A 72,089-nucleotide genomic window follows, 5' to 3' on the forward strand; every position below is an offset into this window, starting at 1 on the left:
ACTCAAGAAGTTGAAAACAGAATTATCATATGATCCAGCAATCCCAATTCTGGGTATGTGTCCAAAAGAATTAAAAACAGTAAATCAAAGAAATATTTACAGCCCTGGCCAGGTATCTTAGTGGGTTAGAGAATCGTCCTGATGCACCAAGGTTGTGGGTTTGATCCCTGGTCAGGGCACATATGAGAATCAACCAATGAATACATAAATAAAAGGATCAACAAATCAATGTTTTTCTCTCTCTCTCTCAAAATCAATAAATAAAACTTTTTGAAAAGACATATTTATAGAGTCATGTTCATTGCAACATTATTTAGGTGAGAATATTCTAAATATCCTTCAATGGATGAATAGATTTTTAAAAATGTGATATACACATACAATAGAATAGTATTCAACCTTGGAAAAATATAAAATCCTGTCTTGTGACATGCTACATCATGGATGAACCTAGAAGACAGTATGCTAAGTGAAATAAGCCAGTCACAAAAAGACAAATGCTGTATGACTCCACTTATATGAGGCATCTAAATAAGTAAACTCTTACGAATAGAAAGTTAAATGTGATTGTCAGTGGCTGAAAGGGAAAAGAAAGGGGAATTTTTTCAATGGCTATAGATTTCCAGTTTTGCAAGATGAAAAAATTCTAGCAATCTCTTACACAACATGCAAATAGTTAAGATTACAATACTGTGCACTTAGAAATGATTAAGTTTTTTTAAGCAGCAAGAAGAAATTTGCAGAATGAAAATTTCAAAAGAAAATTGTGGAGACTCTACCCTCAGAAACCAAATCAAATGGTCACAAAGAAAAGTGAGAGGAAGTGGTAAACCAGAAGTTTTTAGTACTTTTCCAGTAGCAGAAATTAAAAGTAAGTTAGCTATATCTAATTTCAAAAATAGCTTAAGAGTCCAATTCTAAAGATTTTTAGTTCTTTTATGGATTTATTTTGGGAATGCTGCACTACCAATATTTTAGTTGGATGGAGAATCTATTGTGTGGGAAACACACAGACATCAGTTATTCTGAGGATTCAGAAGAGTAAGAGCTTAAATATGGCAAAGGTTGGTGAAATACCTCAACTGATTTATTCCCCTCCTTATGTACACAGAAGAGTAATGAGTGGTAAGACAAAAATAAAAACAAAACTATGTAATTAAGCAAAGTTATAAGTAGTAAAATTATAAGTGGTAAGGAAATTTAAAAAGAATTATACATCCTGATAAAGTGATATTTTTTCTAGGAATGCAAATTTGGTTTAACATCCCCAATTCAGTCAATGTAAAACACTACAACACAGAACAAAAGACAAAAAAACAAACAAACCATGATCATATTTATATATTTTAAAAAAGCATTTGACAATATCTCTTACTGTTAAAAACATGCAACAAACAAGGAACACAAAAGAACTTCCTCAACATGTTAAAACACCTCTCTGAAAAACCCCATGCTAATATCATACATAACAGTGAAGAAAACGCTTTCCCCTCATGATCAGGAACAAAAACAAAAAGATTCATTCTCACCACTTCTATCTGACATTGTACTAAAGGCTCAAAAAAGGGCAATTAGGCAAGAAAAATGAAATACCCAGATTGAAAAGAAAGAACTCTTCACAGATGGCATAATCTTATATATAGAAAATGTTAAGCAATACATACACACACATTCAGTACAGTTGGAGAATAAAAAATGAATACATAAAAAATCAATTATATTTCTAACATTATCCCTATACAATAAAGAATGTGATTGGATTTATCCAAGTGTCTGAGAAGTACCCCTTTAAATTCTTGGAATTCATTAGAGTGATGAGAAACTATCAGTGATCCCTGATAATCTGTGGTAATGAAGTGGCTTTTGGTGAGCCCCCTAGATATTTGTTGTGAATAAAATGACTCAAGATGAGGCTACAATTAAAAGATCAACCATACAATAAGAGGGCTGAGATTTTTTTGAGTCATGCTATCAACCCAATTTCAACAGAGAGGAAGAGGTTGATGGTTTACTTCAAACATGGCAATGATATAATTCGTCATGCCCAGATAACAACCTCAATAAAAAAAACTCTGGACACCAGTCTCAGGTGAGCTTCCCTGGTTGGCAATACTCTGCACATTGTCACACACTGATGTGCTGAGAGGATTGTATGCCCTGACTCTATAGGGAGAACACAGTGAGGCTTTATTTGGAATGCTCTGGAATATTGCTTAATGTGTCTCTCCTTTTGTTCTCCCTATATTTACATCCTTTGACTATAATAAAATTTTAATAAAAAAGTATCATACTTTCCTGAGTTCTGTGAGTCATTATAGAAAGTTAGCAAACCTGCCATGGCCAGTGTGGCTCAGTTGACTGGAGCATTGTCCCATATACTGAAGAATTGCAGATTTGGTTTCTAGTGAGGGTACATGCTCATTTTAAGTGTTGTTCAAGTACAGTTTTCTTTCTTTTACTCCCATCCCAGCCCACTCTCCCAGTACTACCCACCTCCCTCTCATTTCCACCCCCCTTAGTTTTTGTCCATGTGTCCTTTATACTTCTTCCTGTAAACCCTTCCCCTTTTCCCCTAAAATTCCCTCCCCTCTCCCCTCTGGTCAGTGTCAGCCTGTTCTCTATTTCAGTGCCTTTGGTTATATTTTGCTTGTTTGTTTGTTTTGTTGTTTAGGTTCCTGCTTAAGGTGAGATCATATGGTATTTGCCTTTTACCACCTGGCATATTTCACTCAGCATAATGCTTTCCAGTTCCATCCATGCTGTTGCACAGGGTAGGAGCTCCTTCTTTCTCTCTGCTGCATAGAATTCCATTGTGTGAATATACCATAGTTTTTGATCCATTCATTTATCGATGGGCACCTAGGTGTCTTCCAACACTTGGCTATTGTAAATTGTGCTGCTATGAACACTGGGGTGTATATGTTCTCTTGGATTGGAGTTTCAGGGTTCTTAGGATATAATTCCAGCAGTGGAATTGCTGGGTTAAAAGGCAGATTCATTTTTAGTTTTCTTAGAAAATTCCATACTGTTTTCCATAGTGGTTGTATCAGCCATGACACCATTAAAGTCCTAGAGGAGAACCTATTGGAAGGAAAACCTCAGATATTTCACACAGCAACATTTTTACTGATACATCCCCTAGAGTGAGGGACATAAAGGAAAGTATAAACAAATGGAATCTCATCAAAATAAAAAGCTTCTGCATGGCTAAAGAAAACAGTATTAAAATAAAAAGAGAACCACCTGTATAGAAGAATATAATACTTTTAAAAGGTAAGAAATAGGCTGAATTTGCAATTGAATGTTGATTGTTCTTATTTTTTTTCATTCATAATTTAAAATGTACAAGAAAAAATTCTGGTGTGAATATTTAGTAAATAATTTTCAGAAAAAATGGAAGAAACTGCACAATTTTGGAGTGTTATTTCAGGTTTTCCACCTGTTTCAAATATATAGTTTGTGTCTCTTTAATTTTTTATAGAAGTTTATTATTAGCTTCTTTTTTATGAAATTAAAATCATTTTGAAAAGTATAGAAGTAGATTCTGACATTGATTACAATGAATGGGCCTATCATCAACAAAAACTTCAAGTTAGAGTTTAGTAAACATCTCTAAATCAACTTTCTTTCTCATAACTTAACAAGTAAAAGTCGTGTTTTTGTGATTTTAAAAAAGCCATGTCTGTTAGTAGTTTCAAAGAGCTCTTCTTTCTCTTCCTAATACTGGTCAGCCACTGTCCAGAGTTTTGAAACAGCTAAAAATGTGAGACTAAAGAAAATAAAAAAGGATGGAGATGGAGATAATTATTTTACTTGACTTTTTGCAGATCATCTTTATCATTGTCCATTTGATTTTCCTTAGAATCCCCAGCTCTGGATTGGTACAACTGAGGAAGAAGCTATTAATTTATTTTACAGAGGAAAACTAAAACAATAAGCTCAATATTTTCCCTCATATGAAATGCATTCTATATAAATTACAGTTTGAGGAAGCATGAAAAATGAAGCCATAATTTCCCCAAAATCACTGGTAAGGAATTAGGAGGCAACTAGTGATAATTACAGTTGAGTATCTGACTTGGAGCTTAGTCACTACTCGCACACAGAAGTAAATTCTTCCTGTAACACCAACAGAAAGAAAGCAGGACAAGAGAAAAAGGATAATAAAATAAGTAATAGACATATAACAGCAATCCAATCAATTGGCACCTTGATTCATCCTCTTATGTAGAGATTTTTTTGGGGCATTTTTGTTTGTAGACTTCACAGTTTTGTCTTAACAGTAATGTAATACTACCTCTTCTTTTATAAAAATTTTTCAACAGTAACGGAAAGATGTTATTTGGTAGACAAAACCAAAACTAGGGGAAAATATCAGACCATTCCCTCACTTTCCACACTCATAAATGATTATTTTCTAATTACTTGCCTTTTGGGATTCTTTGTCTCTTTCTCCACAAGGAAGATGATACTAGCGCATTATGAGTGGATATTTTGTTTGTACTGATATAATCTTATATTTTGTGGACTAAGCAAGATACTGTGTCAAGTTCACATTGGTGATAAAGTTTATATGGTAAAACAAGCATACAAGAATAGTAAAGAAATACTAAAAAAGAAACCAGAAGAATAGACGTGCCCTGCCAGATATTATAAAAATGCTATAAAACCTGTACAATCAAAATTATGCGATTCTGATGCATGAATAAACAACCAGACCAGTGGAATAGTATAGAAAGCTCATAAATAATGCAAGTATATATGGAAATTTAGAATTTTATAAAGGTAACATCTCAAACTATAAAGACAAAGATAGACTACATTATAAATTGTTCTGGAACAAATCATTAGTTATTTGGAAGAAGACAAAATTATATCTATACTTCACACCATCACTGGAATAAACTCCCATTAGATCGGGGGCCCACATGAAGTAAATTAATATACATACCTAAAGGAAGTATAGCTGAATTTCACATAACCTCTGTGTGAATAATGACTTCCTAAATAGAGCTCAAAATGCAGATGCAAAAAGAAAAAGAAGTTCGACCACATTTTAAAAACTTTTAAAGCATTTGAATGACAAAATAGCATAAGCAAAATTAAACACAACTCAAAAACTGAGAGAAAATCTTTACAACATGGCAAATGAATAATATCCACAATATGTAAAGGAAACATAAAAACTGAGAAACAGAAAACCAAAAGTCTGATGGAAATAGGAATAAAAAAGAAGATGGGAAAATAATTCACAAATAAAAGGTATAACATACTCCTTAAGTATGTGAAAAAAATATTCAAATCAACATGGGCTGGGAGTAACATACACCTTCTCCTGGATCTGAACCCACTAACATTTTTTTGATGCTTCTAAGAGGATGAATTTTGCATTTTATCCATTTTTCTTAGGTGACCTCATTGGAAGACCTGATCTTTATTATTTTTATTATCAATGTTCCAAACAGGGCAGAGCAGAGATAGGATTTGTTTAGCTGATTCTTATGCAGATTTCCATATCATTTATTTCTGTTTTCATTCCTCCTGCTCCCACCTCACCTTTCAAAGGTATTTTGTGTCCTATTCCTAAGGTTGTGTTTTTTTGGGGGGGTGGGGGGAGTCAGGATATAAATCATGTGATTTCTGTGTTTCTGTTTTCTATGCCTAATTATTTTATAGCTTCTAAAATGCATTTCTGTTTGCACTTCTTCAGTTACTGTTCACGTGAATTTATAATTTTGTTATTCTTCAACTATGACTTTATTGGAGCTTTGGGGTAAATGGAACTAAAATCCAATCTCTTCTTATTTCTTTTCCCCCAACTTTATAGAGGAATAATTGACAAACATATTATATAAACTTAACATGTACAAGAAGATGATTTGATATGCACGTGCATTGTGAAATAATTAATAAAATGTACTTTTTAATGGTCTCAGAGGCAATGACAGTACTTCAACCAGGTGACAAACAGAAGGGACTCTGAACTAAGAGAATGCTATTGGCTTCTTGAATTTTATGATACAGTGCACCTCTTGTGAAGAAGTGGTTGGTATTTCAAAGCATAGGTTCTCCAATTTAATATGTAGTCTCTGTGCCTAAAATACCTCAGAATGAAAATAAATTTAATAATAATATTTACCTGTCACAGTCCTTTTGATGGTTTAGTGGCAATACCTATAAAAGCATTTAAGACAGTGCAGCCACAAAATAATCATTCAATAAGTGTTCGTTTTTATTATCATTACCATAAAGCCCAAAGCACACCACTTATGTCTATCTTCAACAAATCCTGTGGTAGGAACAGTGTTATAAAGTTCACTGTCCTTTGTGCTGTGAAGTTTTAAACATTCAAGGCCATCTTACCTGGTTATAGTTGGTGCCTAATTTTCTCCCATCAATGGTTATACATTTAATAGAAATGGGTAAAGATATGTAGTCAATTTTCTGATCTTGTAATTTATTTCTAATCAGTTCATTATACTTATTGACTATGCAAAGCACTCAGATATTGGAGGAGAAAAAGGTTTATAATACTTACTGCCTTCTGGGAGCATATGTGTTAAGATAACATAATAGGTTAAAACTATAATTTATGAAGGATTTAAATAAAACTTCAAGGAAAAAAAGTTGAAAAATAGTTAAAGGTAACCCGACATTGAAATCCAATGGGAAAATTGAGTGTTAATATTTCTATTGAAATCATTCCTGAATTATTTAAATAAATCACTCAATGCCAGTGATGGGTTTGCCATGAGATGAATGTAACTTTAAAATTCAGGGGCACTCGTTTATGTGGGGCTCTTACAAGGCTCTATGAGGGGTTCCAAAGATATGTCCACATGGTCACATGTTAATATAAAATTTGAAACAGAAAGAAATTTAAAGACTGTCTCTTTACACTCTGATTTTCCTTTCATCATACTTCTCCTTGTGGCTGATAGCACTGGAGTAACTGTGAGCATTTGGGGAATTCTACAAAGAAAAATTTCAGTGGAGAATGCATTCCATTTGGGTTTAATAGGATATATATTTTGTGGTTCACAATCAGTCTGAGCTTACTGTTAGCCATCCTGGTGTAGAACAGATTCCAGAACACTTGAAGTTTTCACTTCCTGAACTCCCCCTGTGAGGTGACACATGGTACAGGATAGTATGACCATGACCTACAGCTCTCAGTGCTGGAAGCATTAAGATAATGGGGAGAAAAAGATTTGAAATGTGTGCAGCCAGGAGGTGGCCTGTGGAAATTTCTTCCAGTCATCAACATTGTAAAATTATAAGCAACGCATTCAATTCCCACGGAGTCTAGTCAAAACAAAAGTTACCACCTGTCAAGAATATACTCAGTAATGCAGCACATGCGATTTCAACATATCACAAGGTTTTAATTGAGAATTGTGACCAAAATTAAGCAGCAAAATTATTTTGTTTATAGGGCATATACCTGTCACGGTGTTACAAAGAACCAGGACATCAGAAGGTAAAGCTGTTTGTGTACACATCCCAAGGTTTTGGGAGGTGCCTGAGCATATCTGAGGCATCTTGTCCTGATGTAGTCTGGTATGTCCAGACAAGTCACTGCACAAAATTTCCACTAAAGTTACAAACAGCCTGAACAAATGACTGTTCCAGTGACAACCCCCACCACACACATGTTGATCAGTAAGTCAATGCATGCAATTTAAGAATAATTTGATTACACAGTTATGTAGCTCAATTCGATGTGGTCACAAATTTTAAATGCATTTGATTTGCTTTTGTGCGTTCATTGACTTCAGATTAAATTAACATATTTATACTTATTGATCATACCAAAAGTCAAAGTATTATGGAGTTGTGTGAGGCAGTTAGGCAGTTAATTAATAAAGATTTACAGTATTTGTTTGTGTGTGAGATGTTTATGGTATTTGTCAGCTTTATAAATTTGCAAATGTTTGTGAATATTTTCCTTTTCCAAGTATATATACACACACATATTTGTCAATTCATAATTGCATATTTTTAAAATTAATTAATTAATTAATTTTGGGTATTAACCCCATAATTGTGTATTTAAAAAGAGGGCCTCCTAAGTAGTATAAAATGGAATCTACAGCACATGAGGTTGACAAGATTCTGTATGTGCACAGCCCTCAGTGCAATGCCTCTCACACAGGAAGTTCACATCAACTCCTAGATCTCAGTGTTATAAAAGTAATCAACAGAACTCATGACACATAGCAGTTTCTAAGTGCTATCTTCATCCTTTCTTCAGCACTGGAACACTGAACTGCTGTGGAACTCAGAGCCTCACTGAATTTCAATAACTGACTTTAACCAAGAATTAGGACTATGTGGCATTTTTATATTGTTCAACTGTAAGATGTCCAATAATGTAGATCTGTACAGAAAAAGCAAGTATTACCCAAGGTACTAGAATACTAGAATAGGAAGTATAGCCTCGAAGCTTTGCAGGAACTCAGAGGGAACACACACACAGCCACACACATTTCAACAGAGTGATCCAACAATAAAATAAAAGAAGCAACCAGTGTCTATTATTTACCATGTTGGGTTTTTTTCATTTTTTGAACTTTTTCCCTTCCTTTTTTCTATTCATACTACTTCTAATACTCCTTTTATTATTACTTTAAAATACTAGTATTATTTTAACCTGTTATTTTCCTCTATATTGTTACATTAATTTAAAATAAAATTCTGAATTGTACTTTAATTTCCCCAACATAAGCTCTTTTAGTTCTTCTCTATATTGGAATACTTGGGATAACTCTTTCATACTTTCCTTTTCATTTTGTCATCTCTTTTGATGTAATATCCCCACCCTATGCCATTTCTACTCCACTTTCTAACGATCAGCTGCACTATTTAATAGAAACACCCTGTAGAAAAAGCTAATTGCTGTGGGAATTGCTATTCCCTAAAGCCAATGGGAAACTTTGGAATCTTGTGTTAGTCTTGAGACTGAAATCCTATCTCAATCAGAGATAATTATTAAACTAAGCAAGAGGATTTCAATAGTCTTCTCAAATTGATCCCAAAGATGCCACCTGCAATGCTGCAGCCTCATTCCGCTTTAGCCACTTTCAATTAAGTGAACAGTGTAAAGCACCCCCAAGGGAGTAGGAGCAAACAAAATCCAAATTACAAACAAGCAGAGATATCTGAAGCAATTAAGCCCTTGGTGGCTTAACTCCAGGGTGCTCAAAAGTCTTGTTCAAGGCCAAGGACCCAACTGGAGTAGGTACTATATTAAATCAGTTCAATCTTAGGACGTAGCTAATATCTGATCAATTTAGGCTATGTAGACAGTTATATTATGTAACTGATAACAGAAAGAAGGGGGAAAAAGTTTTGTGGCCTGAATAATATGATATAGCACTCTCTACAGCCTAATTCCACAAGGTAATGTCTGAATCTTCACTTGGCAAACTTGACCTCATTCACTTCTAGCATCACACAACACTGTGCTGTAAACCTGCATCATCTAATTCCTTGAGAGAGGCCCCACGAGCTAATCTAGGGCAAGCAGCTCTTTCCTTTGTGCCACCAGCAGAACGAAGCGATTCCCCGTCGCGTAATTTGACGGACTTGAAGAAGAGCCAGTGGAAAGGAGTGGGTAAAGTGGAGAGCAGGAGTTGGAAAAACTAAGCACAAAAGAAAGCAAGGAAGAGTATGTGTGTGAATGGTTGAAACATTGAACTGACTCTAAAAGAATAGCCCCCAGCATGAATCCCCACAGCTGTGTATATCTGATGATTGGGAGTCAGGGAAGCATTTCAAAGTGCTTATTTTTTGACTCAGCACTGGATTACAGAAGCCTCTGCAAAGCTTCTTCAGGAGGGAGACAGATGCTAAGTCTCAGGTCCCCCTTCACTGCTTCCTATCACCCTTTCCCCGCCCCTTCCCAGTGTTATTACTGGAGCAGCACAGAGGGAGAGTTCTGGGACTGAAGAGGCTTATCTGCAATAGCAGCTTATCTGTGGCTAGCAGTAAACCTTGAAGTTAAAACTAAAGGAATTCTAGCCCTCCTGCCATATCTCTTTTTTTCAATGCTATCCCAATTCCTTGGGAATCTCTTTCTCTCAACTTATGCACTCCCATCAATCAAGAGAGCAATAAGCCCATATTCAGGACCTACTGCACCCCAGGAACCACACAAGGCCTGGGGCGCACAGATAGACAAGATATTCCCTAGACTCCAAAGAATTTATATCATTGTTATAAACATTAGAGGACTGAACAAGTCTAGACACCAACTGGAACACGTTGAATTACATTCACGAATTACAGTTGCCTCTGAGTTCAAAGGTGAAAGAGCAGAGGAAAGGCCTAGTGGTTAGGCCCTTGTTGTGAAAAAAAGAAAGCAGATATCTTTTCATAGACAGAGTCGGGGGTGGAATAAGCAACCAGAAAAGACTCACAACATGGCCACTTAGAAAAAATAAAGCTGACCTTTGATGGGAGTAAACCAGTCCCAAGGCAGTAATAGAAAGGAAACTTCAACTCAGGCTCTGGAAAACTTTAGATATTAATCCAAACAATCTGGGCCTTCTTCTGTTAATTGTGGGAAAATAACCAAGTGTTTAAACATCCCTCTATTCAGTTCTTCGTTCATAAATGCATGGAGGTGTGCATGTGAATACACTATTAATATTTCATTTAGTATTCCCTACCTTACCTGTGCAAAAGATTTGAGCCTAACAAGAACAAATATTTATACCATCTAAAAAATAAGTAGGTAAGAATGTCAAAGGTAATTTTGAAGGGTAATATAAGACACTCAACCTATGAGATAATAATTCATATTTTCAAGTATTTTCAAAATAATTTCACATGTAATGAGGATATGAGAATAAACAGGTATATTGGTGGTTAAGAACAAAGCACGGAAGTTAGTAGTCCTGAGCATATGTACAAATTATACATAAAAATAATAAATATATTTTGAGTATATGTTATACGTGTTAAATTTGTATTGACGCATTTGTAATATATTTATAAATAAATATAGTGAGAAGATAATAACAATGTTTATTGTCCCTACTCACTCTGTCAGAACTCCAGTTGTGGAATCATCAGCCGGTGCCATCCATGCTGTTCATGGACTGGTCCTCTAAAGTATAATATGGCATGTATTAACAGACTCCCCTTCATCTCAGGTACACTGATGGTATGCACGGTGAAGGCAGTGGCATAGCTAATAGTGATGCTGCAGCCCAATTCTGCCTGCTTTCAGGGGGTGAGACAAAGCGATGAGGGTATGCTGTGTGCATGGAGGGCCCTGGCCTGTATCACTACTAAAGGCAACAGTTCTGCTTACAATCACAATACTATGATTGTCACATATGTTTCTGGACTCTTGTGCTATCAATAAGCCACAGAGACCATAATGGAAAAGGTTCGGTTTTCAATTTTCCACTCAGAGCATCCCAACCAAAAGACAATTTGAGGGACTGATTTGTTGTATGTAAAATCATCCCACCTTTTAAACAATTGAGTCATTGTCCTTGAGCCATTGGGTCTCTTCTCTCTCTTCCTTCAGAGGTTAGTCACTAAAGCGTCTTGTTCTGTAGTGTGATAGTACATTGTCAGCACTTCTCACTGGACCTTGTGGAAGCCCAGACACAGCTGAGACTTAAGCTGAAACCTTGCTGTAGAAGGAAACTTGGACCAAAGTAGACATACACATGTTTCAAAATTCTAAAACTAGAGGAGGAGGACTTTCTACATTAAAAAAACACAGACATTCATTAATAAAATTATTACATAAGACAGAAAACTGTACTTCAACAATAATTAAATAAATCTAAGAAAAAATAAAAAAGAAAATGATTACGGATGCTTGCACAGAAATGTAAACTTTCTGTCATGTCCTTTCCTCTTTCCTAATGTTAAAAACAAAACAGACCCCAAATGGGATTGTCCACTAAGCCCCATGCCACCAAACTAACACTTAATTTAATTCCAGTTTTGGCTCTCTCCAAAATGAAATCTTAAACCAGTCAAGCAGGAGTTGCCCAATCAGCACGAGTTAGGCCATCTGCCTGATAGGCCCCTGGCGTCCCCCCCAGGAAAGTGACTGCAATGACCAATTTGCTGTTTTGCCTACTATAACTACCTGGTTCCTTTGATTTTCCGCAGCTCCTCAGAGCTTCTTTCAATCTGCTAGATTGGATGCTGCCTAATTCAAAGTGATTTTTGCTCAAGTAAACTCTCAAAATTTTTAACATGCCCCAATTTAATCCTATAACATTTCTCGTGTCAGAAGTGGGAACTAAGGAGACCTTCAATGGCCCTCGGGAGCAAAAAGCAACCTGTTGAGCCCCTGGAGCTCACAGTTGGCTCCCTGCCCTGGAGGTCCTAGGTAAGTCCCTTTTGGATCCCAGCTTTCCGACTTTATCTGAGCCCTTTTTTGCCCCAGACTGGGTCCAGAAACTGGCCGGAGTCAAACTGGGTCTGGACCAGACTGGGTCTGACTTAGAAACTGAACTGGGATCTGGGGTCAGAATAGGTCTGACTTAAGCTGAACTGAATCTAGTGGGAGGTCTCAGGTGAATAGAATTGTGTTGAAAGGCTGAACAAGCAGGCCAATCTTGTCAAAGATAATCTTGAATTACAGTTCTCGCAGAGGAGAACTTTTAACCTAGATAAACTTATCCTTTAAGAGGTGCCATAAAGATAAAGAGGTCTCAGCTAAGCACTGACCAAAAGGGTTGAGGAAAATTCATTTCCCCCTCTCTACAGTTTCTGGTAGCCCAGATGACACCCTGTGGGATACCCCACTTGCTCCAGACCCTCCAGAAAACTAGCAAAATCCTGCAAAGAGTAAGAGTTCTTACTACAGTCAGCTCTCCCAGATCTCTCTCTGTGGTGCCTAGTTGAGAGAGGAAAGTAAAATTCCACATTGTCCCTTCCTTTTCAAGTCCAGATTGGCAAGGGGAAAAAACATTTCTAAGAATTAGGTCTTTGAAATTTGGTAAATTTGCTTTCAGGTACTGATTGATTATCAATCCTTTCTCTCCAGGGGCAGCTGTGACTTTCTTCTTAGTCTCATTTTGTGTCCTGAGAATTTAGTTTGGCACCAGTCAGACTGTGGGCCCCAAAATATGCTTGGATAGAAATGTGAGTTCTATCCCATTTACAGCTTGATATGGCAAACAGAAATGTGTTTTGCACTCCATTGGCAGGTAAGAATGTTTTGGTTTGCATTTAATTGAAGATATACTCCTTGATATAAAGAAGCAAACTAAAAATAATGTAGTTTTTTAAATAATAATGTAGGCTTTTATTTTTTTTCAAATTTTTTTACTTATTTGAGAGAAAGAAACATTGATGTGTTGTTCTACTTATTCATGCATTCATTGGTTGATTCTTGTATTAAAAAAAAGGTAAAGAGATTAGCCAAAAGACATGTATGCATGACCCACAGACACAAACAAAGTGTGGTAATGGCCAGAGACAAACGGAGAAGCAGAGACTGAATGGAGGTGGGCAAACAAGGTGACATGAAAGAGAACACCTGCAATAGTGTCAACAACAAAAATAAAGTTAAAAAATAAAAATAAAGTAATATAAATGTATATTATTTGCGCCCCCAAAAAGATAATGTGTTTGGATGTGTGGGTCAGCCTCTGTACCACTCATGTCCCAACCCAATTCTTTGAGGAATTAAAGACAACTGTACTTGTCTTACAAATTTAGTCTTACAAGAACAGAAATGCAGCCCCGTAAACAATTCAGAGATTTGCACCTATAAGGTTTGCAGATGATATAAAAGATCTGGACTTAGGAAACAAAAGTCCTGCTTGACGGAACTTGCATTCCTTCCCTGCACATTTTGAGAGGTATTACCAAAAACAGGAGACACATACTAAACCTGGCAAGCTCAGGGGAGGCCCACATGGTAGTCTTACAAATTCAGAGCCTGAAAGCAACCACATAGTTTATTTTGTTCATTAGATTTCACATATACATGAAATTATATGCCACTTATCTTTTGCTGACTGGCTTATTTCACTAAGCATAAAACTCCCTAGGTCCATCTATGCTGTGACAAAAGGAAAGATTTCCTTCTGTTTTTATGGTCCAGCAGTACTCCATTGTGTAAGTGTACCATAGCTTTTTTATTTACTCATCTACTGATGGACACTTGGGCTGCTTCCAAATCTTGGCTATTGTCAATAATGCTTCAATGAACAGAGGGGTGTATATATTTTTTCAAACTAGTGTTTCAGGTTTCTTCAGATAAACTCCCAGAAGTGAAAAAAAACAAAAATAGAAACAGACTCATAGGTACAGAGAATAGGCTGACAGCTGTCAGACTGAGGGAGGTTGGAGGGCTAGGTGAAAAAAGTAGAGATTAAGAAAAAAACCCATAGACACAGACAACAGTGTGGTGATCATCAGAGGCAAAGGGGGTTAGGAGGAGGAAGCAAGGTGTAAAGGGTGGATAAATGGAGATGGAAGGAGACTTGAGTTAATGAGCATGCACTGTAATATATAGATGATGCATTATAGAGGTGTACACCTGAAATTTTATTAACCAATGTCATCCCGATAAATTCGATTAAGAAAAGAAATTAACCACATAGGATGGCCTGAAATTAAGACTTTCTAACTAAAAGCTAGTCATGTATCTTCCTTGTCAAAGGTCAATTTTTACCTTAACTGAGACGGTGGCTTATCTTATTATATCTACAATAACTTTGGAATGTCAGGATAATTTCCTCCCCTCCCAGACTCCTCACTGCACCAGAGCAGAGACAACAAAACCCCTCATTGTTATCATTATCGTATTCATTGTTAACTGTTAAATATCTCATATCAACAATGTAAAAGATGCATCTATTCGTTTTACTTTTTATCCAACCCCAGAGGTTTTCACTGCTTTGCTTTCTCCCTTTCCCTAATCTATCACCAACAGATTTTATACAACCCCTTGCACCTCCTCCTTTGATTCTGACGTATAAAATAGTGGTAAAACAGTCATTTCCCACAGCATTTTCTCAATCCATTGAGATTTTTCTTCCTGGCAACTGTCATCAGTTTGGCTCAAATAAACTCATAAAAATTCTCTACAAGGTTGAAAGTTTCTCACATTGACAGAGGAAAGTATTCTACCTGGTCTTTCCAGGAACCAAGGTAATTCTTATTAGAAGGAAAAAAAAAAAAGGAAAGGCTGTTTTGAAAACTACTCCTATAACAAATCTTAGAATCTCTTAAACAAAGAGTAAGAAGTTTTAGCCATCTGAGCAGGTAACCTTAACTTATTCCATCTGCCAGAAATACAGTTCAGATTGGCTATAGAATTTGTCAGGAAGAAAGATAACAAGTTGATGGTTAGTTGTTTAATATTCCATGAAATTCTCATGAGTAATCTAAAAATAATTAAGAACACAAATTAAATACACATAGGAAAAAAGTTTATATGTACAGCTTTAATTGTGTTTTATGGTGTGTCTACTTTAAATAATAATTTTTTTGTAACTTGAAATGTTGAATTATACTGAGATAATTTAAATAATGGATATTCATTGAATGTCTAGATCATATCCCAATAAGATAAAACACTGAAACATTAATTAGGTTTATCTAGTTTTGTCTTCCTTTTACAGAGGAACTTAAGATATTTGGGTTGTTTAGTAAACATGTTTTGTGCGACATTAAAAATTTTACTGTGAAAAGAATATATTTCTAGAAATCATTAAATCTAATTATAAGTTTTCCAAGTCTCAGAAGCTAAAAAATTCAAAGGGTTAGAAACTCTAGCTAATATATGTAATTAAAACTACTTAGAAATGATAAAAATGAAAGAAAACAAGCATATTTGAAAAGTTGCTAAGGAAGGTAGAATGAATCATTGTTCTAAAATGATAAAGAGGAGAAAACACAGGACAAAATAGAAATGGATATTAAAAAGTTGTGGAAGGTTTGTAGAAAAGAAAGCTTGGGGGAAAAATTTTATGTGTGGTCAAACTGGCTACTATGATTGGAATAAATTTATTTAAATTTATTTCAAAGAATAAATTTTAATATCAAAAGATCAGTGATACAAAATTAAAATTTGGTTTTCTCTTTGTTAAAGAACAAGGTTTTCTTGAATAATTAGTTAACTCTTGATAATAGATTGTATAGTTTGGGGGTTTTTTGTTTATTTATTTTTACTTTATAAGTAATCTACCTGGAAAACAAAGATTTTATGTCTCATAAAAATAATTCACTGTGTTCCACCCTGTCTTTTTTAGGTGATTATTTAAGAAAACGCGGTGTTCTCAATATTAAAAGAACTAGGTATTGCTCATAACTGTGTAATCTTCCGTATTTGCCTTTAAAATCATCTATTGTCACTTTGGGCATATAAATAATTATGTGTTATTTTATTATAATTTGTGATATATGATCGATCCTATTTAGTTAGGACCACTAAATGTTTGACTCCTTTGATATTTTTGATAACTGCCTAAATCAATTTCTAAATAGAGTCTTTTATACCTCCAAGCAACTGAGATTTCCCAGAAAGTCCATTGGAAATCTGAAAGCACATTTTTCTTGTAAAAGAAAAATGTTAAACTTACTAGGTTTATTTGTTATGTTAAGTTACAGGGGAAGCATTGTCAAGTGATGATAAACCTTCTTAGGTTATATTTGTATCAATGCATATTGTTAATATGTGTACTAGAAAACATATAACATATCTTCTCATATGTCCTGATTTAAACTTATCATTCATAATTCCAGTTCTTATCTCAAAATGTTGAATATCAAGGAAACAACCCATTTTTTAAATTAATTCCATTGTAATGAACTCTCAGATCTTTAACCATGGACATTTTCAAATATTCTGTCAGTTACAGGCAGTTATTTTTTTTACTCTGGTGCTTTTGCAAAAATTAGATTCATGGAAAGGACCCTACCAAGTACCCTTAACCACTGACATTGTTGCCAATTACAAGATTTCAAAACTCAGGTGCATATTTAACAACTAAAGAAGGCTCCACCTGATATCTGGTGATCTATAAATGCTGGAGACCTCAAAATCAAATTGACTAGGAAAAGAAGTAGCTGACATAGGAGTTCATTGCTTCCTCCCAAGATATTGCATCAAGAATGTTTCTTTCCACCCTGGCTGGTGTGTCTCAGTGTATTGAGATCCAGCCTGTGAACCAAAGGGCCACCAGTTTAATTCTCAGTCAGGGCACAACCAAAGGGTCACCAGTTTAATTCCCAGTCAGGGCACATGACTAGGTTGTGGGTCAGGTCCCCAGTAGGAGGCATGTGAGAGGCAACCACACATTGATGTTTCTCTCCCTCTCTTTCTCCCTGCCTTCCCTTCTTTCTAAAAATAAATAAATAAAATTTTCTCTTAAAGAAAAGAATGTTTCTTTCCTCCTTCCCTCTTTAATCATTCTTTTCCTAATTCTTATATTATGAAGGTCTTTGTGATTCTTCTGTTCACCTTTTGTCTTACTGTGACCTGAAAAGATAGTTCCATTGTTCTCATATCTCAGGCTCTTGCAAGGGGGTGGTAATCCAACTTCCAAAGCACTGTTGGATTTTCCACATGATGGCAATCCTATAGGTCTGCCCATCACAAACATCTCCCCAATTTCCAGTGGCTCAGTTTCTGTGGAGAAAACTCCTCCTCCTCTTTATTGTGTTAAACTCCAGGCAATACACAAAGAAAGGGATACAAGAGAAGGTAAACAGAACAAAGCCACCTGTGTGGTCTAAAGATCTTCAAATTGTACCAGCCTCCACAACTGTCATCTTTCCAGTCTACAGCCACAGACTCAAATGAGAACCACCACAAAACATTCACGATTCAAAATTAGCTTCTTTTGGCAGTTTGCTACTCTATACGGCAGAATTTGCTGCTAATGCAGTAGTTGCCCAACAAAAATACCTATACTCTCAGGCCGAAGTTGTTATTGACAATGGGATAGCTCTTGGTTTTCCTTTAGCCAAGCAAGGAGATGTCTGTGCTGTGGCCAGATGCACTTGGAGCACTTGAATTGACACTTCTGGGGAGGTTGAGACTCAGCTGCATAAGCCAGTTGACTTTAAATAGTGACGCCTTCAGTTGGGTCTTTCTTTGGCTTATTTGATTCTGATCAGCTTGGGTTTTGGAAACCATGCTTCCAAAACACACTCCAGACATTGGGAATTATCCAGCTTATAATAATAATAATGGCAATCTCAAAAACATTAAATTTATGTTGGTGTATCTAATAACCACCAAGCAAATTATCTCCCTAAGACCAGAACATCAGTAAAGTAATGAAGAGAATGACTTACTTAAAGAATATGGAACCATCATTGTGACCTGTGAATACCACACTGAGATTCACCAAAAAACTGTGAGAACTCCAAGGCAGCAGATGGAAGTAGTACTAATGACTTAAATTTAGATCACATTTTTCAGTTAGGCTGAGAGTCTGAGAAAAAGGGTGAAATCATCAAAAACAAGACAATAGGACCAGAATGGAGTTGTTTGTGCTAAGCCCCAGGTCACCAAACCAAGACTTAATTACAGTTTTGGCTGTCCTAGAAATGGAATCCTAAACCAGTCCATCAGGAATCACCTGATCAGCATTATTTAGGTCACCTGCCTGACAATCCCCAGTCATCCCCTAAAAAAGGTAACTTTGCAATAACCAACCTTCTTTTTGCCTAGTGTAAATTCTTTGTTCCTGCTTCCTTTTACTTTTTTCTATTTAATTATTGTTCAAGTACAGTTTTCTGTCTTATATTCCCAGCCCTGTCCCCCGCAGTGCTCCCCACCTCCCTCCCATTTCCACCCCCAACCCTTAGTTATTGTCCATGTGTCCTTTATACTTGTTCCTGTGAATTCTTCCCCTTTTCCCCTGTGATTCTCTCCACTCTCCCCTCTGGTCACTGTCAGCCTCTTCTGTATTTCAGTGTCTTTGGTCATATTTTGCTTGCTTGTTTGTTTTGTTGTTTAGGTTCCTGTTAAAGGAGAGATCATATGGTATTTGTCTTTCACTGCCTGGCTTATTTCACTCAGCATAATGCTTTCCAGTTCCATCCATGATGTTGCAAAGGGTAGGAGCTCCTTCTTTCTTTCTGCTGCATAGAATTCCATTGTGTAAATGTACCATAGTTTTTTGATCCATTCATTTATCGATGGGCATCTAGGTTGCTTCCAACTCTTGGCTACTGTAAATTGTGCTGCTATGAACATTGGTGTGCATAGGTTCTTTTGGATTGGTGTTTCAGGGTTCTTAGGATATACTCCTAACAGTGGGATTTCTGGATCAAAAGGCACATTCACTTTTAGTTTTCTTAGAAAATTCCATACTGTTTTCCATAGTGGTGTACCAGTCTGCAATCCCACCAACAGTGAACTAGGATCCCCTTTTCCCCACAACCTCTCCAACATTTGTTGTGTATTGCTTTGTTTATGATGGCCATTCTGACCGGTGTAAAGTGGTATCTCATTGTGGTTTTAATTTGCATCTCTCTGATAGCTAGCGATATTGAATCTTTTCATGTGTCTCTGGATCCTCTGTATGTCCTCCTTGGAGAAGTGTCTGTTCAAGTTCTTTGCCCATTTTTTTAACTGGGTTTCTTGTCTTCTTAGAGTGGAGTCGTGTAAGTTCTTAGTATATTTTGGAGATTAAACCTTTGTCTGAGGTTTAATTGGCAAATATGTTTTCCCAAACAGTTGCTTCTCTTTTTATCTTAATACTGTTTTCCTTAGCCATGCAGAAGCTTTTTATTTTGATGAGATCCCATTTGTTTATTCTTTCCTTTATATCCCTTGCTCTAGGGGATGTATCAGTAAAAATATTGCTGTGTGAAATACCTTTTCCTTTTAAGTTTTTCATTTTTCACATCCTCTTGGAATTCTTCCTGTCTGCTAGATTGGATGCTGCTTGATTCAAATCAATTTTTGCTCAAATAAACTTAAAAATGTTAATGTGCTTATTTATCTTTTAACATTAATGACTGTAAGAAAAAAAAAAACCTGCAGAAGCCAGGGCCTGTAGTGATGGTGCCTGGACTTTAAGTCACTGTGGATGATGACAATAGCTTAGCAAACCTAACGTTAGCTAAAAAAGTGTATTGATACTTCCAGTTTCTGATTCTGCATGTAGAAAGCTTGGAAGTTGCCGGTCTGTTCTAAAAACAAACAAAAAGCTAAAGAAACTGAAAAACATCAACAAATTTTCTTAGATCTTTAAGATAGGGGAGGACATGGGCAATATGTTGTCCTCAAGACTGGAGAGACAGACAGCAGACAAACATGGGGAGGCAGGGCTGAGACTCACTGGGTGAAACCACCACAGGAACCAGCTGGGTTAGGAAAACCTTAGCTGTAATTGACGAATTGCTGGAGGCTCTGTGCAGACAACTCTGAGAGTTAGACTCCAAGACCATGAGGACCCCACAACGTCCTGAGATTTAGCTCCAAGAACTAGACCAGGTTCCCACAATAATATCTCCTCCTGCTTCCAGCAAAGGTGAGGGACAGGAAACCATTTTGAATTACCCTGGAGTGTTCTATTCTTAACAAGGCCTGTCCTCAAGAGAAACTAGTTAAACAGAGTCTAACTTGCTCAGCACAAGAAATACCCAACTCCATCCCACTCTAGCCACTCTGTTCTACCTAACTGAGGAGTAAAAGAGGAGAAACACTTCTAAAGTTCACAGGCCAAGTGCATAGTGGCTCACTAAAAGACTGAGATCTAATTACAGAACTATAGAACACCCCTCCTATCTCACACCAACACAATAGGCAAGGCTTACTCACAACACTTTCTTCTACCTAGTACATCATGTATGGCTATGAAAAAAAAAAGATAAGACATAACCAAAAGGCAAAATATACAATTTAAAAAGACAAAGCAAGATTAGATTTTGGAAGAATTCATAAAACTCAAAAATAAGAAAACAAACTACCTAATTAAAAAATGGGCCAAACATCTCGATAGACACCTCATGAAAAAATATATATGACATGTAAGCAGATGGAAAGATATCCCACATCATATGCCATCAGAGAAGGGCAAATAAAAACAACCATATAATACCACTATACACTTTTTAGGATAGTCAAAACCTGGAACATGGACAACAATAAACGCAGTCTATACATGGGTCCACAGGGGCTCTATATGCTGCTGATGGGAATGAAAAAGGGCCCAGCTACTTTGGAAGACAGTTTAGAGATTCCTTACATTGCTAAATGTACTCTTACCATATGATTCAGCAATCACATTCCTTGGTATTTACCCAAATGAGTTTTGGGTATTTACCCACACACAACATGTACCATTTAAAGACAGAAAGCAAAATGAGACTTTAGAAGAACTCATAAAACTAAAAATGTTTATAGCTGCTTTATCTGTAATTGCCAAAACTTGGAAGCAACCAAGATGTTCTTCAGTAAGTGAATGGATAAATAAACTGCAGTACACCTAGACATTGAAATATCTAGAGGTAAAAAGAAATGAGCACTAAAAGTTATTATATGACATGGAGGAGCCTTAAATTAATGTTACTAAGTGAAACAAGTCAATGTGAAATGGCTACATTCTGTTATGTTTCCAACTACATGACATTCTGGAGAAGGAAAACCTATGGAGATAGTACAAAAATTAGTGCTTTCCAGGGGTAAGACAGGGAGAGAGATGAACAGACAGAGTACAGAGGAATGAGGAGAGGGACAGTGCAAATACACTGTATAATATTGTAATAGTGGATATATATCACTATACATCTTTTTAAACCCATAAAATGTACAACACCAAAAGTGAAAGCTATTTTGAGTGGTTGTGATGTGTGCATGTAGGTTTATCTTTGGTAAAAAAAAAAGATGTCCACTCTGGTAAGTGATGTTAATAATGGGGGAGGCTATGCATGTGTGTGACAGGGAATATGTGGAAAATCTCTGTACCTTCCCTTCAATTTTGACGTACATTTAAAACTGCTCTAAAAATAAAGGTTTTTTAAAAGAACTATACTGAGAAAACTATATCAGTAATTACAATCATTCATATGTTACAGGAATGGAGGAAGTCCACAAAACTCTAGTAAAAGCAAACATATATATCTTCTCCAAACCTACCACCCAATGCATATGAGGGACCAGTGAGTGGTAATTTCCCTGAAATAGCTAAGTAGATTCTAAGTATTTCCATAGGTATAAAGCAATGCCTACAGCAGTAAAGCCATATCAAGTACCAGATCAAGTACCAGATCAAGGTATTTCATCTTGTCTCTGAAACTGAATGTTGAACTTCATTGATGATCAACACCTACAATAACATATCTTAACAGAAACTAAACTCCAGCAAATATTACACTCTCTATGTACATAGTTAAAAACTATATTCTAAGATTCCCTGTTGTTTAAAAGAATCATGCCAAAAACTTAGTTATTTTTTGGAAGCCACGTTTAGTAGATAGTCCTGATTGGAGAGAAAGAGGGGATAGATAATATGGTTCAAGAATGATTGTCTCTGGAAAACAAAACTTTAAAAGTAAGGTTCCTTAGAGACTAAAAGTGTCTTACCTCCAGTTCCATATCATCAGCCTTTTCACTATTCTAAATTTAGGCAAAATAAGCAAGAGGAGAATTATATTTAATTTCATGGCAAAATGCAGGTGGTCACTCTGTCCACACATAAAAAGATGATAAAAATAAGGCTAGTTAATTAACAAATGACAGAATTCCTTGACCCTGTGTAAAGACATAAGAAGTGTTCCGTATTGCATTTTCCTCTAAGCTGCTTTTAATTCTATTAGGAAATGCTCACAGATGGACTAATTATACCAGGTATTTTCTTCTTTCCTCTTTTTCCCAGACATATATCCCTATAAGAATAGGCCCATAAAGAGATAATATTGCAAATCTAGATGTCCTAGAAGTAAGCCTTTGTTAGCCTCATAGCCAGTTCTAGAATTTAGGTGTCATAAAATTATTTTGTCTTCTAATGGGAGCAGAGACTGTAAAGTTCAGGAAATCATCAAGTTGAAACTAACATGTAAAGAACCTACCTGCCCCTTAGCTATAGAAAAATACATATAAATGTATAAAAGATCAATCTTTTTAGTAGTTGATGAGAAATCAAAAAACATCTCAGAAATAACTCAAAAACCACTTCTGGCATTGACTAAGATCATGTGGCTAGCACACCTTTTTCCTCAGTCTAAAGTGCTTACTTTGTGGACAGAACAACAAAGAAGTCAAATCCTTGAACATGAGACGATTTATGCAGCCATAATCCTGTGTCCATCTGCCCTTCTTATTTCTGTATTTAGTATGACTCAGCATCTCATCTCAGAATTGTTTGGGTCCCAAAGATCACATCTCATTTTCAATGATGACTAAAAGTAAAAATGCTTTTATCTGAGCTCAATTCCCGATGAAATATTTCCCCATTATATCTTCCACTCCAAATTGATGGAATTTTTAGATTCTACCATAATAGCAGTAATTCCACTCAATTAGTTAGCCTTTCTTATTTTCCTTTATGTACAGCTCTCACATTGGCACCTGGGAGATCCTCCTTCAATCAGTACATCATGGCTGTCTCCTCTGATCAGTAAATAAACATTCTGCCCCAAGCTGATTTCTGCCATGTCAGTGGTCCTCTTTCTTCTCTAATTTCTTCATGTGTTTTTCTACCTAGTTTTTCTAAAGCAGCTTCTTCTTTGTTTTGTACTTTTCTACAGTTTCTTTCTGACAGTCTTCCAACAAATCTGATGGTTCACCTATATGGTTCTCAAGCATGGCAAGTGATTGTCTCGCCCTGAATGATCGTATCACGAGAAGAAACATCTTTCCTGAATTTACAATTTTTTAAAATAAAAAATAGCTTTTTAATACAATTTTTACTTTATGTTATTCATATCACATTACCCAAAGAAGAGTCTATTTTGGAAATCAACTTTTATCTGAGCATACTGCTACCCTCAAAAGTTCAAAGAGTGTAAATCTTCCCTCTCCCTATTAGAGATGGAAAAAGTAGGCACTGAACCATCACAAATAGCCAGCAGGCAAAAGTGCCCAGAGAGAAGCAGTTTGGGGGACCAGCAAGCACAGACAGAATCTACTCCTTGAAAGTGAGTGACTGTAGCAGGCATCTTGCAGAGCATACTAAGAGAAAGTAAAAAATCATTAGGAATAAATTAGCAAAAACATTGCTATCTCATAGACAAACTCAAGCAGTAACAGAGAATCTGACACAATTTTTATTAAAGCCCTTAATACAAGGAAGTGGCTATTTCCAAATAGAATATTAATGGGGCAGAAGAAGCAGTTTAGCCAAGCATGAGAGCAAGAGAGAGCAAAAGGTCCCAAACAGGGAGGATCCCCTTGCCAACAGTAACACTTAACTAATTTTATCAAGTCCTAATAAGGAGGAAATAGGAATTAATGCCAGAATTTCACTGTATATTGTTTTGCAATTGGAGGTGTTGTTGGTCAGTTATTTCAAAAAGTCGTTTAAAGCAGTAGACATGAAAATAATAAGGCATACGTACCTTCTGTACTTTATTTCCATTTAAAACATTTAAATGCATATAGGAATATAATGGTTTTACAAAAGGCCAGAGCTGGTTGCATTCTGAGTTACAGCTTTTTATGAATCGCAGCCACAGACTTTGGCAATTTTTTCTCATTTCAGTACCTTTAAAGTGAAAGAACTTAATTAAATGTACTTGTAAAGCAACCTGAATGCAAAATCCTTTTACAGTTGTACATTTCTTTTCTGTTTTTTTTTTGTCTCACTTACTCTATGTCTACACATTTCTAGTGACTTTCCCTTTTCAATTTTTACCTAAGCATCTAACTTGGCTTTTTTCAATTAATACAGTCTTCTTTCATACTTAGGCTTTATTAGTTTATGGATTATTTACTTAAATTGTTAAAATATAATTAAACTAAAACAACTAACAAGTTTAGGAATAGTGTTATTCTTGGTTGGCACACAAAACGACTGGTGTGAGCAGGTGTGGTTGAGCGTACTAGGTAGGACGCACTAGCTGTGAACATCAAGCTTTCCATAGGCACCGTTCAGTGTGTTTCACCAGAAGAATAGGGGGTTTCAATTAATATGGAGTCATTTGAGTGTGAGCTGGCATTTGGTGTGTTTGACATAAAAGTTTTGTAGTCTAACTTCATAATAAAGAAATTAAGTCACCCCTTATTTTTTATGAAGTTTCTGTCCAATTCAGGTAACCCATGTTTTCTCGAGTCACACTCCTACAAAAGGGTCATAGTACAAGTAACAAAATGGGGTAACTCTGGCTCAGCCTCACCAACCGAATCACTGAATGGTAAGCCCCATTTCATTTCTCTTGACTCCGGAAATTCTCGGGTTACTAGCTACCTTACTCATCAATATAACCTTCCTGGCTCCTACCTGGAACCCTTCTCCTCTACTGCTGCCAGTGTAGCTGGGAGGGTCTCGGACCACAGGAGTAGGGGATGTGGCCTTCCCTGGTCACTCTGTCCTCCACTCAGAATGCACCATCTTCTTCCCTTGCACTAATCACCACGCTACAAGGCTTTCCACTCCCAGCATTAGAGCTTTGATTTTAGCTCCTTCAACAACCAATGTGATAAAGGAGGGAAAAACAAAGTACTTTTAATCCTGACTCTTATTTGTCATGAAGCTGATGAAGCCTAAGTTTTAGGTCTCCTCATTTGTATCCTCTCTTTCAAGGGAGTGTGTCTATTATTGTATTCTTTTCTTAAAGAAACTCCCTCAGCCCTGGCTGGTGTAGCTCAGTGGATTGAGCACAGGCCTGTGAAGCAGGGGATCACCGGTTCAATCCCCAGTCAGGGCATATGCCTGGGTTGCAGGCCAGTTCCCCAGTGGGGGACACATGAGAGGCAACCACACATTGATGTTTCTCTCCCAATCTTTCTCCTTCCCTTCTCCTATCTCTAAAAATAAATAAATACTTAAAAAAAAGAAACTCCCTCACTATCTGATATATCAGTATCATACCCTGCTTCAACAAATTCCTTTTATTCTAGTTTATTTATAAACCATGAAGCAATTTTTTATTCCCTGCCTTCTGAGTTAGTTTCTTCCCTTGAAACCCACTTGGTCTCTATATCGTATCGAACCTTTTGGTGGGTGTTTCTTCTCTCCATCATGCTTCCACATTAGCACCCATGACATATTCTCACAGGTTTAGCTCAGACTGGCAACTCAACCTTCCCAATCAACCCTTTTGTAATCTATAATATCTTGAATGAAAGGACTTCTCAAGGCATTGTTAGAGAAAAATATAGGACCCTAGTTGGCAATTGCAATAACTTTTAGCACTTGTCTAGGTATCAGAGAAAACTAGAGTTGGACAGTACTCAAAGAAGCAGCTCAGATTTTCATTCAGAAACTACAGCAGGAAGGTGAAAGAGACCTCGGTGTAGAACTGGGCTTGATTCCAGGAACAAGTGGGGATTTATAAACAAGGAGCAGGCTGGAGGCAGGGAAGGAGGATCAGTGGATGGGAAATTCCTAAGAAGAAACATAACATATGGCAAATTCTTGCTAAACAGATACAATGGGATTCTTGGTCAGGGTGATGAGATATCACCTAGAGGATGGGGATGAGAGAATTTGCTCAGATATTAAGGGTAAGGGAATCTCCTTCAATTGACTTAGCAAGATTCTTGTTATAACTGGGCTCTTAAAGACAAGACCTAAGGATGGATCTTAGCTGAGGAAAAAAAAACAAAGGGCACCGTTTAGAATTTGGTCAAAGAGAAATTCTTCATCACAAAATTATTGTCTCATCCTCAAGCTCAGTAATCAAATTAGGAAAGACAAATTAACACCTATAAACAATTATGAAATTCTTCAGTTCATCCAAGCCATCACAACCCTTAAGAGGAAAAAAGGAAATCATGTACACATCTGATTCAGGTTGAGCAAAACTTCTAAAAGCATAGGGCTTGTCTAGAACAAAGGCACATTTAAATAAAAAACAGGAGGTCCATGAACTGAAGAGCAGCAGTACACTGCTGATAAGAAGAGAGCCCTGGCTAGTGTAGTTCAGTGGATTGGGCACAGGCCTGCGAACCACACGATCGCGGTTCAATTCCCATTCAGGGCACATGCCTGGGTTGCAGGCCAGTTTCCAGCAGGGAACTCACGAGAGGCAACCATACATTGATATTTCTCTCCTTCTCTCCTTCCCTTCCCTTCTAAAAATAAATAAATAAAATCTTTTTTAAAAGAATAATTATTTTTTAAAAAAAGAAAAAGAAGAGAGACGTTTGCACAGGAGAAGCAGCTTCTAGACCTAGCTGACTTTATTGGACTTCCAATTTCATGAACCCTAAAGCTGGTCTCAAGTCAGTTTAATGCAAACTTAAGAAATGAGAAACTATTGGGAAATGTTGGGCCTTGTAGGATAATCAATAAGTCTCAGACCTGGAGGCAATATTTTCAGCCACATAGAAACAACAGTTATTTTTAAATTGCTTAGGAACTTTCCCAGTGGCCAAAGATAGACTAATAACGTCAAGTAGAACAGCATTGAGATCTGGAAACTTCATTCTGCTAAGCATCATGAAATATTTGCAAGAAATCAGTGGCATATTTCACAGGAGACAGTTTACTTGGTACCACACAATGGAAAGGAGAGTGGCAGCTGGGTCATAGTGACCCTGCAAAGTAGTGATTCTTCAGGGGCAATTCTGCATTCAGAGGACCATTTGGAAAAGTCTGGAGACATTTTTGGCAGGCACAAGTAGAGAAAAGTTGCAGATTACATGTAATCAGTTGTGGCCATGGTTACTGGTAACCATCCTATAATGCAACCCCCACAAAATGTGGCCCAACATGTCAATAGTGCTGACATTGAGAAAAATCCCATTGCAGTGCCATTGCAAGGAGGGAAAGGCAACATACTACTCTGTCTGCCTACTCTTAGCTCACAACAGCCAATGATCCACTCCAATTGAAGCCTCCAAGTGGGAGATAAAAGATGGACAATTTGAAATATATTAGGACTACTACAGAAGGATGCAGGTAGATGATAAAAAATGTTTTGCATTTCTAGATTTCCACTGGTTGGCCTAATTTTTCATTCTAAAGCATTTACCCTTTATGTTCTCTATTGTTTCCCACACTGTCTTTCCTCAACCCCTCCCATGTCTCTCCCATCACTAACCTTTAAAACCACATAAAATCTACCTGAGATATTATTCAGAATACTTCGCAGTGTGGAAACCTCAATGGATATCAGAGGATAGTCTGAGGTAGTTGTGGTCATCCTAATCAGAGATAGGAGATAGTCTGTCTGATGCAGGAAGTATTGATCAAGTTTTAAGGACTTTGTAATCACCTCATAGTTTGAGATATTTAAGTAAAAAAACTAAAAGGTTGGCAACGTTATTGGATATGCCCTTAAATTTGCATCTCCTTCTTCTTTTATATGTTCTTTTTTAAAATTATTTTTCTCCTTGTAAAAATATATCTTGCCTACAAATTATATGACCCATGTATTCAAGACATACTATTCTACACATTTAACTCAAGCAAATAGCCAGGTATTGACAAGTACAAACATTGTATTTCCAGGTTGCTCTTGTGAATGTGAACTGTTCTCAAAGTCCCTGCCAATGACTGCAGGCATCTCCTGGAGCATTGAACATGGGCTAAGGTTCACTCTTGCCAACCTCCTGGTGCTGGACTGAGCCACGAGCACACCCCACTGAAGCAACTCTCCTGTGAGAAAGTGGCTACACTGGCAGACCACTACTGTCCTTGCTGCTATAGCGACAGCATGACTCAGACCTCCAGGTGGCACTGCTGAGTGGGGGCTCCCCTTGGACTGCCTTTTCCCCACCTCACTATTTGCCTTTATACATTCCAGTTTCTTCTCAAATGGATTATGTTCATTTTTTTTTCTGTGCCCTACTCCACACAGACTGACTACAACTTTCTGAGGATATATATGGTCAAGACTGCATTTTCTCATACTTCCCAGATGATTCTTATGTACATTAAGGTTCAAGAACGGGTACTCCCAATACCATGAATTTTTAATAGGTTCGTTTTACCACCATCTTCATTTGTAGGACTCTCTCATACAAATATCTAACAACAATGATAATAATGATGACGATAATGACAGTAGAAACGCAACAATAAGGCACAGAGCTTAAGCATGTTACCTGAAGTTACATAGCTAGTAACTAACAATACAATGACTAGAACTACTTTCAGGCCAAAGCCTTGAGCAGGAGGGTCAATTTGAGTAAAATTATATATGTCTTTTTTATTTTTAATTCTCAATCAAGGACCCTTTTTTTCATTGCTTTTAGTGGAAGAGAGGAAGAGAGAAACATAGATGTGAGAAAGAAGCAACAATCAGTTGCCTTCTTGTACATGCCCTAATCAAACCAGAGCCTGGGTATGTGCCCTGACCAGGAATTGAACATATGACCTTTTCGTTTATGGGACCACACTCTAGCCAACTGAGTCACACTGACCAGAGTTTGAGTGATATTAAGATCCATTCCACATCTACTTCTTTCTAATAATTGGACATTGTAAATGGACCAGACTCTCGTGTCTCTATGATTTTATCCCTGTGTAGGTGTCTTCACTCCTGACTCCCAAAAGCTCCCATAAGCTCTACATGCATACCCCATCTTTTCTGTATTTCAGAGGTGCTCATGAATTAGGTTCAAACTGGGCTACTCTTATCTTGCTCCACTATCACTCTGCACACCTGCCCACATCCATTCTCACCACACAACACTTCCAGCATACAGTTATGCAAACCCAGAACAGGCCAGATGATCCCATTCATTCAGCCTACAATGCAAAATATACTTCTTTTGAGGCAGGTCTTACCTTTTAATATTGCACCCAGGTGTTTCATTACATAAGCAAGTGGGTGCAATGAAGTAATTAAAAGGATGGTCTCTGAAGGCAGACTGAGCTCAGATCCCATTTCTCCCACTATCTAGTTATGGGACTTTGGGATTTAAACCTCTCTTTCTCAATTTCCTCAATATTAAATTTGGAATAATAATAGTACCTACCTCATAGAGTTCATATGAAATTAAGTGTTTTGTTTTCATATAACATACATGGAACTGAGTCTATTTCATTGAAAGTACCACATAAGTGCCAGCTACTGTACTTTTTAAGCTATAAATTTTACCAAGAAAAACATAGCTTTTATATTTTTCTATAATTCAAGGAAAGAAATATAGTACACAAATATATATATACATACTCATATAACTGAAATAAAAGATTTTCAAAACAAGTTGCCATTTTTATATGCATTGCTCATATCTATTCTATTTTATCTTTTTTAAAAGGTCAAAATGTATCAAACTAATTTCATAACCCATTAATAGGCCCCAACATATAGTTTAAAAAGTATTATACTAGACTACACATAAACTTCATGAAGGAAGTCACTATAGTCACTACAGATGTAGAGTTTAATGTTGTATCCCTAACTTCCTGGAACAGGACATGGCACATAACAGGTGCTCATTTGTATGTGTGGGATGAATGAGTTCTCTTTTTACTAGCATTTAACACAGAAATAAGAAGAATCTATTTGTCCTTCTCTGGTGTTGATGTGTGAAGCTGTGAAAGACAGAGTCCTTTCTACTCACAGTTAATGAGATTCTTAGGAAAAGTCTTGGAAAATCATTAAAATATAAAATTTTTCTAGAGGCTTATCCCAACTGAATTGTGCATCGGTGTGAACAGGGTAGCCACATATCTTGCCTGAATCATTACTTTGTGATTTTCTTAGTGGCACGGGAATTCTTGCCATATTTGTCTTGTTATTCTTATTTCAACCTTTCTTTCTACATAAATCATTACATTTGGTATTGTAGACATTTTTTGTTATCTCTAATTGCACACTTCCCTTAAAATGACTAGGATGATGAGAAATCACATTTGTATAGATTTTTGACATATTTTAAAATGTACTAATCAGTTGATGTAGTTCAGTTTAATTCTTGAATTTCACTGGGAGCTATACCTATCAGGTAAACTTGGAGAGTTAGGGCTGATGAAAAAATTCTAATTTTACTTTACTATAATTTGATGTCCTTTGACTCCTCCTACCCTGAACACACACACACAAACACACAAACACACTTCTCTGTAGTGTTATCTCTGTTTAAAAGTAATGACGCCAGTCATTACATTGAGCTGAGTCCATCGAAGATGCAGACTGATGTAGGTAGAAACCCTTAACTTCCTCACACAGCCAAAAGGAGAATAACAACCAGTCTAAACAACCAGAAGTGCCAGAAAACTGCATGGAACTCTGACAACCAAGGAACTAAAGAAACAGTCAACCAGACCAACCAGTACAGTAAGCAGGCGGATAGAGAGAACCGGCAGCAAGGCAGCAGACCATGAGGGTGGGGCTGGCTGAACAGGAAACTGAGACTCAGAGCTGACTGTGGACTACAGCAGGGGGTTGCCACAGTGGGAGAAACTCCCAGTCTCATGTGAGAATTCATTGGAAACTGGGGCTAGAGCCAAGCAGGTGAGCTGCATTGTTCCCTCTCTGGCCCCTCCCCCATAGGCAGCACCACAGCTCCAGAGAGGGACAACAGCAAAGGGGATTGCCCTACCCTGATGAATACCTAAGGCCTCACCCCCTTACAACTTAACAAGTGCACCACGACAAAGAAATATGGCCCAAATCAAAGAACAGGCTCCAGCAAGGCTCCAGAAAGAGAGCTAAGTGACAAGGAGGAAGCAAATATATCTGATGCAGAGTTCAAAACCCTGGTAATCAAAATGCTTACAGAACTGGTTGAGCTTGGTCACAAAATGAAAGAGCAAATGAAGGATACCCAAAGTGAAATCAAGCAAAATATTTTTAATATATTTTATTGATTATGCCATTACAGTTGTCCCACTCCCCCCCTTCACTCCCCTCCACCCTGCACACCCCTTCTACACCATTCCCCCCCTTTCGTTCATGTCCATGTGTCACAAGTTCTTTAGATTCTGTATTTCCCATAGCATTCCTGCCCCCCCCCCATCTATTTTCTACCTACCATCTATGCTACTTATTCTCTGTACCTTCTCCCCACTTTTCCTCCTCCAACTCCCCTGGTGCTAACCCTCCATGTGATCTCCATTTCTATGGCTCCGCTCCTGATCTAGCTGTCCTCTTAGGTTGCTTTTGTTTTAGGTGTGGTTGTTAATAACTGTGAGTTTGCTGTCCTTTCACTGTTCACATTTTTTATCTTCTTTTTCTTAGATAAGTCCCTTTAACATTTCGTATAATAAGGGTTTGGTGGTGATGAACTCCTTGGATTTGACCTTATCTGAGAAGCACTTTATCTATCCTTCCATTCTAAATGAAAGCTTTGCTGGATACAGCAATCTTGGATGTTGGTCTTTGGATTTCATGACTTGGAATACTTCTTTCCAGCCCCTTCTTGCCCTCAAGGTCTCTTTTGAGAAATCAGCTGACAGTCTGATGGGCACTTCTTTGTAGGTGATTGTCCCCTTATCTCTTGCTGCTTCTAGAATTCTCTCCTTCATTTTCATCTTGGCTAATGTAATTATGATGTGCCTTGGTCTGTTGCTTCTTGGGTCCAACTTCTTTGGCACTCTCTGAGCTTCCTGGATTTCCTGGAAGTCTATTTCCTTTGCCAGACTGGGGAAGTTCTCCTTTATTATTTGGTCAAATAAGTTTTCCATTTGTGACTGTTCCTCTTCCCCTTCTGGTACCCCTATAATTTGGATGTTGGAACGTTTAAAGATGTCCTGGAGGTTCCTAAGCCTCTCCTCATTTTTTTGAATTCTTGTTTCTTCCTTCTTTTCTGTTTGGTTGTTTCTTTCTTCCTTCTGGTCCACTCCCTTGATTTGAGTCCCAGTTTCCTTTCCATCACTATTGGTTTCCTGTGCATTTCCCTTCATTTCAATCAGTTTAGCCTCCATATGTTCCTCTAATTTGTGGCTAAAATCAACCGATTCTGTGAGCATCTGATCACCAATATTTTGAACTATGCATCTGAAAGGTTGGCTATTTCTTGGTCACTTAGAATTATAGTCTCTGGGGCTTTGAGCTGTTCTTAAGTCATAATGTTTGGTCTGTTTGCACCTGTTATGTATGAGGGGGCAGAGCCTTAGGTGTTCACCAGGGCAAAATATTTAGGGAACCAACGGTGACAGGAAGGAAACCAGGATTTAAAGCAATGATTTCGAACAAAAGGAAGAAATAAACATCCAACCAGAACAGAATGAAGAAACAAAAATACAAAAAAATGAAGACAGGCTTAGGAACCCCCAGGACAACTTTAAACATTTGAATGTCCAAATTATAGGGGTGCCAGAAGAAGAAAAAAACAGCAAAAAATGAAAAACTTATTTAACAAATAATGAAAAAAATTTCCCCAATCTGGCAAAGGAAACAGACTTTCAGGAAGTCCAGGAAGCCCAGAGAGTCTCAAAGAACTTGGATCCAAAGGGGAACACACCAAGGCACATCATCATTAAGTTACACAAGATTAAAGATAAAGAGAGAATCTTAAAAAGCAGCAAGAGAAAGGGAAACAGTTATCTACAAAGGAGCGTCCATACAGCTATCAGTGGAATTCCCACAAGAAACCTTGCAGCTAAGAAGAGGCTGGGAAGAAATTCGTGAAGTCATGAAAGTCAGGAACCTACATGCAAGATTACTGTATCCAGCAAAGCTATCATTTAGAATGGAAGGGCTGATAAAGTGCTTCCCAGATAAGGTCAAATTAAAGGAGTTCATCATCATCAAGCCATTATTATATGAAATGTTAAAGGGACTTATTTAAGAAATTGAAGAAGATCAAAAACTATAAACAGTAAAATGACAACAACTCACAACTATCAGCAAATGAACCCACGAAAAAGAAAAAAACACTAAAACTAAGCAAATAACTACAACAGGAGAAGAATCAGAGAAATGGACATTTCATGAAGGGTTTTCAGTGAGGAGGGGAAGGGAAAGAATACAGGGGGAAAGGTACAGGAACGAAGAAGCATAATTGGTAGGCATTAAACAGAGGGAGAGAGGTCAAAAATGGTATAGGAAACAGAGAACTCAAAGAACTTTTATACACAACCCATAGACATAAACTAATGGGGGGGATTCTGGGGGCTTGGGGGGTGCAGAGCAGAGGGGGGATAAAGGGGAAAAATTAGGGAAAATGAAATAGCATAATCAATAAAATATACTACAAAGTAATGACACCAGAGAGACTGTACTGAATAATAAAAAAATAATAAACAAATAAGCTAAAAGTAAGCCATGAGTACTGGAATCCAGTAGATCAAGGTTCAAATCCTCCCCACTACTTTCTATTTCTATTTCTCATCTGTAGTTTGCTCATTGCAAGATAGAGCTAATAGTGTCTACATCACAAGGTAGTTGTAAGGATGTATTGGATGAACACATGCAAGGGAATCGCTTTGGAGCACTGGAAAATAGCAATTATTCACTGTCAAAGTGAGTTTCTTCTCCCTTGTCCAGGCAGGGTCCCTGGCCTCTGGATCTCGACCCAACCTACACACCAGTTCACTCTCAAGTCACTAGTTCCGTGAGACTGAACTTCATTTCTAGAAATAATGATATGTTTTTTGACATTCAATTCAATTCACTGAGCACCTTCTGTGTATTAAGTCCCGCGACTACTCGTTGCAGAAAAAAGAGGAAACAAATACAATAAATAAACATTTCTTCCTGCTGTGAAGAAGCTTCAAATTTATTATGGAGAAGGAGGAAAATGTAATTAAGTAACACAAAACGTTAAGTCTAATATAGCTATTATTACAAGGGAAAAGCAACTGAATCTAATTGGTTGAGGGGCAATCCACAATGGTTAGCAAGGAGAGGGCACTTGAACTAAGGCTGAAAAATGAGTTTATATTATTTAAGTTGAGATATTTGCCAGAGACGCCCAGTCTAAAGCAATAACATCAACAAAAGCTGGTAAGTCAGCTAAATGGTGATACTCCAGGCAAGAAAGGATGAGAGCCAGGGCAGGAAAATGGCAATGGCAATGAGAATGGGAGAGGTGGTGTGGGGAACAGTTTCAGAGCTTAAACAAAATCCTGCAAAATAGAACATACTGCACATAACAGCAACATACTTTGCAGTGATGTACATAGGATGCTTCAGGGTATTACATAAACCTGGTTTCTCTCCTCCTCTCTAATCTCAGGTAATGTAATCATGATGTACCTTGGTGTGTGCTTCCCTGGGTCCAACTTCTTTGGAATTCTCTGAGCTTCCTGGACTTCCTGGAAGTCTCTTTCTTTTGCCAGACTGGGGAAGTTCTCCTTTATTATTTGTTCAAATAAGTTTTCCACTCATGGCTGTTTCTCCTACCCTCCTGGTACCCCTGTAATTCAGATGTTGGAACGTTTAAAGATGTCCTGGAGGTTCCTAGGCCTCTCTTTAATTTTTTAAATTCTTGCTTCTTCATTCTGTTCTGGTTGAATGTTTATTTATTCCTTCTTGTCCAACCCATTGATCTGAGTACCATTTTTTCCTGTCACTCTTGGTTCCTTGTACATTTTCCTTTGTTTCACTTTGCATAGCTTACACTTTTTCCTCAATTTATGACCATACTCCAGCATATCTGTGAGCATCTTGATTACCAGTGTTTTGAATTGTGCATCTGATAGGTTGGCTATTTTTTCATAGCTTAGGTGTATCTTTTTCTGGAGCTTTGATCTGTTCTTTCATTTAGGCCATTTTTTTTTTTGTCTCAGCTTGAATGTTTGTAGTAAGGGGCAGGGCTTTAGGTATGTGTCATGTTGTGACAACCCACATTGCTGTGTTGCTGTGCTGTGTGGGGGGGAGGAATCAGAAAGGAACAACGCTGCTTGTTCAGCTCTCTACTGGCTTTCAGTCACTTCCTCTGCTACCTACAAGAAAATTGGGCCCTTCTGGTCCTGATTTCCAGGTGGGTGGATTTGTATATGTTCTAGGACCCTGTGGGTTTCTCCAATGGACTCTCCTGTTAGGCTGGATGTTTCTCCCACCTCCGCAACTCCCACAGATTTTTTCACTCAGAAGTTTTGAGGCTTTATCTTCCCACACTGGAACCCTGGGTTACATGGTCTGTCTTCCTCCCCACTTATTCCTCCTGGTTGATTCCCACACAAGTGTGGTACCGCCTGGCCTGCAAGCTGTCACCTTGGCTGCCCCTGTCCTCCAGTCGCTGCCTTGCTGCGAGTCCTCTCCACCGGCTGCCCATCTCCACCCCTTCTACTGGTCTGGATGAATCTTTCTTAACTCCTTGGTTGTTGGGCTTCCATACAGCTCAATTTTCTGATAGTTCTCATTATTTTTTGTTTTTAAATTTGTTGTTGTCCTTCTTTTGGTTGTGTGAGGAGGCAACGCGTATCTACCTATGCCTCCATCTTGGCCAGAAACCTGCTTTTGGATAAATTTTAAGGGACACTGAAACAGGCAGAGGGATGCCACTGCACATGCTTAAAACTGGATCCCCCCAACCCACAGTGAATGTAAGTAGAGTTACAGAGGTGACAAGAAAAAAGGCACAAATGATCAGAGTCAGGATTGTGGTGTCTTCCACATGAAGACAGCAGTAGGCAAGCAAGTTGGGAAGGGTGACATTCATACTTCAAAAGCTGCCCCGAGATAGCAGGTTATTATGGGTTGGAGTAAAAATAGAGGGAGCATCTCTTCCTTCACTTAAATATCAAAAATAAAAGACCAGAGTATAGGGATATAGGGGCAAATCCCAAACAGGAAATTGAGAGAGTTCCTGGAAGGGCATAAGCACTTCAGTCCTAGAGGGTGAGTGAGGCACTGCTGAAAAGAGAAGCAAACCTTGGCAGAGTAGCCATTCTGCCTGCCTTGCTGAGTCATGGACTAAGATATTTTCCAATCAGCTTCTACTTCTCCAAGGATGTTCAGACACAATCAGTGCAACTTATGTGGAAGTATGTGTGCTGTATCAGACGGGTACTGGTAAAAAGGTTTTTTACAGTTAATGAACCAATTAACATGCAGCATGAAAGGGAGAACTAACAGGAAGTTATTCTTGCACCTGCAAACCTAGAAATGGGCAAGAAGTAAGGTGGGAAGAAAACATTTACTACTAGGCACTTTCTGGTGATGCAAAAAGTATTCATTCCCTTCTACCAAGACATGGCCCAGTGCTCACAGGAGAGCTCAACAAAGAAAACAGAATCGCTACCTCTTACTTCTCTCTGTCTCATTTAGGTAGATGAGGTGCTGTTACCAAGACTATTCCCAGGGTGGGGCTTCCAAAGTTTTTGGCTCTGGTCAACCTGATACTTATCAAAACAGGTCTTTCCATAAAAATGGAGGAAAATATTTAAAGTGAGATGAAACCCAAAGGCAAGAGACCCCTTCCAACACACACACTTAGAAGTGTTACCTCTTCCCTGCCTGTCCAAACAACATATGTAAAGAATAATTGGAAAGGTCCCAGCAGTGGTAGATATGTTTGGAGGTCTGGTGAACAGAGCAAGAAGCACTGTTACAAAGTTTAGGAGACACAACACAATGTCATGGGCTAAGAGAAAATGAGAAGAGAACTGGTGACTGGATAGGTACAGTACCAAACAGAGCACCTTGGGTCAGTGCTAGGAGGGGCCTGCACTCCAGTCTAATACAGATCCCATCCGGGCAACCTCACTGAGGCAGAAACAACAGTTCCTCAACACCAGCATCCGCAGTGCATGTAAAGGAACATGTCAAGTCTCATCTGATCTTGGAAGCTAAGCAGGGTCGGGCCTGGTCAGTGCTTGGGTGGGACACATTGACCTTTTTATCCCAATATTTTATTATACCTTATCTTCATTTAGACCAACTTGTTTTGTTTAATGACTTACCTGAAATTTGTTTCTATTGCCTAACATAGTAACATCAATGAATAAAATAAAATATAGACAAACACAGTTTTTAAACTGGACAAAAATGAATTTCAGTTCTAAATATTGCAATTTCACATTCAATTTATGATTAGACTGGAAAGATGCATTTTCTTTTTTTTAACTTAATTTAATTTTAATTGTTGTTCAAGTACCAGAAGGGAGAGAGGAGGGAATTTCAGAGGGAAAGGGAAAGGGTTTACAGGAACAAGTATAAAGGACACATGGACAAAAACAAGGGGTGGGTGGAAATGGGAGGGGGGTGGGGAGAGCTTTAGGGGTAGACCAACTTATTCTTATTTCATGACACTACCGCTTAACAGGTTTCTCAGGAGGACCTTAAGTCTGATTCAATTTCTTCCCAGAGGTACTAATGTACATTCTCCCACTTTAATCTCATTTTGATTTGAGTCCATATTTGTAACCTTCAAGCTCCAGATAAATAGTTTCTCAGTCTTTACCCAGGTTTATAACATTGCCTAATATTGCATCATTTCAAGAAATACTAATGTGCTGCTTTCTTCTGCAGATATTAATTGGAGAATTGAGAGAAAAAAAAGAAGTGGAAGCAATATCTTGTCCCATGGCATTCATGATGCCCACTGCCCCCTTTGCAATCTATTAAATTGCTTAGTCTACTGTTTTTCGGATAACTTATATTTATGACTTTTGTTAGCCAATCTCATTTAAACTACTTTCCAAAAAACACAAAATAACATGTGGTTCATATTTCTATATAAAAATCAGGTTCCTAATTTTTTTCTTTCTTTCCATCTATTTGAAAGTTCTATTAGAAAAACAGTCCTTAGAAATCTTTTTCTGTCTTGGATGTTCTTACTGATCCATGTGAATGTTCTAAACTGACGTTCACAGGAAGTTGTCTCTGGGAGGAGACCCGCCTGCTGACCAGGGCCCTCATGGACCTGCTTGAATTTGATGAATGTAGTCTGGCACCAGGCCCACACTTCTTATTGTGCTGACTGTGCTCTCATTGTGTCTGTTATTTATTGTGTTCCTATTGCGTCCACCTGCAACGTTGTTACCTTTAGATATTTGCATTCTTTTTTCTGATTTATAATTTAATTCTTGTAAAAATATATTTTATAGACAGAAACTTTATAATTGCATAAATTGAGGAGTTCAGATATGCTAATAAGAAAGTAGAATAGATATATGAAAACATAATTTACCAAAAAGGAATTACAGCTGGTTGACAAAGGAAAAGTAATAAACAGTTTTAAAAATACAAAATACTGTTTCTCAGTTAATAAAGGGGAATATTTTTTAGTGATAATACTTATTACTGGAAAGATCCATAGATGTTGGTATAGTCACACATTACATTTGTCAATAGAAATAAGAACAATTGTTTTGTAAAAACCTTGGGGCTCTACATAAAATGTGTGAAAAAAGTCATATCTTTTGTCAATAATCTTACTTCTGGGACTCTAACCTAAAAATATAATATGAAAAATATGAAAGGAACACATTAATTATGGCTTTATATAAGTGAAAGTGCTAAAACTGACCCGAATGTCCGGCAATAAGAAAATGAATATTTAAATTATAAAACATCCACTGAAAGAACTTATAAAAATTATCAAAATTTATGTCAATGAAGACTATAAACATGGGAAATATTAAGTTAAAATAGGCTTAAGGACACAGAATGGCAGGTTTAGTGCTACCATAACAACATAAAAAGAAAAAATCTACTTATGTAATAATATTTTGAAACAGATAATAAAAACATTAAAATAATTTTGCAGGTTTGAGTATGGGGGTTTCCTTTGCTGTTTTCCCCCTCTAATTTCTAGTTTTTCTTAATCATGCTTATTTTTTGTAGTAAGAAAATTTTAAGTTGCTAAATATTTATTGGGCACTTACTATATGCTGAGCACTATGCTACTTAGGCCTTGAAAATGCAGAGGCAAAGAAGACAGGTGTGACCCCTGGACCCACAGAGCACAGGATCATCAGGCTTTGGATACTTAGAGTCATTCTTGACTCAACAACTCTCTCTCTCTTTCATCACACCCTACAGCTAATCTATCAGGAAATGCTGCTTCACAATTTTAAAATAATAATTACAAATCCAGCTCTTCCCCACTATCCTCACTATAACATCCTAGTCCAAATCACCATCATCTTCTGCTCATGTTACTAGCCTTGTGATAGACAAGATAATGCCTCCCTCTCCAACAAGATTTCTATGTCCTAATACCCAGAACCTGTGACTATGTACCACATATGCCAACAGATATGATTAAGTCGAGGACTTTGAGATGGAGATATTATCCTGGATTGTCCAGACGGGCCTAATGCAATAAAAATGGTACTTATAAAAGGGAGGAAGGAGGGCCAGAGTCAAAGAGATACAATGAAGAAAGAATAGGTGAGAGTGATGTTTTTGGAAGGAAGCCACAAGTCAAGGAGTGTGGGCAATCTCTAGAAGCTGAATAACACAAGGGGGAAGATTCTCCCCTATAGCCTCCAGAGGAAGCACAGTCCTGCTCACACCTTGACTCCAGCCCACACTCATTTCATATTTTTGACCTTCTGGACAGAAAGACAATAAATTTTTGCTGTTTGAAGCCACCATCTTTGTGGTGATTTATTACAGCAACAACAGGAAACTAAGACTAACTTCTAATAGATTTTCTTGCTATTATACACACTTTTCTACACTCTGTTCTGAATCTAATAGCCTCAGTGACTTTGCTAAAATCAAAGGCATATTATTCCACTGCTTTCCATGTTATTCAGAAGTAAAACCAAAGTCCTTACAATGACTTAGAAGGTCTCACGTGATGGACTTCCTCTTCTGTTTGACATCATATCTTAAAATCCTCACTTCTGTGATTCTGTTCCAGTTATACTGGCCTCCTTAATATTCCTCCAGATCCCAGGGATACTCCTGCCACAAAATGTTTGCACAAGTAGCTTCCTCTACCTAGAATATCTTGTCTCCAAATGCTTGCTCACATGACTATGTCTCCTGTTTTCCTCAGTCCATTGTTTGAATGGCATTCATCAATAAAATTTACCCCAACTGCCCTATTTATTGAGACAGTCTGAACCCTTACCCCCAGTATTCCTGTCCTCTATTTTTACAGCATATACATCACCCTCTGACATACTATATGATTAACTATTTATTTTGTTTGCTATTTATTTTCCTCCCTACACACACATCAACATCTATATACACATACAGGAACCTAAGCTCCACAAGAACAGGGATTTGGTATGTTTCATCTTCTGATATATCCTAAGTGCCTGGAATAGTACCCAGCCCATAACAGGAGCTTAGTTAATATTTGCTAGATAAATAAAATTTTTAAATTAGTGCTTTTGACACACATTTAATGTTCTCAAATGAAAATTTTAAGCCACAGAGTAATGACTTTATTAATAAAAAGTTTATTCAAATCAGTAAGAAAAACACTAAGTCAATAATAGGAAAATAGCAAATTTACAATTACAAAAGAAGATATACAAGTGATTAACAAACACTTGGGGAATAATTAAAACTCTTAAAATATCAGTAGGGTGCTTGTTTTGCTTATCAATGTCCATGTACAATAAAAAGTTACTAAGGACATTTTAAATTGTGTTATGATTTTGAGTTTCTGACAAATGATTCAGGTTTCCTATGGGAATATTGAGCTTTGCCCGTAGTCTGTGGAGCCCTTTTGTGTAACGTCTGGCTAGACAGTTGTTGTCTTTTTCTTTTATACTTTTCAGGCTTTATGGCTTTTGGTAAGTGTTCCAGTTACTTCTCTGATGGACTGGGATGGACTTTCCCCCAGATTTTTGTTGCCTCTTTCTAGATGTGATTTGTGGCCCCAGTCCAAAGTCAAACATGCACATGCCAACTCTGGAAAAGTGAGCTCAGTTGTGCTTCCCTTTTGGCTTTTTGTTTTATGTTGTTCTTTGTCATCTCTGAAGTGTCATGAATACTGTAATGAATACCACCTAACATAACATTATCAATAGCTATCAGAATCCCATGCACTGAAGTGAGCTCTCCAGAGTTTACAACAGGTCCCAAAGCCTGAGAGATCATGCCACACATGAATTAGTAATAAGCTTTATGACATGAGTAAGGAAGCACCCCTCTCCATTTCTGGAGATTTTTAAAAATGGGCTCTTGGGCAGTGAAGATATATTTCACTTCAGTCATCTGATTAGAATGCTACAATCCCTATTTTTTCTATTATGACCACTTTGTTATAAACTCCAGTGACAACAAAGACTGCTTTGTGTAGAGAAATAAATAACCCCAAACACTTAGCTTCTCTACTTTAGGGTCAAGTAATCTAGGACTGCTGACTATATACATTCACTCCCATCATAAAGCCAGAGCCATCACAACTTCCTCTTCAGGCACAGGGATGGGAATACCTGATTGCTTATTCAACAAGCATTTATTGAATGCAAGTAAGTGCTCCAAATCTGATGATGCCAAGAAGAATAAGAAACAGTCCCTATGTTTAAGAATGTAGATTGCAGTAGATGAACCCAAGAAACTATCAGGCAATTTATAGACCAGCTCTAAAAACAGAGTGAGAGAAGCTTATGTTCCTTGGATACCATGGAGCAAAAAGAAAGGACGGTCAATTTGAGGTGGAATAGAGCATGGGGACAAAACAGAGAAAGTAGAATTTAATCCTTCAGGGCAAGTTAAATCTTAGCAATGAGGAGTAGAAGGGAAGGAAATAAGAAGGGGAAAGGCTATAAGAAGCCTGAGCAAAAGCTAGGTGTGGGAGAAAACACGGAACCAGACATGTTCAAGGAACTGTAAGTAATTGGGTATGGCTAAAGTGCAGTGGATGGCCAAAGAAAAAATGTGGAAAATGTAGCCAGACAACATATTATGGAGTCACATATACCATACTAAGTATTTCTTTTTTATCTAGAAGTTACTTTTTTCTTTAATTTTGGTACATCACTGAGTTTTCCCCCTTGTTTATATCATATTAGACACGTGGAAATTGGTATACCGAGGTCTGTCCAGGAGGTATCCAGCCTATAATATGAAAAATAGAGACATTTATTGAAGAAGATACAAGATAAAAGAAACATTATACATAGGACAATGACACCTCAGTCCCCTTCAAAGCTATGACCTTTCTGAGGAAATCTGGTTCATTGGTAGCAGTTTGAATCAAGTCATTAGCAACTACGGCACAATGTTCCTTCTGCTCTGGTAGCAAAAGCCATAGAATGAATTTTGCCATGACATATTTCATGCTAAGATCCTGCATCAAAATCTCAGACACAGTACTTTTTGGACTCCCCAGATGAGCTTCTTGGTCTCAGTCACTGATCTTTGTTGATCACAGCCCATACACATTCAACATTCTCAGGTGTTCTGCTTGCTACAGGCCTTCCAGAACAGGGATCCCATTCAACAGATTCTCTACTATCTTTGAAGCGCTTGTGCCACATTTTTATTTTGTGCTGCACTGCTGACTCGTTGCACTGTCCCAGAAACCTGAATCATCCAAATAGTTTCTGCAGAGCAATGCTGAAGCTTAACGCAAAATCTGATGCAGATTCATTGCTCTAGTTGCTCAGTCACTTTGAATGCGACAGCCACACAGCACACATGCTCAGTCAATGGTGTCTACCATCCCTACAGACTAATACAGTGAAGTCAACATTGTTCATGCACATGCAGTCCACTCTCTGGCTGCCAGGTTACATCGAGGTCATGCAAACCCTTCTCATTATATTAACAATGGCTGAAATTTTTCCAGACAGACCTCAGTATACACAGAGATTGGTTGGTTCAATCCAGAGTTTTATGTCCAAACAAAACTTAATATTTCCCTTTCCAACTTTGAAGTTTTTCTTCAAATACTCAATCATTCTATAAAAATAACTGCTTTTGCTAATACATATTTGCTAATTACAGTAGTCGTAGATAAATAATACTTTGACTTGATGATATGCAAATGTTCAAATCTCCTCTATACCCTTTGGCATTGTTTAGGTCAAAGTTGCTTTTTTATTCCTCAATGTTTAGAGATTTGAAAATGAGTTTACTCTAAGAAAGTGTTTTAATTGACATTAAAATTTATGTCCTACTCCATTTATTAACAGATTTTTTAAAATATATTTTATTGATTATACCATTACAGTTGTTCTATTCCCCCCATTCATTCCCCTCCACCCGCACACTCCCTCCCCCACCATTCTCCCCCCCTTAGTTTATAACCACGTGTCTCAAGTTCTTTAGATTCTATATTTCCTATACTATTCTTGCCCTCCCCCCATCTATTTTCTACCTACCGTCTATGCTATTTTCTGTGCCTTCTCCGCCTTTCTCCTCCTCCAACTCCCCTGTTGCTAACCCTCCATGTGTTCTTCATTTCTATGGTTCCACTCCTGATCTAGCTGTCCTCTTGGTTTGCTTTTGTTTTAGGTGTGGTTGTTAATAACTGTGAGTTTGCTGTCCTTTCACTGTTCATATTTTTCATCTTCTTTTTCTTATATAAGTCCCTTTAGCATTTCATATAATAAGGGCTTGGTGATGATGAACTCCTTGAACTTGACCTTATCTGAGAAGCACTTTATCTGTCCTTCCATTCTAAATGAAAGTTTTGCTGGATAAAGCAATCTTGGCTGTAGGTCTTTGGATTTCATGACTTGGAATACTTCTTTCCAGCCCCTTCTTGCCTGTAAGGTCTCTTTTGAGAAATCCGCTGACAGTCTGATGGGTACTCCTTTGTAGGTGACTGTCCCCTTATCCCTTGATGCTTCTAGGATTCTCTCCTTCATTTTAATCTTGGCTAATGTAATGATGATGTGCCTTGGTGTGTCCCTTCTTGGGTCCAACTTCTTTGGGACTCTCTGAGCTTCCTGGATTTCCTGGAAGTCTATTTCCTTTGCCAGACTGGGGAAGTTCTCCTTTATTATTTGTTCAAATAAGTTTTCCACTCATGGCTGTTTCTTTCCCCCTTCTGGTACCCCTATAATCCGGCTGTTGGAATGTTTAAAGATGTCTTGGAGGTTCCTAAGCCTCTCCTCATTTTTTTGAATTTTCATTTCTTCATTCCTTTCTGGTTGGATGTTTTGTTCTTCCTTCTGGTCCATTCCATTGATTTGAGTCCCAGTTTCCTTTCCATCGCTATTGGATTCCTGAACATCTCCCTTCATTTCAATTAGTTTAGCCTTCATATGTTCCTCTAATTTGTGACTATAATCAACCAGTTCTGTGAGCATCCTGATAAACAGTGTCTTGAATTGTGCTTCTGATAGGCTAGCAATTTCTCGGTCGCTGAGAGTTATCAGCTTTGGGACTTTGAGTTCTTCTTGCATTAACTTTTGGGCTCTTCGTGCCTGTTCCATAGCAGGATCGGAGCCCTAAGGTGTTCACTAGAGCAGGGCAACTAAGTCGCTGGGTTGTGACGCTGTATGGGGGGGCGGGGTCAAAGAGGGACTATGGCGTCCCGTCTGCCGCCTGCCACCGCAGCCCTCACTGGTGCCGCAGCTGCCACCGTCACCGGGCCCACGCGTTTCATCACACTGCACGCGAGTGTGCCACTGCCGTCAGCCCTCGCCCCCTGGGGCCTGTGTGGTCCGTCTCACTGTGCGCAAATGTGCAACCTCGGTCAGTCTGCCCCACTCCCTGACTGGTTCCAGGCTGCCTACGCGCCTAGGGCGGGGGACCTGTCCTGCCCGACCCTGCTCGCTGCTGGCTCCGCCCCTCTCACCATCCCCGTTGAACGGTTAGATGTAGTCAGACTTCTGTATAATTCAATTTTCTGTCCTTTGGCTATGTCTTTGTTTCTCCAAACCTTTGTTGTATTCAAACTTGGTTGTGGGAGAAGGCACAGTGTTTCCACCTATGCCTCCATCTTGGTGGAAGTCTCTATTAACAGATTTTTTTTAAATGTGAGATTTCCTTTTCTCTAGTTAAACTCTATTTCTGTAAGAAATGGAAGAGGTTTACAATTATTTACCTTTTTACTATTGCTTTATTTTTTGCTGAGCAACCACTCTTCCAAATTATTTATTGACCATTAAATCTGGTAAAAATGCACTGAGATAAGGTAAGGCCCTTTGTCCAATCTCACCTCTGCAAAAAACTAGCTATTTGATCCTGAGCAATTTACCTTTCTCCTCATCTGTGAAATGAGAGGGTTAGAGTGGATCATCTGAAAATGCCCTTCTAGCTGAGAGATTTTATTCTCGTGACTAAGCATTAGTATATGTAACGGACCTTACTTGGGTTCACTCCTCTGCTTAGCTCATCTGCACGTTTCCTCACTCAGAAATCTGTATACTTTGCTTTCAAACTCTCTTGTCTATTGATTAGTGCTGCCTGAGGGACCAGAACGGAGTCATCTATTTACTTAGGTGACCACCAGAAATACTGCTGAAGGGCCTCAGCTTGTAGGAGTTATTAACCCTTTGTCATGGCAAAGGCATCATGGCAGTTATTGTCTGTGCTTTCATGTCCCTTGTTATATGTTTTAAATTTCACACCTTTTATTTTTATTCCAAAATAAGAAGTCTGGTTTCTTTGTTATTATAAAGACTATAAGAAAATATTCAGTTTCTAAATCATACAGTCCTGTTGCTTCTGTACCGTCAGCTCTCAAATATTCAGGAAACATTGACCAACCTTGACCAAGGGTTAGACTAACTCAACCTAGAGCAGGGACCCAAATGGTGTGCCTTTAGAGAATGAAACCTGTGGTGTTGTTGGACTAAATCATACAGAAGTGCAAAAACAAAACAAACTGTGCAGTCCAAATATCAACATTGCAGATTTTAGATGACATCTTCATTAGATGATCTTCATCCTTGCTTCCTTCCATCTGCTTCTCTCTCCCCCTTGTCTGTTACTGAGGCAGCAATTTCTCCTTGTTATTTTTTGGGATAGTTTCACTATTATGGAATCCAAGTTTATTGTCCTTCTACCAAAGCATCTTCTGTGCTTCCTCATTATAAAACCCCTTCCTTCTTACTATTGCTCTGAATCTCTGCTTGCTAGCCTGCCCTCCTCTGGTGAGACCGGAATAGATTTTGTGGGGGGCAGGACCAATAAAATGGCATCGGTCTGATCAAGATAGCATAAAGTACATAAAACAAAGTTGGAGTCATTTATGTCAACCAAAATGGCTGTCAGTCAGTCATGACACTTTGGTCTAAGAGGGAAAATACCCAAGTCAGAACAGATACATCTGGCAAGGAGACACCTAAGATAACTGCACATGTGATCAGAATAGCCATGTCTGCAGAGCAGGACCACCCATAGATAGGCTCCTGGGGGCATTCCACACTTGCTAGCAAGGGTGTCAAGCAGAACAGCCATGTAACATCCAGAGGCTTCTGGGGAAATTCCACACATGGCATCATGGGTGCAAATACATTTATCAAAAAGACCCAGAAGGGTGGTGTACACCATTTTCAGGGTATAGCTGAAGCAGGTTCCAGACCACTCCTGAGATTACCAACCTCCACATACCAAAATGTTGCTCCATGCCACACTGATCACCCTTGGCACTGGCCACCAGAGGGTCTGCCCTGCTGGAACTGAGGACTTCATCTGCTCTGCTGCTCACCTGGCTCTGGAGGTCCTTCCTTGCAAGACACTCCCTTGCCCACCATGCTGGCTTCCAGAACTGCAGACTGAGACTCTGGGACTCAGGTTCACTATCCCCCATTGGTTGCTGTGTGTGTGTGTGTGTGTGTGTGTGTGTGTGTGTGTGTTACGATTCTCTTAGATTACTAGAGTGCGAGTAGGATATTAATGTATGTTAACATTCTGCTTTGAGTGAACCTGCATTCAGTAAGAGCTGAGTGAATAGCATAGTCACTATGTATGACTCTTGTCTACTCCTTGGTGCTGAGCTGGTTAGCAGACAGCTAGCTGGGCAGTTGCCTGGCTGACTTATAAGAAAGACTATATCATGAACATATGCTCATGACAAATTTCAAAGAATTGCTTTGCCTAAAGCCAGTTCCTTGAAGAAGACTAGTAGGCCGGGGTATAACCACTTCAGAAGAGGGTTCATTAGGGGCAATCTCAGGGGTTTCATGGAGAAAGCAGCATCCTGAAAGTACAGTGTTTCTGTTATAAGAAAAAGAATTACCCCCAAATTGTAAAGTGAGTGAATTTTGGCTTCAAGACAATTTTATCTGCATCCAGACCTGGAGATTGTTCTCCAGGGCCTTGCTCAAGTGAGACCAAGCAAGTATCTTGGTCAATTTAAAAAATGAATAGTCCTATGAATCTTTGTATGGGGCATCCAGCCATGTTCCTTAATTACAGATTAGATCTTCTGGAACAAAATTAGGAACACATGGCTTCACAGGGTAAATATCCTTCTGAGTTCTATCAGAAGATTGGGGAGGCTGGAAGTGAGCTAGCTCACACGCATCCCTCTAATTGGGAGCTGTAATTAGATACTCACTTATTTAAGGTCTTTTTTTATGGGGCCAAAATGGAAATGCGAGAACTGTGGTTAATGCAGATTACTGAGGTTAAGCAAGAGAAGTGTGCGTTGAATGAATCATTATAACCAGGCACCCAAAGAGATTGCCTCCCAAGTTATAAAAAGTGTCTGTATATTATTTTGGCAAATGGAAGGTAGTCTGGATAAAATGGAGGAGACTAAGTGGACACCTGTTGGGAACCACTCTGCCTGGTTTCAGGAATTGTCACTATCCCCCATGGCTAAGGATGAGTGAGCGACCTCCGGAATGTGAGCCACAAAGGGACAAAGATTGTCTCTGGTAGCAAATGCTGCCTCAGCTTACTCCCCTGCCCCCAAAGCATGGTTGGAAGTCAATGATGGGTAAGACTCCTCACAGGAGGAGCAACCTAAGCCAGACACGATCACTTGGGAGGCCATCATGGAAGGACTCAGGGGGGCTGTGACACAGAGGGACCCTTGCCCCCCAACTATTCTGACATAGCCCAAGTTCTCATTTCCATCAGGGGGAAGTGCTTCCTGGCTCTAATCCACTTAAGCCTGAAACCCTGTGATGGGAAGTGGTGCAGCTCCTTGCCTTGCTAGAGTGGTATCTGGGATGACCAGGCCTAAGAAAGAATATGTAACAATCCTGTGAAACCTGCCTTGTTTAGAATGCTCTCATTTAAGTGATAAGGGTCCAAGCAAGAAGTTTGTTCCTCAAAGTTTTATGGCTCATTAGCTATCTGGCCCTGACTGAGAATAAGCCCTCATAGTTCCTTGAATGCTATCTATTGTTTGATCCTTACCTGTATTCTTGTGCAAACGAACCCAATAAAAGCCCTTTGAGGAAGGGGCTCTTGGCCCTTCCCCTTCGAGGGATCGGCCACCTTTTCTCCCCAAGCAGATAATCTCTTGGTAGTGTTTACTTTCATCTGTGGTGGACTAGGGGCGGGGAGGGGGGGAGGACTTTGCAGGCAATGTTTCACCCACAGACACCTGAGGTTGATTTTAATCTTTTAAATTTGACATATTTACCCGAATGAGTAGAGTCCATTTACAGCTTCTATTACAGATTGGAACAGGACAGGTTAGAAATTATGGATTCAGTGAACATCAAGGTAGTAATAGGCTTTGGAATTATTTAGTTGTTATATCTAAGAATCTGAAATGATGTAATTCTGCCCTGTTGATCAGCATGCTCTCCTCTACCACCACCGTGACTTTAATAAGGGAGAAATCAGTGTGGCTTTCTCACTAGCTGCCCGAGTTCCCAGTTACTTTAACCCAATTCGGAGTTCAAGACTGAGTTGGAACCTGAGGGCTCAAATGCCCAACACCATACTCAATCCTAAACTAGATGTTTTCTTAACCTTATCAGTCTTTGACTGACTGCATGAAGAAAGGCAGTCAGAAGAGGACAAGACGTAGAAAGTATAGCATCAGGCAATAGAACAGACTCTGGTTCTTCATACCTACCTAGTTATATATGTGTGACTGACACTGTGCAGTGCTGCCCAGAACCCCCTTCAGAACTGAAGGACCTGCACTCACAACTACTGAGAGCACTACTGGCATCCCAGGAATTTCCCTGGGCTAATGAGAGCTGCTTCACCAATGACCATGACTCTTCCCTGGAGGGAGCTCGCCTCCCATGTTTGATTCTTGTGGGAATACAAAGTTCCACCCCCTGGTTCCAATTTAGGACAACTGGAAAGCTCTCTCAGCCTCAGAGTTCCTTATAGTCTTCACAGAGGCTATTGTTGTAATTGTCATGACCCAATGTTTCTCTCTGCCCAAGGCAGATTTCATTCATTCTTTACAAATGTTAATCCCAAGAGCACTTTTTAACACAATTCTTGCATTTTAAATGACATTTCAGTGTCTCCTTCTCAGAATACCCACCCTGCAACAAGAAGAGAAGAAAGATAAAGTTGAAGGTAAATGGGTATAAAGATGACCTGCTCTGGCTTCCCTGAGAAGTCAAGCTTTCAGCATAGTAACTTACCTCCCCACAGTAACTAGTGGGCTACATTACTAGGTAAAACAATCAGGAGTGTCCTACATGCTCATGATATACCACCTAATTTCAGACCATCCTTGGTAAGGCCCAGGCACATAACCAGTATCATACAACAGACACAAACCATTTAGCTCCATAAAATTGCAGCTTATAAGTGTATGGGAGTTTAATGTCCCCAGCATCAATCTGCCCCAAAGGGAGGTGTGCTGGCAAGTAGATGGTCTAGCATTTCTACCCTCTGATGGTTCAATTCTGAGGCAAGCTCTACACTCTTCCAGTAATAGAACAGCAATCCAACAGGACTGAATCCTTGTGTCCACATATTAGTGTACTAAGGTTGCCATGATGTCATGCCACAGATTGGGTGCCTTAAACAACAGAAATTTTCTTTCTCTCAGTCTGGAAGAAAGAGATCCAAGATCAAGGAGTCAGCAAGCTTGGTTTCTTCTGAGGCCTCTCTCCATGGCTTCTGCATAACCACCTTCTCCCTGTGTCCTCACATGGTCTTTCCTCTGTGCACACACAGGTCTGTGTCCTAATCTCTTCTTATAAGAATATTAGTCGAATTAGATTAAGGTTCACCTATATGACCTTATTTTATATTAATTACATCTTTAAAGATTCTAATTTCAAGCCCTGGCTGGTGTAGCTTAGTGGATTGAACACATGCTGCAAACCAAAGGGTTGCTGATTTGACTCCCAATCAGGGCACATGCCTGGGTTGCAGGCTGGTCCCCAGTGGCAGGCAAGTGAGAGGCAACCACCCATTGATGTTTCTCTCCCTCTCTTTTTCCCTCCCTTCCCCTCTCTCTAAAAATAAATAAATAAAATCAAAAGTAAATAAATACATAAAATTGATATACTTCATTTTTAAAAAGATCCTAATTTTGAATATAATCATATTCTGAGGTGCTGGGAGTTAGGACTCCAACATATGAATTTGGGGGTGGTAGACACAATTCAGCCCAAAACACCCCAGTCATTAAATGTATGCTGTATCAGCATTTCCCCTTTCCCTGTCTCACTTACCCCACTCCCATATTTCTGTTTCTGCAGATCATCTCCCAAGTAAATTAGGAAACTTTTTCTTGGTACCAAGGTGGGTTTTAAGAGGAACCCAATCAACTGTCTTAAACTCTGACCCACCAAACGAGCAGCTTCTTGGAGAAGTTAGGAAAAGGTTGCACACAGGCAGATCTTTTGCGGAACATAGAAACTTTCTCTATCAATAGTATACCATCAGTTCTGTCCATACCTTCTGGTCAAATTTCCTAGACACCTTAAAGCAAAGATGAGAAATTGAGAGAACCAGGCAAGCTAAAACACACACAAATCTACTAGTCTGCCTCAACCCTGTCAAAATTAAATTGGTGCAAGAGATAAAATCATTTACATGCCTTAGCAAGAGAAGAGAGCATTATGACTAGCAGGACTTGGCTGCAATACTCAAGTGTGGGGCAGAGCAAAGTGGATGCAACAGTAGGGAGAAGTCAGCCATGCAGGCAATTTGTGTGAACTTTCCTAAAAGAGAAAGGTAGGATTCATTACCTGTTGGGTCCAGAATAGTTTTCATTGAATTCTCATTTGAATTTCAAAATGACAGATGTACTCAGGTGAAATGCTGTGGATTGATTTCATCACCGTTTGTTCTACCAGGAAATTCTGTTCTCTTTATTTGAATTTGATAAGCTCTTAGCCTAAAGGTGGCCAACTTACCTCTGGAAAGCTTGCCTAAGCTGAATTTTTCAAATAATCTACTGATCACTATGAATGACCTGTGGGTATATATCAGTTAATGAAGATTAAAGCAAACAAGCCAAAAGCTAAATAACCACAATAGTTAAATTTCATAGTAAATGACCCTTATATGCTTTCTGCCTGCAAAGGACTTAAATAAGAAGAGCTATGATTTAATGAGCTTCTCCTCAGTATCAGACTCTTTAAATAATTATCACATTCAATATCTCCAAAGCCCTGAAACATGGATTTTATTATTCTACATGTTTTTAATATGAAGAAAGGGATTTAAGAAAATAACACTAATCTAATAAATGACATAAATGATATTTCAAATCAAACCTGATTCCAAATCTTTTTACTTCCAGTGGTTCTCAATTAGGAATGGTTTTTCCAATTAATCAGAAAGCTTTTACCAGTTATAGGTGCCACCACAAGCAAAAAAAAAAAAAAAATGATATGAGTCAGAGACCTAAATGTAAAAGCTAAAAATAATCAAGCTTCTAAAAGAAAACACAGAAAACTCTAATCATGACTATTAGATGGGCAGATTTCAGAAGCAGGATTCAAAAATATTTACCAATAAAGAAAAGCATAACAAATTCTATTTTTTTAAATATTATTTATTTATCTTTAGAGGGGAAGGGAAGGAGAGAGGAAGAGAAACATCAACGTATGGTTGCTTCTCGTGCATCCCCTGCTGGGAACTGGCCCCTGCTGGGAACTGACCTGCAACCCAGGCATGTGCCCTGACTGGGAATCGAACCGCGATCGTCTGGTTCACAGGCCCGCGCTCAATCCACTGAGCTATACCAGCCAGGGCTAGAAATTCTATTTATTAACACTAAGAACTGATCATCAAAAGTCACTATGAAGACAGTGAAAAGGTAAGCTACAAACTAAAAAAAAGTTATCTCTAACACACACATCAAAAAATAAATAAAAAGAGTTGGGTCCAGACAGTAAGCATTTGGAAAGGTGTTTATATTTAGTCATCAGAGAAAAGTACCTACTTGAATAACTAAAATTGAAAAATCTGACAAATACTAAGGGTTAATGATACTACAGAAAAACAAGGACTCTCTTGCATTGCTGGTGAAATTGTTAAATGGAAGAATCACCTTAAGAACCTCCTTTTTAGTATCTTTGAAAGTCAAACATGAATACATCCTAATGATGCTGAACCCTAAAGATGCAGCACTTACAATTCCACCTGTGGATGTATACCCAGCAGATGTGAGTTGCATGCCCATCAAAAAACACATACAAGAATGTTCATTGTCATTTTACCCATAATAAATAAAAACTGTAAATAACTAAACTATTCATCAAAGGTAGACAGTATCAACAAATTTGATACATTCATGCAATGGAACACTACATAGCAATGCAAAAAATCAAAGTCCTGATACATTAAATAACAAGAATGAATCTCAGATATAATGTTGAATGAAAGAAGTCTGAAACAAAAGAGTATTCTCTATATGAATCCATTTATATAACATTCAAAATAACCTATGATGGAAGAGGTAAGTTATCCTTGGAGGAGGGAGGCTCACTGACTAAGAAGAATCATAAATAAGTTTTCTGGGATCTGGGAATCTTGATTTTTATCTTAATTTTAGCAGTAGTTATACAAATATGTATATGTGTGTATTTGTACATACCGCATGTGTGTATAAATAATCATGACCTTTACACTCAATGTTTACATAGTTCACTGTATTTATATTATATTTCAATCTTTAAGAAAAGTATACTGGCTGGACTTATTGTCTAGGTCAACAGAATCAGAAGCAGGGCTGAGTGGAAAGGCATACAAGTATATACACAACTATACATATTTTCAAAAAGCTTCCCAGGTTATCCAGGTGATTGTGATGCATGTCCTTGCTTTCAAATCCCTTTATCCCTTTCCTCAGGTAACTCAAGCACTGTGTGAAGAGTCAGCCCTCATGGGAAAAACTTGTGGCTCTGCAAGTAACAAGCTGAGTAACCTTGGAGAATGCAGCCACAAAAAAGAGGTGTCTGGAATAGGTGAGCCTACAAGTACCTTCCCACACTAACATTGTACATTCTATGACATAAATCCATACCAATTGGCCAACACACACAAATAAACCCCATATTAAAACCTAAAGGAAGTAGATGGTTGAATAACATGATATAATTTCAATTATGACTGCTCAAAAGTTCTTTCACTCTACGTGTATATTACATACTATCTTAAGACTTTCAATCTTCTATATTATGCTTAAGCGTAGGTTGAATGGCAAATTCTTAAAAGATGGCAACACATTAAGCAATTATCAGTCATTAACACTTCATTATGGATGTGACAATAAATCATTTTCCATTTGATAGTTACCTAAAATTCTACCCTTAAAGAACAGAATGTAGAATTAAAGGTAGTTTGGTGTAGAGTGAAAAGAACATAATAGCAATATTTCTACTCACACTTATGCCACAAGTTAACTGTATAATTTTTTTAAGATTTTATTTATTTATTTTTAGAGAGAGGAGAAGGCGTGGAGAAAGAGAGGGAGAGAAACAGCAATGTGAGGTTGCCTCTTGCATGCCCCCTACTGGGGACCTAGGGGACAGCCCAGGCATGTGCCCTGACTGAGAATCAAACCAGCAACCCTTTGGTTCGCAGGTCCACACTAATCCACTGAGCCACACCCACCAGGGCTAACCGAATACTTTTAAATAGGTCATTCCCTGCCCCTAGACTTCAGACCCCACCACCAGTAAAATGTGAGCATTGGAATACATAATCTCTGAGTCTCATGAGTACTATATAACTCTATTTGACTCTTCTTAGGTTCTAATATGGGAAAAATTAAAGGTAATCTTGAGTTCTGATTAAAGGCACTGATCTCCTGTCACTTTTAGGGAGAGAGTCACAAAAACTGAGGACAGTGGCAAGAAGCCAATGAAAGACTGAAATCAGGGTAGGGGTTTTGGGGTATTTTGGTTTTTTGGCTTTTTGCCTTCTTTTGTTTTAAGTGCAGTTAGATATGTTAGGCGAGGGCAGTGGCATATACTTTGGGCAGCACCTACTTTTCTAAGTGTTTGCCATTTACAGAGTACATGCTGTCCTGTCTGGTGGGAGATGGGGGGGTGGAGAAGAAGAAGAATACACTGGCTTTGTTCCTTATGACAATTCATGCAGGATGTATTTGTAAACCACAAGAAACTAGGAGAGGGCACAATGACCTGAACAACTTTCATAAGCACAGAGTCCTGATGGCCAACATTCTCCTGTTTTCCGCCCCTCACCCACCAGCTTTGCTCATCCACTCAAGGAGGGACCCTGGGGCTGCGACTGTCTAGGGGAAGCCAGCCATTTCCAGAGGTGAAACAACTCAAATGAGGGGAATCAAATAGCCACCTCGAAGTAGGGCTCAAGGGGAAAATTCAAGAGGGAGGACTAAGAGGGGTGTGGTTTATAGGGGCCCTCCCTGCTGAGAGAGGAAAAATGGAACTCGGTCACAAAAGAGCCATTCAACTATGAAGCCATGAACTTCAAATTTGATTAGTGCAAACATTCCTGCATTCTTAGTGAGATTGGAGAGGACCAATTGTATAATAATGAGGCTTACTCAAAGTTAGGAGTGTTTGAACTTTGACTTCCTTCCTCCAAATAGACCATCTGAGGACAATGCTGAGGGTGTCTGGTTTTCATAACTGCGAGATTTATAGGGATCACACTCTGTTTCACATTGTGCCTTTCAGTCTTAGGAAATCAGCCACTACTTTATTTTTCATGGCCTCTTGCAGGGAAAAATCCTGCTCACCCAGGAATCATCGGGCCAGGAAATACAATTATGTGGACCCATGTTTCCTAGGAATTGAATGGATATCTATAATTTCAAGCAGTCCAGGAAATAGCCATTTGGCTAATGTATAGAGATTAATAGCCATTCAGCTAATGTATAGAGATTTTAGCAATGATAAGAGATTGCTACTGATCTTAGCTGAACTGGGGCTGTCAGGCTCCGGGTGGGAGAATTTCCCTTTATAGAAACCTGCCTCATCCTCGTTTACTTTTAAGTGGCTCCTTTTCCTGCCTCTTCCCTCTGTTACTCTCTCATCTTCTGCTTTCCCCCTTTTCTTCCTAAGCTCCAGATCTTCCCCCACCCCCCTTTAAAGAAATATTTAGCTTATACTTGTAATGAGTTTCAGGAAGCTCACTGGGACCCTGCCTGAACACTGACTGTAATTTAGGGTGAGTTATGTTTCAATTACCTCTGTGTTATAGCATACTGGTGAGGGCAGGCATTATGTCATGTCAGGGATACAGGCGAGAGAAAATATGGACACCCCCATTACAGGCAGTGATGGAGCAGTTTTAATAATATTGGGGGAAAATGGAACATAAATGCCTTTCCAGCTGCAACATTACCGCACATTAGCAACACCACGTGGCCAAAGTAACGGGGAGGAAGCCACAGGAAAGAAGGGGTTACAGCTATAGTGGTAATTGGAGTTTTTTCTTTGCATTTAGAAAGAGGTGAAGAGTCCTATAGAAACCTTGGGAATGTTGGTTTTCCCCCATGAGTAATGATCTTACCAATGATATAAAACACTAACTTTTCAATAATAAAATAATCCTAATTTTTAGTGAGTTTTCCCATTCCACATGAGAAGGATAACTCTTACCTGTGCTAGTATTCTCATTCCCATCTCCTCTCCCTCTTTTTCTCAGCCTCTTTATTTCCTTGGCACAAATAACAGCCATTGCTCAGAGAACATGTGAGGATTAGGCTGCTTTGTAATTCAAACCTTTTATTAAGGTTACCCTTCTGTACTAAGCAGAAAACATGTATTGGCTAAATGGCCTTCTTATGAATGTTTCCCATCATGAACGGAAGGTCTGCTCCTCCACACACAAACTTTTCCAAACCATGACTCCATTTACCACTTACAATGGAATTGAACTAATACTAATTTCCACCTTCTACTTTCTCAAATGGGTTGGGTAGCATACATAGATGTTTTCTTTTTGGCAAGGATCGGTTCCTTTAAAAAGAGGAAGTGACAAAAAATAAGCTTTCCCAGCCTGATGATCAACTGTGCTTGGAGGATTGGAGGTTTGCAGGTGTTGAGCTTGATGAAATAGAGCAAGAGAGATGAGAATGTAGATGGCCTTGGTGGGCCACTGTTTCCAACAGCTGTTCCACTTTGTTCAGTGAAAACAAATACAGTCAATCAGAGTTGCCTCTTATTTAACCAAAGAGGAACAGGTTCAATAACTAAAATAAATAGTCTATATGGTTGGTCTAACTCTCCTCTAATCCAAATGACAGTGTAAGCTTAAAATAAAAAAAGAAAAGAATGAGATATAGCAACATGCACAGAAAAAAACACTGGGAAATACAAAGAATTTAAAAACAACAGGGAGTGGGGAAAATACATGCTAAAGAAAACATAATTGTGTGTATGTGCTTAATGATCTTTATCTCCTTGTAGATGTCATTTAAACTTGTTGGAGGAAATTTGAAAATTTCCCATAAATATGAAAAAGCACTTCAGTTATTTCAATCTTTTTTTATGACTCAGTCTAATGTTTCAACAAAATCATTCACTCCTTTATTCACTAAACAATTCTTCAGTAAGCATCTACTATGCAAGAAGCACTGTTTTGCTCAATATAAAATGAAGATATCTAGTGAACAAAATAGGTGTGGTGAATACCCTCCAGTGTTACTGAACAGAGGTCCAAGGCAGGGGGGTATTTGGCCCACCCAGGGACGCCAAAAACTGCTACAGAATAACAGGGCTTCCCCCCAGCCCCCAGGACAGTACACTAATACCTACTGGGCTTGTCTGGCCACCGCCAAAGGAAAGACATCTCTCAATGCCAGAGATTTGTGGAGGAAAAAAAACACGTTTATTTAATGCTGTACAGACCTTACGTCTTCATTAAAATATAAAAGTCCTCTAGGGTATTCACCTTCGCACACAGTGCTCCCTTCTCCCCCTGTCCTAACTCCAGGTGCCACAATTCAGGAAAGGAGCACACGTCCATTTTTCCGGGCTGCTGGTACCGTCAGCTGTGTTGCCACCCAGGCAGGGTCTCCAGTTAATCCAAAGTCATGCAACACCTTCTCAGGGTCCACTGGCAAGAGTTATTTGCACCCATTTTTCCAGGCAAAGTCTCTCCTGCTTTCCAGACCACACAGCCAAAGGGAGCACCCCAATGTTGTGTGGGCCTCTTCTACCAAGCTGCAGGGGTCCACACTCCAACAAAAGTGTGTTGCTTTCTTCTTCACCTGGCTGCAGGGGTCTCCACTCTGGCAAAGCCACGTGGCTCTCCCCTTTCACCTCTCCAAGAGGGGGTCCTCACTCTGCTAAAACCACAGGGCTCTTTCTGCTAGAGCTACATGGTGATTCTCTTTCACAGGGCTGCAGGAGTCCCCGTTCTGGCCAAAAGTGCATGGTTTGCTTTCACCTGGGCAAGAGGGGGTCCTAACTCTGCCCAAAACCACATAGCTCTCTCCTCACACGGGTAAGAGGGGGTGTGCACTTAAATCCAGACACCAGTCCTCCTTTGCAGCCCCATTTCCAACTCCTCCTACAATCAGCTACACCAGCCAGGACTCCCACATCTTCCCAGCTTTACTGGGCTGCCATAGTGAGTCTGGGCAGGTGTGGCCCCATGGCGTGGAACCAATCAACTCCAAGCTCTCATGCAGGCGCTGTAACTCAGGGGGACCAGCCCCCAGTTAAATCCTGGGTAGAAGTCACTCCCTCTCCCTGGCTCAAAGTATGGCCACAGCTATTTAACATCTATGAAAACAACTAAAGGATATAGATATGTTAAATGACCATTGCAGAGGTTAGCTGCAAAACTGTTGCTATGCAAAACGGCTCTCAATGGCCCTGCTCCTTTTGTCCCTTCCCCACCTCACACCTGGGGTGGGCGGTGAGGACATCTTATATATCTTTCTAGTATTTCCTGGACACCTTGAGTTCTGGACCCCATTCCAAATCCTTTTTCGGGGGCCCCCCTCCTGGCTGCACCCTGTTATACCAGGAGTTTATGTCCTATTGACAGTGTTAAGAATAAGAGAACAGGTCCATAAAGGAGTTGTTTATGCTAAGACCCACTTCACCAGAGACTTAAAAACTAAATTATAGTTTCTGTTCTCCCAGAAATGAAATCTTAAACAGTCAATCAGGGATCCCTGATCAGCACTTACTTAGGGCATCTGCCTGACAGAACCCTGCTACCACCTAAAGGAAAATAACTTTGCAATAACAGACCTACTTTTTGCTGAGTACAACTTCCCTGTTCTGCTCACTCCTGCCTACAAAAGTCTTTCATATTATACAGCTGTTTAGAGCTCCTTTCTATCTATAGATTGAATACTGCCCAATTCAAATTGATTTTTGCTCAAATAAATAAATTAGTTAATATACCTCAGTTTATCTTTTGAACACCAGAAATAGACAATACATAAATCAAATATTGTTTGTAATACATTCAAGGAAGCAACATGTTATATCAGAGCACAAAACTAGAGAAACTCTACAGAAAAATGAGAATTATATTATGTATGTGATTTTGCACCCTGCTTTATGCACTCAACAAAGTGCTGTGAATGCTCTTATATCACTAAACATTATTAATGGCTGGACAGAATGTCTTTTAAACAAACCTTAATTTATCTATTAATCTTTTATTGTGCTTTTCTTCCATGACTTTTATGCTGACAAAATATTTTTGCCTGAAAATCTGTTAGTCACGTAGGTTTTCTTCTTTCTTTGTTGTTGTTAGAGATTCGTTCCATTTAATGTTTGAGTTAATCTAAAATTTATTTTGATGTAAATTTAAAAAATGATGAATTAGTCTTTTCCCATAAAACACATTAAAGTAATAATTCCTGAATTGCACAGAGCTTCTTAATTATTTTATGATGCACTGTTTGTCACATAGCAAGTATTTAAATATATTAGAGTTTATTCCAGGGTTACAAGTTTTATTGATACGTCTGTAGATATTTACATCAAAGGATTTAAAATTTCTTTAGCTTTATAATCAATTTTAATGTCCAGTTGATTCTCATTATTTGTGGTAGTATGTATAAAGTTGCTGTGAACACTGAATTAGATAATTCTAACCATTGTTTTTAGGAGAAATATAGAGTTGAGTTCCTATGTTTCCCCATTTTTAGATTTTTCTTAGATATATTCCTACCAGTTTGTTTTCCAGATGAACTTTAGAATTATTTTTTCAAGATCAGCTATAAAAAATTATTGTGTAGGGCTTATGCTCATTACTTGCAGATTGTCATATTTGCAAATTCATCTATTCATTAAATTTATTTGTAACCCCCAAAGCAATACCTAGGCACTTTCATGGTTATTTGCAGATATGGGCAGAGCTGCAAAAAAACTGTGTTGCCCAACACACATTCCCAGCTGAGACTAAAGGAAACAATGCTCTCTCTGCCTCCGTGTGAGCCCTCCTACAGTGGTGTATTCTGTGCCATATTTTTCACACGTTTGAGGTTTTTGCAGATGATTCCATTGTTTAAAATGGCCTTCAAGTACAGTGTTAAGTGCTGTTTATATCATTAAAGCTATGCATTACAGAGGAAATACACGTGTTAGATAAGCCTGGTTCAAGCATGAGTTACATTGCTGTTGGCCGTGAGTTCAATGTTAATGAACCAACAATATATATTAAATGAGGTATCTTTTAAAAGAACCACACATAAAGCTAAGCCATGTATTGTTTAATTGGTGAAAACATTGTGACCAGGAGCTTTCAGGAACCTAATTCTATATCTCACCTGGGATCAATGGTTCAGACTTCTCTAATTCAGTCTTCACAGCAACTTTATACATACTACCACCAATAAAGAGAATCAACTGTATTCTTACAGATATTGCTTTAAATATGTGTATTCACTTGAAAAGTATACACTTCTTTAAAATAAACACCTCTGATCTAGAAATATGCTGTTTGATCATCTCTTTCATAATGTCTTATTTCTTTTATCATACTCAATGGCAGACATTTTATTTACTGTTGTGAATGGAATTATCCTTTTTCTTATATCTTCTAATGAACTGTTCTCAGTTTATAGAAGAGCTATTGGTTTTCACAAAATTATTTTGTATCCAGTCACTTTGTGAAACTCTTATTCCAATTTTAAGTAGATATTTTTCCTCAGAATATTGTGCAAAAATTACTAATTAGAATTTCTACCCCAAAAGTTTTGCCCCTTGTTTCTGGCTTTTCATCTTGTTTTATTGCAAAGAACTTTTAAAGCAGGAAGCTTTCTTTTGTTCTTAGTTAAAATGAGACAATATCGACTTCCAGCCAAGATGGAGGCATAGGTGGACACACTGTGCCTCTTTGCACAACCAAAATAAGGACACCAAAATTAAGAAACAAAAATAGCAACCAGAACTGACAGAAAATGGAACTGTATGGAAGTCGGCAACCAAGGAGTTAAAATAGATACATTCATCCAGACCGGTAGGTGGGGCGGAGTTGGGCAGCTGAGTGGAGAGGGGTCACGACACAAAAAGCGGTGGCACGGGGTGCACAAGGCACCCTAGGTGTGCAAGACAGCAGCTGGCAGATCCCGGACACAGGGTGGCAACGGGCAGACCCAGCAAGGCAGCGATTGTGAAGCAGGGCACTGCACACAAGGCAGCTGGCTGACCAAGAGGTCCCCCATTTGCACGCAAATAAACCAGGTGAAACTGGGGAGCAAGACTGACTGCGCAACCCAGGGTCCCAGCACCAGGAAATAAAGCCTCAAAATATTGATTGAATATACCTGTGAGGCTTGAGGTGCAGGGAGAGACTCCCAGCCTCACAGGAGAGTTTGTTAGAGAGACCCACAGCATCCTAGAACATACACAAGCCCACCAACTCGGGAACCAGCACCAGAAGGGCACAATTTGCTTGTGTGAACCAGCAGAAGGGACTGAAATTCTAGCAGAGTAAGCGCATTGTTTCCTCTCTGACCCCGCCCCCACATACAGTGTCACAACCCGGCTACTAGGTTGCCTTGCCCTGGTGATCACCTAAGGCTCTGTCCCTCATATGTAACAGGTGCAACAAAACAAAAAAAAAAAAATGGCCCAAATGGAAGAATAGATCAAAGCTCCACAGCAAATACAACTAAGTGATGAAGAGATAGGCAACCTATCAGATGCACAGTTTAAAGCACTGGTGATCAGGATGCTCACAGAATTTATTGAATTTGGTCACAAATTAGATGAAAAAAATGAAGGCTACACTGAGCGAAATAAAGAAAAATGCACAGGGAACCAATAGTGATGGGAAGAAAACTGGGACTCAAATCAAGGGAGTGAACCAGAAGGAAGAAAGAAACAACCAAACAGAAAAAAACGAAGAAACAACAATTCAGAAAAATGAGGAGAGGCTTAGGACCCTCCAGAACATCTTTAAACATTCCAACATCCAAATTATAGGGGTACCAGAAGGGGGAAGAGGAAGAGCAACAAGTGGAAAAGTTATTTGAACAAAGAATAAAGGAGAACTTGCCCAATTTGGCAAAGGAAATTTACTTCCAGGAAGTTCAGGAAGCTTAGAGAGTCCCAAAGAAGGTGGGCCCAAGGAGGAACACACCAAGGCACATCATAATTTCATTAGCCAAGATTAAAATGAAGGAGAGAATTCTAGAAGCAGCAAGAGATAAGGGGACAGTCACCTACAAAGGAGTACCCATCAGACTGTCAGTGGATTTCTCAAAAGAGACCTTACAGGCAAGAAGGGGCTGGAAAGAAGTATTCCAGGTCATGAAATCCAAAGATCTACATCCAAGATTGCTTTATCCAGCAAAACTTTCATTTAGAATGGAGGGGCAGATAAAGTGCTTCTCAGATAAGGTCAAGTAAAAGGAGTTTATCATCACCAAGCCCTTACTTTATGAAATGTTAAAGGAACTCATCTAAAACAAAGAAGATAAAAAGCATGTATAGTAAAATGACAGCAAACTCACAATTACTAACAACCACACCTAAAACAAAAACAGAAACAAACTAAGGAAACATCTAGAACAGGAATAGAACCACAGAAATGGAGATCTCATGGAGGGTTAGCAATAGGGGAGTGGGAGGAAGAGAAGCAGGGAAAAGGTAAAGAGAATAAGTAGCATAGATGATAGGTAGAAAACAGACAAGGGGAAGGCAAGAATATTATGGGAAATGTAGAAGCTAAAGAACTTAAGACACATGGACACGAACTAAAGGGGGGGACTGTCGGTGGGAGAGGGTGTGCAGGGAAGAGGGGAATGAAGGGAGAAATGGGACAACTGTAATAGCATAATCAATAAAAATTTAAAATTTTTAATTTTAATTTAAAAGTTTTTATTTTCATTAAAAATCATTAAAAATTTAAAAATGAGACAACTTCTACTTTTTTGCTTAATTATAAAGCTAGATTTTGTCTAGTATGGTAAGAAGTATTTTCTAAAAGTTTTCATGGAATAGGTGTTAAATACGATCATAACCTTTTAATCCTTCTTGAGGTATTTTCCCTCTTTCTTCTCAAGCTAATCAAATAATCTCTTTTTTTTACTATTTATAAGAATATCTATTGTAATGTAGTTTATAACAGTGAAAAATGGTGACAATATAAATGTCTACTAAGAGATGATGGAAATTTGATGGCATAGTCATAAAATGAATACCATATAAACAGCTTTGAAAACAGCTGACCTAAAGCTACATGGATAAGGCTCAAAAGTATAATGCTGTACAAAAAGAGCAAGTTGCAGGAGAAATGTATGGTATAAAAGTCAAAAACAGGCCCTGGCTGGTGTAGCTCAGTGGATTGAGCACAGGCCTGCAAATCAGAAGATCGCAGCTCAATTCCCAGTCAGGGCACATGCCTGGGTTGCAGGTGGTTCCCTGCAGGCCAACTCCTAGCAGGGGACTCACGAGAGGCAACCATACATTGATACTTCTCTCCTTCCCTTCCTCTCTAGAGATAAATAAATAAAATCTTTTAAAAAAAGTAAAAAACAAGTAGAACACATTACATTCCAAATATGTCTTACATTGTATTTGTGGGTCACATTTGAGGTGTATTTGTATTCTATTTACTCATAGGTTATTTAAGTTTTTGCCTCTCTACAACTGAGATTTTATTCAAAGATAAAAACACAGATAGCTATGTGGTTTAGTTTTGGGATTTTGTTTTTTTGTTTTTGTTTTTGTTTTTGTTTTTGTTTTTGTTTTGCTGTCACTGTCAGTTTTTGCTATCTGAATCTGAGATACAATTACATGAAATCAGTAACTTTACATCTTTTTAAAAATCTATTCCTTGAATCTTTGAAAAAAGAGCCATACATGTAAACACTGACAGTTTGAATTTTAAAAATATATTTCTGTGATTAATTTTCAGTTCCCTAATTTTTAACAGATCTAGGCTTCCTCCTAGGCAATTGTGATAATTAATGTTTTTTGGAAAAGTGTTCACCATATTTACATATTTTTTCAATTATTAGCATTTTGCTATGGTCTGAGCATGTACCCTCAAAATTAATATATTAAAAACCTAATACCCAGAGTGATGGTAGTAGGGTGGGGGTCCTCAAGAACAGAATTGGTGCCCTACTAAGAGACCCCAGGCCACAAAGCAAAGTTGGCAGTCTGCAACCCAGGAGGAGCCCTCACCAGAACCCACCCATGCTGGCACCCTGATCATAGACATCCAGCCTCCAGAACTCTGAGAAACAAATCTCTGTTTGTAAGCCTCCTAACCTGTGGTGTTTACTACAGTGGCCTGAATGGACTGACATAGAGTATTACTCAAGAACCTTTAAAATTCTCTTTTCTTTTTAAAATTACTTTCTCATGTCTATTTTCTTATTTATTTCATTTTTGTTCTTACTAATAACTAGGTTTGCCACAGGGTGTCTATTTTTCTTATTTGTTTTCAAAATGATTGCATTTATTTAGGGAGCAGAGACTCAAGAATTCTTTTGAGAATATTGAGGACATTTCTTCTGTAAAGGAGTGACCAAGGATGACGATGAACATACAAGCTCGGCACAGCGTTAGGGGATGGAGACAGCATTCTGAGTCGGGGGAAGCTGGCATGCTTGCTTCTCTGGAGGCTCAGAGGCAATAGCTAGATGAAGCATAGCATGAACAGTTATGAAACATAGTCAGCAGCAGGCATCTGTAATGGTGATAAATGGTGTGCCACTTTAAAATTCCGAGCAGCATGTCGAAGAAGCGACATTGTGCAATTTTCAAATTATTCTAGGAGGAATTCATGAAAACGCATAGAGATCAAGACAGTAAGGCTTTCCAGGAAACTATTAAAATTCTGGCCAAAGGAATGAGCAGGAAGAAACAGATAAAAGATTCCATGGTTCTGGTGAAAATCCACTGCTCATCCAAAGAGGAGACATGTATCTGCCAAATATGACGGTATTTGTGGGAATGTAGAGACAGCATATTAGGAAGTGTACTTATTTCCAAAATCTGGAATATTTTTCTTTGGGTTTCTGAAGTATAAAAAATTATTACTGAACTGCTTCTCAAACAGAACTCCGAGAAGTTCTGTCCAGTATAACTAGTGTCCTAAACATGTGGGACCTGGAAGAGAAACAAAACAGAAATTTACCCCAATGTTTTATGTAACAATGAAGAAGGGTATTGGAGAAGGCTGAAAAGCTTACTGGGGAGAAAAACTAAGTACTTTTCTGATTTATTAGGAATAGGAATCTTCATGTAATTCCCTGTTGAGCAGCCCCAAGGAGATTAGCAAACACAAGTAGGGGTGGAGGGAGCTGTGAAGCTAAGAACCAGAGAATAAAATAATAATAGTTACAGTGATAATAACATCACCTATTATTATTCTATAGCTATCATTTTTGAGTGATTATTATGTTACTGAAGAGGGGCTATTTTACATGCCTTCTTTGGGGTCATTGTCCTAATGATACTAGAAGGTAGATTTTACTACCCAGACCCTAGGAAAGGAAACTGAGCCTTAAAGAGTTAAAATAACTTATTCTGTCTAGTTCGTGCAGTTGATGACTGAAAGAACCAGTATCCAGATCCAGGACTTTCAACTCCAGACCCTGAGTTCTTGATCACCATATCATAGGATGTCATTCTTATCCAGGCAGAAATTTAGACCAGGAAAAAGGAAACAGAAAAACCACCTTAGGAAGGAAAAGAGAGTAGGATTCAAATCTCAAGCAGCATTTATGAGCAGAAAAGAAAGAAGAGCTGCCAAATAGTTTCTTTACAGCTTGAATGAAGGAAGCACAGACGAGGCTTAGCAATTAGTCTATTCAGTTTTATCATTACGTGAGAGTGGCACTCGGGATTCACCTCTCAGATTAAAATAAAATAAGTATTATGTTCATTTACACTCATACGGCCAAGTAAACTATATAAAAAGGATAAAAAATATAGCTTATCATTTGATCGATATTATTTATTAAGTCAAATATTTATTAAGGCTTTACTATTGTCCAGATCCAATTCTAATAGCAATTAGAACACACATGAGACTTTTTTGTAGTTTGCAAAATAGTGGACGGATAAGATATCAATCACTAACCACTTAAATAAATGCATAATTACAAACTGGTTTAACCGTAATGAAGGAGCAATACAACCATATGAAAAGGGGCTTGTGACTTAGCCTGGCAAGTCAGAGAAATGTTTGCAGAGGAAGTGTCATCTGCACCAAGAGTGGGAATTACGAGGGGAAACGAAGAGGATGGATGTTCTAAGCAGTGGACCTACATGCAGAAATCCCAAGGCAGCGAAAGCACAGCATGTCTCAGGAAGAGGAAGGAGGCTACCGGCTGGTGCACAGTGAAGGGGAGAGCAGATGAGGTTGGACGGTAGTTCACTCAGGGCCCGGAGGCCCTGAGAAGGAATTTGCTTTTTATTCTGAAAGTAAGGGGAGATGATTGGAAAATTTTTATCAGAACACTGTGTTCAGATTGAGTATTAAAAAAATTTGTGTGTCTTCCGTGTGGAGATGGGACAGAAGAAGGGCCCCAGCAGGGGGTAGAAGTCCCAGGAAAAGCTGCTGGGGAGCATAGGTAAGATGACAGCACCTCGGACAAGAGGGTGACGGCTAGTGGAGAGGGAAAAAAATTACAGACTGCAGAGACAACGAGAAATTCAGCACAACTTGGTGGCAGTTTAGCTAAAATGCTGAGGTGAGAAAAAAAGAAAATTTCAAAGACTACTTTTATATCTTATAAAATTGGATAGGTAATGGCCTTACCACACAAATTGGGACTCGACTGCCTACCATCATATACAAGCATAACACAATAATTGGTGGGGAAGAAAAAAGGTGTTCATTTAAAAGGTTGCTTAATTTGTAAGAGTGCAAGCTCCCTAGCTCCAAGCCATTCTCTTCTGCAAAGCACAGATAGAAGCCAACCACCTCCAGGACTAGAATCAGCGTCGAGACACCCCACTCCATTCCGATCGGTCCTGCTGGATGAGTTTCCGTGAGACCTCCATTTGAATCTTCCACCCCAAAATCCTATGCATTGTGGAAGCAAGTAGGAGTGTCTTTTCCTCAGTGCAAACATTTCCCTAAGGCTAGTGAAACGCGCAGACTTTGTGCGAACTTCCTTCTGCTGTGCCACACCCACTGCTCAGTTGCCAGGGCAACACCTGCTGGTGCGCCCTGCTAGCTTGTTTACTGTTGCCTCAGGCAGCCTCCTCCTATGACCCCTCCCTTCTCCAGGGAAGGCGGGCTCTTGCCCCAGCTCGGGATCCCTGCTCCCCTGTACCCAGCGGTCTGGACTTATCCTCACTGTTACAATGATAGGACTCATCAGGAGAAAAATATTATATTGAGTTCGTACTATTAGCTAAGGACACTAAGGTTTTCTGTTTGCTGTTGTTTTTGGTTTCTAACTCAGGTGTACAGGACAGTATTAATTCCATAAATTTTCATATTAGAAACATTGTAGCATTTAAGCCTCACCATCCTACACCCTCCTCAAAGTCGGCCCCCCCCACCACCACCAAAAAATATCACTGTGAATTAGGCAGTATTACTGTCCACATTTTGTGTAGGAGGAAATAGAACTGAGAGACGAAGTAACTTATTCAAGTCACACATTTTGTATATGATGGTGGCATTTTACTCCAAAGAACATGCTGTTAATGACTATACTCAATATCTGCATGTGATTAAATATGAGTTGATTGGTTCAAATTTGGCTTGAGATAAAGATATCGGGGAGAAGGCAATCAGCAAGGACAACACAGTCACGTAGGAAATGGGGATAGGGTAAATTTGGCCACAAAGAAGTAGACTGAAAATTATAGACCAAAAATAAGTAAATAAGTTTTTTATATACAACACATTTTTAATTTTTTTACTTTTAAATTTAATCTGTAATCAATTTTTAGAGTAAATTTTAGAAAATTTTACATAGTATTAAGTAAATACCTCCGAATTCAAGCTTTGGATGATTTGTTAATTTACTAATGTCTCATTTGAAAGAATTTCTTGATATCACAGTAAGGATGAGTTGAGATACATGGAGAAAAAAATAAAATAAAAACAGGTTCTCATGCTTCCAACAGACATTTTTCAAAGCCTGTTTTACCTAAAATCTGTGTCTAAATATTTATGTACTTATTTTCTCCCTGGACATTTCCTTCTCTGTCTCCTCTCGCTGGTTTCAACCAGAGCCTGTATTCCCAGGAGTACACCCAGGGTGAACCCTCTGAAAGCCTGTGTATGACTACCTCAATTACCCAGGAAATAAGGAGAGACAGAGGGCCTTTCCCCACTGTTTACCCCTTGTCTCGTGAGAAAACCAAGCCGTGCCTGTGCTGGTTCACTTCTCTCTAGTCTGAGGCAATACATAGCGAGGCAATACATTTTCATCAAGGCTCGAGCACTATTGTGCTCTAGAGACTTGGGGTTTAATGTAATTTGTGAGGAGCCACCTCCGAGGGAGATCATAGAACCTCCAGTTTAATTGGGGTGATCTGGAAGGCTCTACATCTGTCAGTGAGCAAGAAGATGGTGATGCATGAATAGAAATAGAATCCACTCTGCACGCCCTCCTTATTCTATGTACATTTTCTCTGAAGCTCCCAGCTGTGGTTTATGTTACTGATTTTCCACTTCTCTTACCCTCCTTTTAAATCTTTATGTGATTCTCTCCTATTCTTTAACAAATATGTGCATGTGGGGAACAGTAACTCCTTCTCGGGAGTGGGAGCCATCCTCTCTCCCATCTGTGTCTTCGCATCCTGTCCCGCAAAAGCCCCAGTGGGAATAGAAGGGAAGGGGTTTGGTGCTTGGTGCTGCTACCTTCAGCAACTGAAAAGCAGCTCTAATTATGTCCGGAATGTTTATTAATTAACAACATTTGCAAATATTTATTGAATATCATATCCTAGACATTCTTCCAGGCATTGGGGTTACAGCAGGCAAAAACAAACAGGTTATATTCCTGTGAAAGAATAAGCAGAAGTAAAATAAAAAAGTAAAATATATAGTATGTTCTTTGGTAATAAGTGCTATATAAAAAAATAGAACAAGAAAGAAGGTAGAAGAAATAGGATGGGAAAGTCAATTTTAAATACTGTGTTTGGGAGAGGCTTGGTGAAAAGTTATCACTGAAGCAAAGATCTCCAGGAGGTAAGGTAGTAAGTCACTGGCTATGGAAGGGAAGAGTGTCCCAGACAGCAGCAATAGTGCAAAGGTCCTGAGGCAAGAGGAAGCCTAAAGTGTTCGGGGAATAACAGGAGTCCAAGTGGGGCAGTGGCATGGGGGGGGGGGTGTGAAACGGGGGTGCAGACCATACAGAGTTTCAGGTCACTGCAGAGACTTTTTTACTGAGATGAGAGCCATTGCATGTTTTAAATTGCTAAGTAATACAATTCGACCTCAGTGTTAACAAAGTCAGTGTGAAATAAGAATATTTTCAAGATAAACTAAGTATATTCATTCAGGTTAAAGAGTATTTAAAATTTTCCTTCTGGCAGATATTACATGGGAGATAAAATTGAGCAAAAAAAAATACCTATTTTTTCAAGGAGTTGACAATCTCCCTAAAGAGACAGGCCAAACATTTACAGTCAGTGCTTCAGAGAAATGAAACATTCTGATCCCAAATAAAGGCCTTTGAGCTATTGTAGGTAGTTCAATAGGCATAAGCAGAGCAAGGAAAAGACAATAAGCTGAATATAGGAGGTCATCAGGGCAGAAAGCCCTGAGGGTCTAGAAATGGGAAAAACTGGGAAAACAAGGGCCTCATCCCCAGGGTGACCTTTCACCCCCTAGGATATCACTGGTCATGCAGTTTAGACCCCCTGACATTTCATATCTCTGGTCATGTGGTTCAGATCCTCCCCCGGCCTTTCCTCTCTAGCATGTTACTAGTCATGTGGTAGACCCCATAGAGGAGGAACAAGGGGGCTGAAGAATAGTCTCAAATGACATCCATACAAGCCCTTGTACAGCCATTACCTTAAGCATTAAGCCCTCAAGACATTGAGGCTCTGACCTGCAACAGATAATCTTAGGAACAAAGCCTTGCATTTGTTGACCACACAAAGCCTTGCATCTGTCCACCGCAGAGACAGAGGTTGTGTCAAACTGCAGATAACTTCTAGGACTCAGCTGTTTCTCAGCTCCAAGTCCAGAAAAGCAGCAAGGCCACGTGTAGTGACACCAAGGCTGATATCAGAATCAACTGCAATGACTAATGACCCCCTCCCCTGGGGCTAACCAATCAGTAGAGACGACAACCCTGGAAGTCACACCTGGACAGCTGATGAATATTCTATTGAGGTCTTCCCTTGGGACCTCCTCTAGGGTACCTGCCTCTGGAAAGTTGATAAAGCCCTAAAGATAAGTACTCCCCTCCATCTTCCCCTCCCTCTCCCTCTCCCTCTCACCTGACCAACCACACCATGCCTCCTCTCCTTCCCCCAGGCACATTCTTTCTACCTTTCTTTTTCTTAAGCTCCAAGGACCCTTCTTTTGTCTCTGTATTGTTTCCTGAGCCCATATAGCCCTGTTGGCTGACTTCTTCTACCTCTGTGGGTTTCTAAATAATATTTGCTTGTATTTGAGTCTTTACTCTGAATTCTTTCTTAGTCAGAACTCAAGTACCAGGGTAATTAACTGAGGTTCAATTTGCCAGTAACATTCTGGGACCATTTTACTGCCAATAGAACCATTACAAAGAAGGCTAACAAGAATCAACCAGAAGAGTTTCAGTAGAGTAAACAAGACTGAGCCAAGATTTCAAGGATTGAAGAAGAGACTAGAGTGAAGAAGGATTAGGTAAGTATGGTCTATATGCCCACAATGTTTTTTATATTCCTCTCTCCAAAAAGTGGATCTTAATCTCCTTCCCTTGGATATAGAATAGACTTAGGGACTCAGTTCTCGCAAATAGAATAGGAATGAAGCAAGGGGAGATCACCTGCCTGCTCATACTTTCCCTTCTCTCTCATCACCCATTCTGGTGAAAGCCATTTCATAAGCCACTTCATCGAGACACCAATGTAGAGCAGCGCTGAAGGTTACTGAATGGGCTCTGAAGCAGACACTCCAGCTCCTCCAGAAACCAGCAGGCAGCCTGACTGCAGTGTCATGAGAGATGCTGAGCAAGAATCACATAACCAAGTCATTTCCCACATTCCTGACCTTCAGAAAATATGAGATAATAAATGTTTGCTTTTTTTAATTTAAATTTTTTTATTTATTTACTTTTAGAGAGAGAGAGAGGAAGGGAGGGAGAAAGGGAGAGAAACATCAATGTGTGGTTGCCTCTCACATGGCCCCCACTGGGAGACTTGGCCTGCAACCCAGGCACGCACCCTGACTGGGAATCAAACTGGCAACTCTTTGGTTCGCAGCCCACACTCGATTCACTGAGCTACACCAGCCAGGGCTAAATGTTTGCTATTTTAAGATGGTAAATTTGGGGGTAATTTGTTACTCAGCAACTCATAACTTATACAAGATGT

Source organism: Sturnira hondurensis, unplaced genomic scaffold (assembly GCF_014824575.4).
Source record: "Sturnira hondurensis isolate 20B ecotype Veracruz unplaced genomic scaffold, ASM1482457v3 Scaffold0004338, whole genome shotgun sequence".
Lineage (NCBI taxonomy): Eukaryota > Metazoa > Chordata > Mammalia > Chiroptera > Phyllostomidae > Sturnira > Sturnira hondurensis.